The 58162-nt window shown below is 33.8% G+C and overlaps 3 protein-coding genes across 7 annotated transcripts; 1 reads left to right on the forward strand and 2 right to left on the reverse strand.

The window, feature by feature from the left end:
• The first annotated feature begins 921 nt into the window (after positions 1-921).
• On the forward strand, positions 922-16496 carry LOC128175123 (uncharacterized). Its single transcript, XM_052840542.1, has 2 exons — positions 922-1129; positions 14552-16496. Exon 2 carries the CDS (start codon positions 14556-14558, stop codon positions 16119-16121), a length of 1566 nt encoding a protein of 521 aa, XP_052696502.1. The 5' UTR covers positions 922-1129; positions 14552-14555; the 3' UTR covers positions 16122-16496.
• A 3026-nt stretch (positions 16497-19522) lies between these two features.
• Positions 19523-37764, reverse strand: LOC128178929 (monocarboxylate transporter 6-like). Of its 4 annotated transcripts, none has more exons than XM_052846362.1 (6): positions 37562-37764; positions 27049-27235; positions 26040-26183; positions 22744-23511; positions 22521-22571; positions 19523-22410 (listed from the first exon to the last, which is right to left on the reverse strand). In XM_052846362.1, the coding sequence occupies exons 2-6, from the start codon at positions 27227-27229 to the stop codon at positions 22250-22252; spliced, it is 1305 nt and encodes a 434-aa protein (XP_052702322.1). In that variant the 5' UTR covers positions 27230-27235; positions 37562-37764; the 3' UTR covers positions 19523-22249. The 4 variants fall into 4 exon arrangements, with proteins under 4 accessions (XP_052702322.1, XP_052702323.1, XP_052702321.1 ...); XM_052846363.1 differs by lacking the exon at positions 37562-37764 and adding an exon at positions 35236-35550; XM_052846361.1 differs by lacking the exon at positions 37562-37764 and adding an exon at positions 31727-31959.
• Positions 37765-52156: 14392 nt separating this feature from the next.
• On the reverse strand, positions 52157-57612 carry LOC128178176 (monocarboxylate transporter 12-B-like). Of its 2 annotated transcripts, XM_052845220.1 has the most exons (6): positions 56987-57611; positions 55514-55700; positions 54892-55035; positions 53445-54212; positions 53211-53261; positions 52158-53101 (listed from the first exon to the last, which is right to left on the reverse strand). In XM_052845220.1, the coding sequence occupies exons 2-6, from the start codon at positions 55692-55694 to the stop codon at positions 52887-52889; spliced, it is 1359 nt and encodes a 452-aa protein (XP_052701180.1). In that variant the 5' UTR covers positions 55695-55700; positions 56987-57611; the 3' UTR covers positions 52158-52886. The 2 variants fall into 2 exon arrangements, with proteins under 2 accessions (XP_052701181.1, XP_052701180.1); XM_052845221.1 differs by lacking the exon at positions 53211-53261 and having other exon boundaries at positions 52157-53101; positions 56987-57612.
• Positions 57613-58162: the final 550 nt, after the last annotated feature.

The raw sequence follows: 58162 nt of genomic DNA on the forward strand, positions 1-58162 counted from the left end.
TTAAACTTTACTAAATTATAAATAAGGTATGAAAACGACTTTACTCTCACTATAGATAAACCAGATATAATAAACCAAACTCAAAGTAAATGAAAACCAAGATTAACAACCCTTTATAAATTTATTATAACAAAATAGGAACACAAGGCAATAGCATATACTTAAAATCCCCCAACCCTAAAACCTAACTTTAACAGGGACCTTAAATAGACAGACGAGACGGGCTGGGACTCAGGAGAAAAGTAGCTAGCGAAACCAGCTGTCTCCCTCCCCCTCTCTGCTTCAGGAGAAAAGTAGCTAGCGAAACCAGCCGTCTCCTTCCCTCTCTCTCTCTCTCTCAGCTTCAGGAGAAAAGTAGCTAGCGAAACCAGCCGTCTCCTTCGTCAAATAAGGACGGCTTTATATATGGGACAGAACAATAGACAACTGTCAGTAACGTTATTGGCTATCGTATAAAGTGGGCGTTACCAAAGTAATAGAATAAATCACACCGGGATCGGAATACTAATAATAATAAATAGAAACAAAATCCCGATCTACCACATTTATAAAACAAGCTGGCAGGTGTATTTTTTATAAATTCATTTACATCATCTCATTAAACTTTATTTTTTAAAAACTAATTAATTTACAGACATTCCTCAGACAAAGATAAATGCATATTTTATTTTGTTTATAAATCTCTGCGAAACAGAAGCTTTCGATGGGTTCACTGCAGTTCTTGAATTTGCAAACCTTTTAATATTAATAATCTTATCGTTTCTAATTATAACAACGAGAAGAAACATCACAAAAGTTTTACTTTGAAGACATCATTTTAGAATCCGGAAGCTCCCCAACTAGGGATTTGCCCTGGATCGTCTTTATTTTCATCGGGTGTGTTCTTCAATAATATTAAGCGATTAATTATACTGATCCTTGTTTCTATATCGTGCGTATATCGCCTGTGCACATCAGACAGGCATTGCCAGTCTTTCGATTATTTTGATATTCACAATTATGAATGCCAGAGTGGAAAGATGATATTTTCCTCAGTGATGAACGATTTTGGAAGTAATGGACGCAGATATAGAACTGGTTCAATGTATTTGTTGTAACAGATCTCATTGATGATGCGTTGTAAATAACGGTGAGTCGAACCACATTTTTATTATATTATTACAACAAATATATTACTTTCATGTACACCATCTCTTCTGAGAGAGAATGTTAACTACATGTATTATAATTAATCAACCCCCACATATTTTAGGATGATAAATAAACAAAATAACATCAAAGTAGAAGTTTAAGGTCATGCCCCCACCCCCTTTTCAAAACTAATTCTACGTGCCGGATGGTGCATGTACTCATCATATACCAAAGCCTCGCATAATTTGAGATGACGTAATGCCGTCTACCTTGTTCGAGAGACATTTATCCCTATTTCGGCTAGTCTCGCTTACCCCAGACTCTCGCTCTCGAGACTTACCTCAAGTCTCGAGAGCGAGAGTCTGGGGTAAGCGAGACTATATTTCGGCCACCTAAAATCATTCTATATTTAGATGTCTCATTACATCAAGCTAACACTGATGTGAGGATCACGTGACCTGGTGTACACATTGTCCTTAAACTAACTGCGCACTTTCACAAACTTGTGCCGTCCGATCATGGAATTACGATTATGCAATAACCATGACACAAACCATTTACATTTGGATACAAAAACTTAAAAGGTGGGCCAACGTCGTCGGAGTGTGACTCGCTATCCTGCCTCACTGTACCATAAATTCCTTACAAACAAAACTAGATGCTGTCATTAGACAGTAATACCCGCACCAAGTGTTTGCCCCTAAATAACACTGTTTTATACCAGTTTAATTAAAAATGAAGGCCACATGCAAGCTCCGGTAATACATTTAAAAATTATAATTTTCATAACTGCATGAATTATGAGATCCCTTCCCATGTGCAATTTGGGGTTGAACTGTTTGCAGTGAATTTTCAGTTAATCAATAATCTTAACATTTCATGTCATAGAAAGTATAATGGTCTATATAATTATTACAAACAAAAGTAAAAATTAAATTATGCCCCCCTCCCCGTGGCGGTTGTCGGTTTTAGATTTGCTTCTGTGTGCCTACATGTACATCATCGTGTGCACAGACCCCCCTCCCCATGAAAATTCATTTATATCAATTGTAAAATTACCAAAAATACACCTGGACATGTAAACGCTCTAACCCATTGCGCTTCAATGTTAGGTAACATTATTTGGGGGGTAAATATTTAATTAATATTTAATATACTTTATTGTTTATCTCAATAGGAAGTATACATCACAATATGCAGGTGTCCTGCACCACCTTAAATTAAAGCTAGCTGTTATTTACCTAACAAAATAGTGCAAGTGGATTTGAAGAATAGGTCATAAAAAAACATGCATGTTACAAATAACTGATCTTTGTCTGAAGTTACGTACACAACACAGGTCGATCTGCAGGTCTCATTAGCGGGTACTAGTTTTACCCAGCTCTTCGATAAGATCGCCTGGTTCACTTGTAGACATACATGTCTGTGTTTTCCATATGCAAAAAAGGATTAGTTAAGATCAGCTAAAGGAATTCATTATTGTGTTTTAATTGGATTATCATTATGATGTTGACCAATATAGGTAAGCATAATACATGTATAGTAGCAGTAGCACAATATAATGAGATGCTAGCATACATAAGTTCTACTTTCACTTTCTAAATGTGATCTCCCCTTGACAGCTAGCATACTGTATCATCATCTTTTGATATTTAAATAAGCTTATCATCGTTACCTATCCTATCGCATTTGTAAAGTTTCTGTCATTTTCATTGCAAAAGTTATTTTTTTCATTTGTCAGACTTGCACTATTGAGTCGACCCCATATTGACCCTGTATAAACAATTTCTTATTAAATTTGTGTATTACATGTAAGTAAGTGTAGACACTTATCATTTTATATGAGTTATATGAGGAAAGAAGGAGTATTTCATTCTTAATGTATTATAATGCATCAAATACAATGTAGGTCATGACCTTATGGGACTGTTCTGACCCCACGAAACAGGAAAATACAAAATATCTTCTAATGTCATTATGATACATCAAATGGTGTAAAGTACACTTATGACCCCCAGGTGTTGTCTTTAACCCCCCCCCCCCCCGACTTTGTGAAAAATGAAATGATGATACACAGTGTATTTTGTTAACTTCTGAGATCTGAGATCCTCATCCCTAAACCATGCATATAATTTATTCTTGCTCTTTGTGTCATTGCGCATAAAATTGTATATAGATTATGCCCCCATGGAGACACCCTAACATTCTACAACTAGAAATGATAAAGTATTTTATCTTATTCATATGTTACGGTAGTGTTTGATCCATGTGGGTAATTCCTAGCCTAATGATATGTCACTGCTTTGTTTAGGAGACTTTACAATTGCCCCAAATAGGCGAATATACACATGCATATAACTTTTGTTTATAAATCTTAAAAATTGAATTAAGCAATTTCCAAAATGTCAATGTGCATCAGGAGAGAAAAAGCAATCAAGAAATGATGCTATTGTACACATGTAAGAATGTATTAAGAATTAAGACTGAATCTTTAGAACCAGGTTAGATTGGGGGGGGGGGTGAATGTGGAGTATAAACATTTATAATTTGAATCGTTTATTGTTATTAATTTTAACTTGTCAATGAATACTACTTTATAATATTGATCCCAAGGTAGAAATATGACCTCTGATCATATCTCAATAGATCATTTGTCAAATATGCAAGGTGTAATGTAATTTTTTTTAAAGAATAACATTTTTTACCAGTTTTTAAAAGTTTTTAGACACCCAAATTATATTTTGATTTTAATAGATCAGTCGACAACTAGGGGGAGGGGGGGGGGACAGTTTATAATTGAGTTTGTTTGGGGGTGGGGGTTCCAAGTCATATATTTGACAATTATTTAATGTAATTTAAAATAAGACTAAGCCATACTTCAGTCATGAACATGAATAGTATAGAACAAAACACAAACTAATACATGTATATATACATAGGAAGTATTACAAAACATAGATGATTGATCTATATCTGGGTTCTTAAATTGAATCATATATATATGATGTACATATTATATTATTGTTTCTTTGTTCAAGGCATTTCAGATGGTATGTGGGTCATGATCCCAAGTGCTCTTCCTGAAATTATCAAATATCATAAAAACCATTGAGATCCCCACCTTAATCCAAAGATATTATTCCTCCTTAGGTCATGGCGCATCAGATCATTATAGCATGAAAGTCATGACCCTAAGGGGTCATCCTGACCCCCTTAGTATCAGAAATTGTCAATTATCTTTAAATTATTGATGTTTGATGATCCTATCTCTATTTATTAAATCTTTATCATTAAGTCTCCCGAATGAAATTTGGAGACTTATTGTTTTTGTACGGTTCTTAATACATGTATTATTATTCTTCGTCTTCTTCTTTTTCTTCTTTCCCGCTCTGAACTTTTTTCTCAGAGATGGCTGAACAGAATTGTACAAAACTCTAGGATATGATAGGCCTGCATATCTAGTTTTGCACCCTGGTTTAATTTTTTGTCCCCCGCCGCAACGCGGAGCGGGGACATAGAAATGCCGGGCGTCCGTCAGTGTGTCTGTCCGTCACACTTTTTTGTAAGCGCATGAGATGACTCCATTTTATCAAAAAATTGACCTTGTAAGCGCTCTCGTGCCTACAAATTTTGACGGATTTTCAATAAATTTATACCAAATGTTTATACCACTAATACATTGGTCAAGTTCGAAAATCAGCATTGGTTGATACTTTTTGTTGGAGTTATGGGACTTTGACCACAATAATGACTCCGTTTTACCCAAAATTGACCTTGTAAGCGCTCTCATGCCTACAAATTTTGACGGATTTACATGAAATATACCAAATGTTTATACCACTAATACCTTGGTCAAGTTCCTAAATCAGCCTTGGTCGATACTAGTATGCTACTTGACCGGCGGGGGACCCAGGAATTCTATTCTTGTTTCATTTTGGGTTAGACAACCACTTTTCGGGGGGGGGGGGGGGGGGGGGGGGGGGATGTCTCAAAAGGGTGTGGGGTCTAACATTGAACCTTATAAGAAGAATCGTAGACTCTATATTGTAAATGGTAACTTGAAAACGGACAAAGATAATAATATAGAGTTTTCATAATCATATATTAACTGTTACTGGCAATATATAGGGTTTATTAGATCTGACCCCTGGGGGTCAATTATTTGAAATTGCCATATATCTCAGAAACTATTATAATCATGACCCCTAAACCATATATATTCATGTTTCTGATGTCAAGGGGCATCAAATGTTATGTAGGTCATGGGCCCTGTGTGTGGTCCTGACCCCCCTCGAACAGGAAGTGCAAGAATATCTCGAAAACGGTTGAGATCCCCACCCCTTAACCATATATGTTCTTGATCCTTAAAGGGCATCAAAAGGTATGTAGGCAATGGGCCTCAGGGTTAAATTTAATTTTTCAAAACCGTAGTGCACATCTATGGAACAGTTCCTATCATATCCCAAGATATGATGTGTCCATTAAATCATAAAAGGAGTTCTAGGATCTATGTTTTTTTTAAGTGATAAACATCAATTTTCTGCTACTTTTGACTCCCTGGATGTAATTTAAATTATTAAAACATTACTGCACATCTATAGAACAGTCCCTATCATATCCCAAGATAAATGTATGATGTGTCTATCCATTCAATCATAAGAGGAGCTCATGGATCTATGGTTTTTTTTAGTGATAAACGTCAATTTTCTGCTACTATTTGACTCCCTGGATGAAATTTAAATTTTTAAAACCTTATTGCACATCTATAGGACAGCCCCAATTATATCCCAAGAGATGACGTAGCTACTCCAAAAGTTGTAAGAGGAGTTCTGGGAACCATACTTTTTTTGGAGAAAAAAACGTCATTTTTTGTTGCCCACTGATCCCCTAAATAATAAAAAAAATTCTGGAACCTGATCACACCTCAATATGACACCCCCAATTATATTCTAGAAGATCATTTGGCTACTGCCAAAAAAAATGACGTTTTTGAAACCAGTTTTTTTTTGGAAAAAAAAACCCCGTCATTTTTCAGCCATTAAATGACCCCCAGGACAAAATTGAAAATTCCGAAACCTTATTGCGCATCTATAGGATACCCTAAAACATATTCCAAAAGATGATTTGTCTACTGTTGAAAATGTAGGAGGAGTTCAAGGAAGAAGGTTTTTTGTGAAAAAACATAATTTTTACCAATTATTTGACCCCCAGGACTAACAAAAAATATTTTAAACCTTTTTACAAAACAACATGATACCCCAAATCAAACTCCAAGAGTTCAGTTTGCTGGTTCATAAGATGTAAGAGCAGTTTGAGAAAGTAAAACGTGACAGACAGACGGACGGAACAGAGTAACAACAATATACCAGAACTTTCTTTAGAAAGTGCGGGTATAAAAATGTACTGTAATTATAATTGCTATCGCGAAACAATATAAGTAAGTTAAATTACATTTCGCATACTGATTTTTAACCTTATATTTGTTTTATATGTTATTTGTTGTCATGAAAAGAAATCAACCTTTTACATTTTCACAATTAATTCTAAAATTGTTATTAAAATAACATCAACTTTAATAATATAATACACTGATACAAAACCAACTTATACATGTACATGTAATTCAATACAATATAATAAAAGTAGAACTATTTTACATTCAATTTCATGAACTGCCCTCCGCAATGGTCAAATTCAAAATGGCTTATGTTCGAATTTCATAATCTTTATGATAATTACAAATGTAATAAAATAAATTCCTTAATCAGTCTTATCTTTTCAGAAAAATGATAACTAAATTATACTATGTTACATACATGTATATACCTTACAGTATCATTATTATGGCGTACTAGATTAGACAGTTGTCGATGGCACAAGCGGCCAGGGTTCAGATCCCATTAGAATGCATTAGTTTTTATTGCAAGTAGTTTTAATTTAAACTTAGAAACTATTATAATATATATAATCTCCTGTCATCTCGCGGAAAAATGACCGACTTTGTTGGAGATTACTTAGATGGCTTCGTACAATCAATATCCTTAAAAACATTTTTCTCCGCGTGGGTTGTAGAAAAAAAACGTGAAAACTTTTCATGTTGGAAGCTCAACGAACATTTTTACTGTTCAATAAAGTATCGTTTCGTGAAATAAATGCTGCGTGTGATTAAACGTTGTTTAATAGTAGTACACTCAAATTGGGGTCTGCTTTTTAGCTCACGGAGACGAAGTCAGGGGGAGCTTATGCTATACCCTCGGCGTCAGCGTCGGCGTCCGGACCTGGTTAAAGTTTTTGTTGCAGGTCCTGTATCTAAGCTATTACTTGTCCTATCTTCACCAAACTTGCATGGATGATGCATCTGGACCTACTTATGGACTTGAAAGACTTGGATGCTGAATCTGAGTCCTAAATTTCAGATGCTGGAGGAGGTTAAGGTTGTTGGACCAGGTTAAAGTTTTTGTTACAGGTGTCCTTTGATAGCAATATCTAAGTTACTGCAGGTCCGTACTTCACCAAACTTGCATGGATGGTGTGTCTAATGATACTGATGCACCAGACAGGCTTGAGTGCTGAATCTGAGCTATAGGTTTTGGATGCTGGAGGAGGTTAAGGTTTTTGGAGCAGGTTAAAGTTTTTGTTGCAGGTGCCCTTTGATAGCAATATCTAAGTTACTGCAGGTCCGTACTTCACCAAACTTGCATGGATGGTGTGTCTTATGATACTGATGCACCAGGCAGGCTTGGGTGCTGAATCTGAGCTATAGGTTACAGATGCTGAAGGAGGTTAAGGTTTTTAGAGCTGGTTAAAGTTTTTGTTGCAGGTGCCCTCTGATGATTATATCTTAGTTATGACTTGTCCTAACTTCACCAGACTTTCATGGATGGTGCGTCTTATGATACTGATGCACCTGACAGGCTTGAATGCTGAGTCTGAGCCATAGGTTACAGATGCTGAAGGAGGTTAAGGTTTTTAGAGCTGGTTAAAGTTTTTGTTGCAGGTGCCCTCTGATGATTATATCTTAGTTATGACTTGTCCTAACTTCACCAGACTTTCATGGATGGTGCGTCTTATGATACTGATGTACCAGACAGGCTTGAATGCTGAATCTGAGCCATAGGTTTCGGATGCTGGAGGAGGTTAAGGTTTTTAGAGCTGGTTAAAGTTTTTGAAACAGGTGCCCTCTGATGATTATATCTTAGTTATTACTTGTCCTAACTTCACCAGACTTTCATGGATGGTGCGTCTTATGATACTGATGCACCTGACAGGCTTGAATGCTGAGTCTGAGCCATAGGTTACAGATGCTGAAGGAGGTTAAGGTTTTTAGAGCTGGTTAAAGTTTTTGTTGCAGGTGCCCTCTGATGATTATATCTTAGTTACTACTTGTCCTAACTTCACCAGACTTCCATGGATGGTGCGTCTTATGATACTGATGTACCAGACAGGCTTGAATGCTGAGTCTGAGCCATAGGTTTCGGATGCTGGAGGAGGTTAAGGTTTTTAGAGCAGGTTAAAGTTTTTGAAACAGGTGCCCTCTGATGATTATATCTTAGTTATTACTTGTCTTAACTTCACCAGACTTTCATGGATGGTGAGTCTTATGATACTGATGCACCTGACAGGCTTGAATGCTGAGTCTGAGCCATAGGTTACAGATGCTGAAGGAGGTTAAGGTTTTTAGAGCTGGTTAAAGTTTTTGTTGCAGGTGCCCTCTGATGATTATATCTTAGTTATTACTTGTCTTAACTTCACCAGACTTTCATGGATGGTGAGTCTTATGATACTGATGCACCTGACAGGCTTGAATGCTGAGTCTGAGCCATAGGTTACAGATGCTGAAGGAGGTTAAGGTTTTTAGAGCTGGTTAAAGTTTTTGTTGCAGGTGCCCTCTGATGATTATATCTTAGTTATTACTTGTCCTTACTTCACCAGACTTTCATGGATGGTGAGTCTTATGATACTGATGCACCTGACAGGCATGAATGCTGAGTCTGAGCCATAGGTTTCAGATGCTGGAGGAAGTTAAGGTTTTTAGAGCTGGTTAAAGTTTTTGTTGCAGGTGCCCTCTGATGATTATATCTTAGTTATGACTTGTCCTAACTTCACCAGACTTTCATGGATGGTGCGTCTTATGATACTGATGCACCTGACAGGCTTGAATGCTGAGTCTGAGCCATAGGTTACAGATGCTGAAGGAGGTTAAGGTTTTTAGAGCTGGTTAAAGTTTTTGTTGCAGGTGCCCTCTGATGATTATATCTTAGTTACTACTTGTCCTAACTTCACCAGACTTTCATGGATGGTGCGTCTTATGATACTGATGTACCAGACAGGCTTGAATGCTGAATCTGAGCCATAGGTTTCGGATGCTGGAGGAGGTTAAGGTTTTTAGAGCTGGTTAAAGTTTTTGTTGCAGGTGCCCTCTGATGATTATATCTTAGTTACTACTTGTCCTAACTTCACCAGACTTCCATGGATGGTGCGTCTTATGATACTGATGTACCAGACAGGCTTGAATGCTGAGTCTGAGCCATAGGTTTCGGATGCTGGAGGAGGTTAAGGTTTTTAGAGCTGGTTAAAGTTTTTGAAACAGGTGCCCTCTGATGATTATATCTTAGTTATTACTTGTCTTAACTTCACCAGACTTTCATGGATGGTGAGTCTTATGATACTGATGCACCTGACAGGCTTGAATGCTGAGTCTGAGCCATAGGTTACAGATGCTGAAGGAGGTTAAGGTTTTTAGAGCTGGTTAAAGTTTTTGTTGCAGGTGCCCTCTGATGATTATATCTTAGTTATTACTTGTCCTTACTTCACCAGACTTTCATGGATGGTGAGTCTTATGATACTGATGCACCTGACAGGCATGAATGCTGAGTCTGAGCCATAGGTTTCAGATGCTGGAGGAGGTTAAGGTTTTTAGAGCTGGTTAAAGTTTTTGTTGCAGGTGCCCTCTGATGATTATATCTTAGTTATTACTTGTCCTAACTTCACCAGACTTTCATGGATGGTGAGTCTTATGATACTGATGCACCTGACAGGCATGAATGCTGAGTCTGAGCCATAGGTTTCAGATGCTGGATATGGTTAAGTTTTTTGGAACAGATCGCATATTTAATAGATAATAGTACTATTTCAAACTTGCATAGTTGTTTAAACTGTAATATGAATGAATCACAAAGGAAGCTTCAGATGCAGAGCTTGATCTCCATTATCAAGGATGCTAAAAAATATATCTTAGTTATTACAGGTCCTAACTTCACCAAATTTGAATGGATGGTGTGTCTTATGATACAGATGCACCTGACAGGCATGGATGTTGAGTCTGAGCCATAGGTTGCGGATGCTGGAGCAGGTTAAGGTTTTAATTGCTAGTGCCCTCTGATGATGATATCTTAGTTATTACTGGTCTGAACTTCACCAAACTTGCATGGAGATGCGTCTTATGTATACTGATGCACCTAACAGGCTTGAATGCTGAATCTGAGCCATAGGTTTCGGATGCTGGATGAAGTTTAGTTTTTTTGGAACAGATGACATGTTTTATAGATGACAGCTTGCATAGTTGATTTAACTATATTATAAATGAAACGCAGAGGTTGCTTCAGAAAGTTGTGAAAATCATGATCCCTGGGGGTAGGGTGGAACACAATGGAGGGTCGAAGTTTTACATAGGAATATATATGGAGTATATCTTTAAAAATCTTCTTCTCAGAAACTAATCAGCCAGTAAAGGTGAAACATGTGTGGAAGCATCCTCAGGTAGTGTAGATTCAAAGTTGTGAAAATCATGATCCCTGGGGGTAGGGTGAGGCCACATTGGGGGGGGGGGGGGGTGTTAAAGTTTTACATAGGAATACATAGAGTAAAATTCTTTAAAAATCTTCCTCTCAGAAACTAATCAGCCAGTAAAGCTGAAACTTGTGTGGAAGCATCCTCAGGTAGTGTAGATTCAAAGTTGTGAAAATCATGATCCCTGGGGGTAGGGTGGAGCACAATGGAGGGTCGAAGTTTTACATAGGAATATATATGGAGTATATCTTTAAAAATCTTCTTCTCAGAAACTAATCAGCCAGTAAAGGTGAAACATGTGTGGAAGCATCCTCAGGTAGTGTAGATTCAAAGTTGTGAAAATCATGATCCCTGGGGGTAGGGTGAGGCCACATTGGGGGGGGGGGGGTGTTAAAGTTTTACATAGGAATACATAGAGTAAAATTCTTTAAAAATCTTCCTCTCAGAAACTAATCAGCCAGTAAAGCTGAAACTTGTGTGGAAGCATCCTCAGGTAGTGTAGATTCAAAGTTGTGAAAATCATGATCCCTGGGGGTAGGGTGGAGCACAATGGAGGGTCGAAGTTTTACATAGGAATATATGGAGTAAATCTTTAAAAATCTTCTTCTCAGAAACTAATCAGCCAGTAAAGGTGAAACATGTGTGGAAGCATCCTCAGGTAGTGTAGATTTAAAGTTGTGAAAATCATGACCCCCGCGGGTAGGATGGGGCCAAAATTCGGGCGGGGGGTCGAAGTTTTACATAGGAATATATAGAGTAAATCTTTAAAAATCTTCTTCTCAGAAACTAATCAGCCAGATGATTCTTTATAATTGTTAAGACTTTGTCTCCAGGACAATTCTTTGGCTTCACAAGAAGGTTCAGAGTTTGGTGTAGCTTTATATCCCATATATAAACAATTGTTAGGATCTTTTTGAGAACTGCAATACTCAACATCCTGTTAGAAAAGGGACTAATGATTATAAACATAAGAATATCCAGGGGGGAAAATGGATTTTATTTATACAGGATCTACATGTATTATTGTACATTGTCCAGATTGTTTGTATTATGACTCCATTTATCTGATTTTATCATACCTATTGTTCCTCAGGTGAGCGATGTGGCCCATGGGCCTCTTGTTAAACATTTGTCGAAATAGAGAGAAAGTTCTTGTAGCAATGAACACGATAAGCAATTAACAGAGCAAGTCCGTTAAAGTTACTTTGCACAAAACTTAAAATACATGTAGTTCAAAAGATTGATTTTGGCACCGTGACACATCACTTCTGTGTCTTATTTTTGTAAAGAGTCTGAGTCTATCACATCATATCGAATGCTCAGTCTTTTTTTTTTGGTCTTTTTTTTTTTTTATCTTTTATTAAAATCACTCTTCATCACAAAACATACATATTTTGATACTCGTATCGTATAAATATATCTTCTGTGTAATAAGCATAGTTTTACATGCATGAAAAAAATACTATTGTTATACATATTAAATCTATTGTACAATAATTATAATAATTAGTATTCATCATAAACATACATCGTATTACTGTATCACATATCATATATCAAAAATATGGTACTTCATATACTGTTTTGAAATTATAGAAAGTTTCCAACATTTTTATAAAAATCGTTTTTATTTCTACCAATACTGGTGATAATTACATTCTGGAGAAAAAGAGTATTTTTAAGCTTGTGCCTTAGGTCTTGCTCACACATTCTTTCTTTCTGAATTCTACATTTATATTTATATATTGTAAAACTAATGAAAGACAAAAAGTTATTCAAAAAAGAAGTTTTCTCGCTAATTTCATTGTAAAAACCTAATACAACAATTTTCCATGTGACATCAAATTTTTAGTACATGCTTATTCTCTCCCAGAAATGTTTGACAATTTTGCAATCATACAAAAGGTGTTTTATATCCTCGTTAACATTGCACACTTCGTACAATGGAGAGACAGTTTTGTTCCATTTACTGACACATACATTATTGTTCAATATACCATGAAGGAGTTTGTAATTAAATTCTGAGATTCTTTTTTCATATATTTTTTTGATTTTTGCAATATACACATTTTACCATAGACATAATGTGTCGTTAAAAACTTTTCTCCATCTATTTTCGTATATTGGTTTTTGAAACTTTTTATCAATAAACAATGAATAGTAAAAATTACTTTTAACATTGTTAACTGAATTAACGGTATTGTTTCGAAATAAAAAAGATACACAATGTTTGATTTTGACGTATTTTGAATAGCTGCAGTCGAATTTTTCTTTATAAGCTTTAAATGCTTTTCTAAGCATGATATATTCACATAAGATATTGTTTTTTTCTAACCAGTTTTTGTGTAAAGTACATCATATCATAAAACTCTCCATTTTCATCAAAAATATCTTTAAGGGAGTCCATCCATAACTATCATATTTCATATCTAACAGATTGCAAGTTTGATCACTAAAATCTTAGTGTGATATTAAGGAGATTATTAAATAATAAAGTTTCACCTTTGAAATCTTTAAAAAAAAATAATTTTAGTGAATTTATTGTATGTTGAAGTTAACATTGAAGTCTATGAGAAAAATGCATTTTTGAATATATTTCTTTAGTACAAGTATTTTTCTCACATTTCTCTTGGTAAACAGTTGCAAAAGCTTTCTCCGTCTTCGAATATGCTAAAATAATTCATAGTTAACCATACATATTTTCAGAAAATGATTTTTCTAAATTTTTCTAAAGGGCAGACAACTCTTTAGAAAAGTTTTAAGTGCAAAAAGTTCATTTAATTGACTACATACATACACCCAAGTTTGGTTCATATCAGTCTAATAATAGCTTTAAAATACGTATTTGATGTAGTATAGATCAATCAAAATTGTTAAATTCACCTAATTTATGGATGGACTACCTTAAGTATGAAAATATGGAAAAAGGGTACTTTTTCAAAAGAATTTGAGATCTTTTCTTCCTATTCTATGTCTTGCTATATTTAAGTTGTACTTGGTTTATTCTGAAATGTATAAAAAACTTCTCAAAAGTCAGGACTATGTGTCCCCTGCATGCAAACAAATTTTATCAAATTTAAAAATTCACTATCTGCTACACATTTTCTGGACAAAATAAACTATCATCTGCCACCTCATTATTATAGTCAGACTAAAGTTGAGTTCGATCTCAATTTAGTCCAACTACGGCGACCGTAGTTTTTAATCAAACTTGCACAGTGGAAAATAGCTGTATTTTAATGCATTAATTTATTTTGAAATAATTTTTTATTTCATGCTTAAATATGCTCTAAAATGATAGTTTTCATATTTTTCTTTTAAATAAGTTTCCCAATTCATTCTTTTTATTGTCCACAGGAAGTCTCACAGCCTTTTTTAATTCTCTTCTAGCAGATTTTACGTACTGTTATGATCCATTATTTGTCAAAGCAATGAAACAGAACAGGCTAGTCAAATGATAAGATAACGCACAACACTATGTTGTTTGAAACGATTTGGTGTTATAATTCGGAAAGCACTACGTACATGTACTACTAAGCGCTTACGATAACGTTGATTTTATGTAATTTTTGTCTGAGGATTTGTCTAAAATTGGGTTTAATTTAAAACATTCCCTCTTTTTTTTTCACAGAAAAATGGCCAGTGGTGACAATAAATCCGAAGACTTTATGCCTAAATGTTGGACCCACAGCAGTGAGCTGCTGCCGCTGTTTTGTAGAGACTGTGATCGCGTGTTGTGCAGTGACTGTGTGACGAGAGATCACGTTGGACACAAACTCTGTAAAGTGTCCGAGGTGGCTGAATATCACCAGAATGCATTTGAGAAGATCCTAGAATGTGACAAGACTAAGTCAAGACTAGAGGAAATTTTACATAATTCCCAACAAGAACAAAAGGATCTTGCCGAACATGCTGAAAGTCTGATTTGCGATGTATTGGATAGAGAGATGGAGGTTGGTAAAAGATTGAAGCTATGGAGTAAGAAAATGGTAGAAAATGTTAAAATATTTAAAGAGCGCCAAAATATGTCATTGAAAGAATACCAATATCTTGTTTCTGCTGTACTTGATAAAAAAGAACGGAAGCCTGAGAGAGAATTGGACAGTTTGAGTGTAACGTATCTACATAGTAGGGTCGAGCGTCTTTTAACATCAACAACCGAGTTTCCAACACAGAACAAAATATCTAAACAGTACAGATTTGAAACAGGACCTCCTGTTGAAAATCTAGATATCAGTTTTGGAAAATTAAATCAATTCAAAGTACATTGTCGAGAAAATTCGTCAGATGAAATCAGTGAAGGCGATCACAGTAATACTTTAGAAGATGGGGATAATTTGAATGAAGGCAAGAACTTGCATGACATAGTTGTTTATCAACCTTGTGGGGAAGGAAAAATAGATGACATCGCTGTTTTTGATGATCATACAATCTTTGTAGTTAGTTGTTGGACACTGTACAAGTTCACATCAAACAGTAAAGATGTTAAACTTAATCCAACTGTTATTGCAGAGGGTGTGTATCAAATTGCTCCCGTTTTGTCGTCAGAAGACCTTCTCTTTATTACGATTAATAGAAAAGAGATTAAACGTTTATCAAATAGAAGTCCAATAGCAAGATTTATTTTTACTGAGACATGTGGAGAGAGCTTTCAGGCCCTTAATTCGGACACTGAGGCGTATATGTATGTGTTATTAACAAGCAAACTAAAACATGGGAAACATTTCGTTTGTATACACAATGAATATGGGGTAAATTTGAAAAAAATTCAATATTTTTCTGATTTTTGTTCGACATATGACTGTAGAATAACGACAACATGCGAACAAAACATATATGTAATATCTACACGAAATGTAGTTGAAGCTGTTAATTCAGAATCAGAGAGAATCGCAATTTATTCTGGGTCCATTGGAGTAGATCCGGCATCAAGATTTGGACCGGTGGACATGACTATTGATAGCAATGGCAACATACTACTCGCTGAACCGAAAGACAATGCAATCCATCTGTTGGACAAGTCCTTAAAGTTTCAAAGACTGCTTCTGACTGGGGAAGATGGACTGACTGGCCCGCGCTCTGTGACTCTGGATCCATGGGGTTATCTCTGGGTGGGATGCTCGGACGGACAGATCCGTGTTTTCAACTACCAGTACCTTATGTGTACTGACCGCAAATCTAGATACCTCCACTCTGCTTGATAGTGCGTTTTTAAATACGACAGCTCAAAATTTCAATCTAAGCTCAGTTTATTATTGAAATTACACGTACTTGCTGAACATTCAATGTGTAATATTTTAAGAATACATAATTTAGTTTTTTCCTTACAAAAATCGCATCAATAAATATATGTACTCTGCAAAGTTGGAGTAACTTTATGTGTTTGTACTATATACCAAGCTTATGAATGTTTAGAAAATATAATTTATTTGGAATTAAACTCAAGTTGCTCGCTAGATAGCGCCACCACATTACCGAGTTGTCGTAATGAAATCCGCCAAGGGTTTATGGGGAGCAAAGTGGACCGAAAACCTTTGGCTAGCGAAGATATCTGAAGCATAATGGTTTTTTTCCTTTTTGTTTTCACATATATATATATATATATATATATATATATATATATATATATATATATATATATATATATATATATATAGATTTTAAAAACATGTGATCGTTAAAACATTTATTAAAATTAATGTATATCACTGTACGTACAGTCTGAGACTGGCAAGGCCTTCTGGTTTTCGATAATATTTGTAAGATTTTAATATTTTATGTTAGATTAATTATATTTAATGCATAACAATTCTCAACAAAACATGGTACAAATATATTAAATGCTTTTAAAGTTAGAAAAACATACACGTATAATATGTCTATAATATGAACATCTATTCTACACAATAAAAATTATGATCTTGATTGTTTGTGCTGTAAACCGGTTAATCGAGAGAGAACTAACTGCCTATCGTTTTATATATTTTGAACTCTGTACCTTACATAATTCTTGTAATCAGATCTTTTTTTTCTTTCTCTTGACAAAATTAAATCCCCAAAATCGAACTGGATGAATTTGAATTTTGTAATCGTCAAATTCTGAGCTTCTGCTTCTCATAGATTGTAGGAAATAGAGCGCCTCCACATTTTACGATTTAATGGATAACTTTTAATATTTGCATATCCATTGTTCTTTCCCACTGTAAGTCCATGTGTAGTAACTGCAAATATTTATCTATAATCGCAATTGCTCTGTCTGTATATTATGACGTCATAAAGGTGTGACGTCATATACTTTTCCATGATGTTATATTAACGAGGCCGGGTCTAATTTTTTCTGCCCTAGATTTTTGAATGAAATTTTTAACAAGAATTTCTACTGATATAATTATTATTTTAAGTTAAAAAAGTAAGACATTTACCACACCGTTTGTTTAAGGGGTCATCTCAAAGTTTGTTAATTTTTAACATAGGACTCTATGGGATTTTGCTTGAAATGTACCAAATTTGCACATTTTTTAAACTTCTGCCCTAGGGATTTCTTTTTCTGTTCTACAAATTAAAGTTATTGCTAAAAGGCATCAAATTTTCAAATAAAAAAAAACTTTTACCTCCTGGTTTGTTCCAGGGGTCTTATCAAAGTTATTTTTTGTACGCCCAATTTCCCAGTTTGTCAGAGAATGGCTATTTTTTATTTGACAAAGACGGAAATGGTGACCTTTATTGTATTATTAAAACATTCAGACATATTTCGGTATTAAATAAATATATAACATCACATATTAAGGGTAAATGATATAAAATACATGGTTAATGTCTTGAAATAAATAAATTTAGCGATATTTAGGCGGGTTAAGAAAACGTGACAGAGGGTTAGGCTTGCTGAACCCTCTTCACGTTTTCGACCCGAGCCCAAATATAGCTTATACTTCGAGACATTTATGTTTATTCCACAATATAATATCAATTTTACACATCAAACGAGTTATTTTCAACAAATTTCGCTGAATATCTGCAGTTGAAACTATCACGCCACGGCGTCAACAAAGCAAAAAGATGACGTCACAATACAAATGTAACGCTGCGCGAAAGCGTGCGTACTCGTTCTGTACTCGGCCTCGTTAAACCACGACGATACATCATGTGTTTTTCTCTCTAACTCCATAAAATTGATATCATAGATTCTGTTAACAAATCTATGTGAATTATAAAGATACATTACCAGGGGCGGATACAGGATTTGTAGTTAGGGGGGGGGGGGCGTGGATAAAATTATTGAGTCAGGGGGTCTGGGGGCCGCCTTGAGGCCCTCCGTGGGTCCAGGGCAAAGCCCTGGTGGGGGCCCAGGGGGCGAAGCCCCTGGAAGCTCCTGGGTTTTCGTGTATTTTGAAGGTAAAACCAGGCTCAAAATAGTGATATTTTTTCAGTTATGTACACTTTACACAAAAGTATATAACAATTTGACACATATTGTTACTTATACCTAATACATGTATTGAATTAAAAACAAAATATTTTAGGCAATTATGAACTCCCAAAATTAACCAGGTTATCAAAGTTACAACATTCTAATGACGTTACGGTATCAGACCCCCTATTAGCTGTTAGAAATATCTGATGCATCAAATCTTCAATATTTTTATATTAAAATAGTCTATTTACCTAGAAAAAAATTCCAAAAATATACAGTTATTCAGAAATTTCTGCTTGCATCGCAATATGGAAATGACAGCGCAGTCTACACTACAAAACTGCTGGGATTTCGAGTCGATTCTTGGTCGAAGCCCCAAGTTCAGGGCCCTGCATGGGGAATTTGATGCAGCCACCATAATAAAATGACCAACACTGCTTGTTTTAAACACAGTTTAATTGGTTTGTTATCAGAACCTGTCAACATGCATAAGGATTAGATGTTTATAGATGTTTATAGAGCAGCAGAATTACAGTCAGCATAGCACAGCTAGTGAATCAATGAGGTGTAATATTGAGTCAGGCATAATTATAAATAAAGTGAAACACAAAATGCTAACTTTTCTATGTAAAATTTATCAAATCATCTACAGTCATGCATACTTTGAAAATTTTAGGGGGGGGGGGGGTGGCGTGCGCCCTCCACGCCCCCCCCTTAAATCCGCCAGTGATTACAGTCTGAATGTTTATTTTTGATGCAATAGCTAAATGTCAAGGTTTAGGCTAATACAGGGTATTTGCGAGTGGTAAAATGCAAATATAAGTAATAAACAACGATTATTTAGTACATTGTTTATTTCTTAAATAGGATCTTGCTGTTCATCAGTGTATCAAATAGAAAACAAATCTTTTAGAGGCATGGTCACGATTTTGGTCAATTTTTTTTTTCGATTTTAATGTTTACAGTGCTTCAGTACGGCATTTGCAATAGGCGACGAAAAATCTGAATCACTTGTTGAGTTATAAGCGAGTTACAGAGCTTACAATTCTTTGCTATGTAAACAAATTTCTTTTTTTATATTTTGATTACTGTTGTAGTGACAATTCAAATATTTTAACCTAAATTGAATGCTAAAAATTTGGAACTATGTTTATTATGCCCCCCCCCCCCCCCTTCGAAGAAGGGAGGGCATATTGCCTTGCTGCTGTCTGTCGGTCGGTCTGTCGGTCGGTCCACCAACAGTTTCCGTTCATTTTCTTCGCAGAGAATGAACATATTGAAATGAAATTTGGTATACATATTATCATGATGATATCTAGGTCAAGTTCGATATTGGGTACGATCGAGCAATTTTCGACAGAGTTATGGCCCTTGGACGTAGAAAAATTTCAGTTATTTGCAGTTTCCACTCATTTTCTTTGCAGTTTAATTTAGTATACAGGTTTATCTAAATAATATCAATTTGATTTTGGGTATGATAGAGCAATTTTTGACAGAGATATGCCCCTGGGACTTAGAAAAATTCCAAATATTTGCAGTTTACGTTCATTTTCTTTGTGGATGTTTCCAAGGGAGGGGGGCATAAGTGTTTCACAAACATCTCTTGTTTATATAATTTAGATAATATTGACAATAAATAGTGATTTTTAAAACTTATTCAATGATAATTGACACATTAATTATTCCAATAAGAAGGGAAATCAGTATTTTTTAAGAAAAGGAGATCAAGGAAATAATCAAATACATGTACTTAATTAAGTTTGGGAAACTCATGAGTAAGTATTTAACCTTTAAAAAAGTTTATTTTGAACAAGTATTTAGTACGGTAAATAAAACAATAGTCCAATGGTTTTTAACAACTTTCCTAACTTGATTTAGTTGGGAACAATGTGTAGTGGACAGCTTCATATTTAAATGTACATTTAGTGTTATTGAAAGGTATTGAAAAGTAATTGGAATTACATGCCTTTTTTAAATGTAAATAATTAAATTACCATTACATGTAATTGAAAATTTGACCAATTACACAGTACTTTCAATTACATCAAAACTTGTAATTAATTACACTCAATTACCATTACAAATACCATTATCTGATCCTTGTATCCAATACATTAACATTAGGCCAAAACAGATCATTTTGAGTTTGAGTATGTTAATAAACTAAATATTAAATAAAGGAACACTTGTCAAAATGAGGAAGCATGCTTAGAAAAACAGTTTTTTGCATTGGTCCTTTTAGTCCACATTGCGTTATGAAAAAGCATGCGCAAAGGTGAACATAGTTCGAAAATCCCGCACATTTATCATTTTGTATAAACAACGGAAGAGGATGGTGTCATTCTGTAGGATTTAAATGTTAAAACATGGATTAATGAATGTCCATATGATTAAGATTTTTTTCGATCCAAATTTATACGAAAGGACGACGTTAATTGAGCATTTACAATGAGTGAATAAGTTACTTTGATTTTGCCATACATAATTTCTTTTCGTGTTTGGATCTGTAAATTTGAATTTTCATAGATATTCTACGTAGTTTGCACGTAAAACCTGATAAATTCCCGTCAAATTAAAGAAACCAGAGATTGTTGGTTTTTTCCTCCCATTTGGCCTCCGTGAGTTTAAGTTCACATCAATTATTTGCAGCAGTCAAGTATGTTACCTGTACCCGTCTAATACGTGGAAACTTATTGGACAGCTACAGGAAACTTATTGGAGGGTTGCAGGACAATAAGCGATTTCTGGGGTCGGGTTAACAAAAGATAACGCCACACAAATGTTTTAGTTACAAAAGATATTCATTTGTAAAGGACGAGTGCACTTATGGGCCCCGGTAAAAAGTGAAAAAATGAAGATTCAATTTAAGCATATGTTTTCCTTAACATCACCTATTGATATCTATTCCATAAGAATTAACAAGTTTTAGCGATGAATTTATTGTATATATATAAAAAGCACTAAGCTTTACAACATAGTAGGGGTCAGCCGACATTCGTGATTTTGTAAAGTAAATCGAGGACGGGCATTCATTTCAAAGCCTTTGTTTACTGTCAACCTAACCGAGTACAAACTTGTGGAAAAGACAAAATACGCATTATAGATTTAGAAAACTCCTGTGAAAATAAGAAGTTTGTAATATATTAGGCTGGTACCTAAATAATGAAAAACGTTTAAAATTTCAAGGTTTTTCCTATAGCAAGCGAAAGCTATTACCTGCGTTACCCATGTTTGAACCCACACATAAAATAATTTCAAACAATCACGTGGGTTCTATCCAGGTAGACGTTTGTCAAATGTGCTCACTTAAAACATTGACACGTTTTTAATCGCTTTCCATCAACTTTGTACGGTCAGGAATGTTTGTTTGATCACTATGGTAATATTTATGCAACTTCAAAGCTTTATTCGATTTTTTTTTTCAACGTAAAGTAATGCATAAAGTATCATTCAGCAAACGCGCCAGTCGATCCACCAACAGAACAATGTTGATTTAAATGTCTCCTCCCTCTGATTTAAATAGACATAATTGAAGTAGGTTCGGTTCGATTTTTCGGATTTAGATTATTTATAGGCATTTAAAAATCCTCAATTTTTTTAAACTGTATGCTAATTTTGGAAAACTTAATCGTGCATATAAATCAGAAGTATCCATGAGTGCTTAACTATTACGAGAAAAAAACAATTTGTTGATATTTCCTACATAAAAACGGCACTGAAAAAGGGCCCAATCTCTATAGCTTAAGTGCACTTGTTCTTTAAACCAAATGTGGAAAGTTGTTCAGAAGTATACCTAGACAAACATTACAAAACCGTATCACGTTACACAACTGTATCAGTCCGATGCAACTAGAACATGTACCGTCAACTTCTGTTGGTTTTCATTCAGTTACTAGCATCATCACTCAGATTGTATGATTAGTCGTTTAATTGTTTGACCTCTATCACGTTGTTGCTAATTAATTTTTCCTCCACCTCAACAGTTTTTTCCATGTTGTTTCTGTTTTGAAATGATTCGGATTTTGTCATCGTCAATATCATTAACATTTCAAAAATTCCCGCTAAAACATATAGGAATCCTGAAACACAGAAAATATCAATATTGACTTAAAAACAGATGTACTTGGTAGCATATTTTTTTTAAAAGTACAAGTAAAAGTAGTTTTAAACGCACAAAGTCAGCACGAACCTGATATGATAAAAATGATAGTAAAATCTTCAGTCTCTCTTTGAATTTTCCCTGAAATGTTTAATATTCATCTAACGAGTTAAATGTATTGGCAATAATAAATTGAAAATATCAAGTAAGATAAGCAAATACATGTATTACATGCATTGCTATTGGTATGTATATATGTGTATTTTAATAAAACATTTAGCGAAATTTTGGTAGTTTTATGTACAAGTCTTACCTCCAATGATTGGACCAATTAAAAACCCAATGCCTCCAATTAACAATTCCATTCCAAAAGCTGTAGGCATTTGTTGAATGCCAACAATTTCAATTGTAATAGGTGTGAGAAGCGACCAAACGTTGCTAGAATATATTCCTAGCATCAAGGAGTAGAATACTTTTCCAGGAAAGTAATTGCCTATCAGTGGGAGAAAGAAAGTACTCAACCCTAAAATGATGTATGACCCCATATACAATAGTTTTCCATCTACGCGTGGGTCAGAAGCAGCTAATCCTGTCAGAATTCGGGAAAAACAACCCGTAATGCCGTAAAGTGACATAAGGATGGCAGCTTCTGTGTGTGATGAACCCGTGCTCACATAATATTGCGGTAAAAGTAATACAGACGTATTTACACTCGTACTCCAACAGAAAATGCTAATACAAAATTGTAAATAAGCGCCCATTGAAAATATTTGTCGAAGTTCTTGAAAAATCAATTCAACTTTCATCTTAAACGTCATGGAGGTTTCTTTTCTATTGTTTTCTAGTTCATGGGTTTCTATACACATGTTGAACACAACAACTTGCAAGCTGACAGCTGATAGGAGGAGAAATGTTCCATCAATTCCATAGGTCTCAATGAGAAACTCTGTAAACATGGGAAACACCGCCACTCCCATTCCTGCTCCCGCTACCACCACGCCCGTGGCAACCGATGGGTTGTCATGGAAATGAAACCCCGTGGCCAAAACTGTTCCCGAGTATATCATGGATTGACCTAGTCCTGCATAAAATGATAACCTGTGGGTCTAAATGCAGATACATGTTATGCGATAATTTATGTAATTATACGAGACATTTTGTTTTCAATACATTTGGAGGTACATTGTGTAAATAGTTACAGACTTCGCATATTTTGCCGTATCTATATACAGGACGACATGTATATAAGATAATGTATGAGGTTTACATTTCAAATAGAAATCTTTTACCTTTTTAATTTTAAGGAATAAATATATTAAAGCAATTTTAATATACTGATATTTTTTATTTCTTTAAACATCATTAATATGAAAAAGAAATACGATAAGCTTTGTTTTTAAAACGTTACTTAACATCAAACAATTCTTCTGCAATAAATGGTGGTTCTGGTTGGGGCTATTCACTTATTTTAATTTTTTTTAAATCAGAAACTAAGTGACGTATTTGAGTTACGCTGGACATTGTTGCTCAGTTATGCGATGTAGCCCTCTTGTAGGAAGATATAGTTGTGAAAGACGAAGTTTTGTTCATATCAACTTTAATTCAAATGCTTGTTGTAACTGACAATTGGTTTAAGGATTCCCTGAAGTATTATTAGGTTAAATTTTTGGTCATGGTGTTGTCAAATCCAATCAGCCATAAGGGCTTTATGATAGATTTGATCTCCCCCTGACCGGAATTGTTTAAAGAAGGATTTGTTGCAACTCCTATTTATAGAATTTTCAGCAAAAATATGATTTGATATAAAAATATTAATTTAACATATTATGCTATTATCATTTTTTTAGTTTTGCAAACTCCGCTTTTGCCAAAAAATCGTCATTTGCATTTATTGGATTATACATTAAAAAATCGATTGTGGTCTGGATTATGTTTATATATTTTTTATTTTTATTTTTTTTTTGGGGGGGGGGGTGTTTTATTTTTGTTTTTTACATCAGAAATTACGTTACCTGTTAAAGTGACGTTTGACATTGTTGCTAAGGTAAGCAATCTTTTCTCTTATTGAAAATGGAAGTTGAATTAGTTAAAGACTAAGTATTGATCATATCAAAATTACTTACAGCAATATAAGCTATATTTTTTAGAATTTCATTTTGCTGCAAAAACCTGCTAGTATGCTAAGTCAGCATGTAACTTAAATTGTTATGATAAATAATATTTGAAAAAATCATTAATTCTTGTGAGAAGCAAGATTTCTCTTCTAAGGAATATATAGCAGATCAATTTTTGACAATTAATCAATTTTGTTTCAAAATGCCTTACCCACAAAAATAAGGCTAACAAATATTTTACAAAACTATGATATTTTTAGTCATTTTAGTAGAAATTAAGATTTTCGTAAATAAAAATCAGCGTGAAAATGCACCTCACAACTGTTATGAAGATAAAATAGTTCTGGGGAAGCGTTATTTCTTACTATAGTTTCCAAATGAAATCAATTTTAAAATTGCATATAAACAGCGTGTGCAGACATTTCGATTATCTCGTTGATATCTAGAACATTTAAAAGTTAAACATTTTTCGATTTTACATTATAATATTTAACTTATCGGCATGTCAAAATTCAAACTACAAAACAATTAATGCAGTATCGAAGGAGTTGTTCAGGCAAATTTGACTAAAATTGAGAACGCGGCTGTGTTAAAGGCTGTCCGAAGCTAAATATGTATCGAAAAATGATACTTTTTTAATTATCAAAAAATACTTTAACCGAGCGAGTTTCTTTAAACTTTTATTACATTAATTAGCAATGACATCCAACACTTTATTTGATGTATTTTTGTGACCTCATATATTTCTCTTAAGCACGTGACGGGTGTATTCTAACACGGTAAATAAACTATAAAAATCGCATCGGCGCAAGTGAATAATGACATTAAATCAAAAATATTCTTATGAAAAATCATTCGATAAGTAATGTATTTTGCGGTTCTTGCTGGGGGTTCATATAAATATTTCGTTTATTTGAAATATTGTCAAAACATTTCGCACCGCCATCAAATATTAGGCACATTTTTACTTTTAAGGCTCGATTTACACAAAATCGGGTCAATTGGTAGGTTTCCCCCAGCAAGATTCACATTGGTACTTATTTTTTCTCCCGATTTCACGTAAAATATACTAAGATTGTTTTTATCTTTCACTTGCGCCAAGCCGTTTTTTATATGCATATACATACATTACACGTAGCAGGGGGAGTCTCAAAACCATTAGTTTATGAATAGTCATTTACCTATTACGAAGCTTTAAAACCTTTAATTTTTTTTACTCCATATCTGTGATATTGAATTTAGTATCACTAGTATTTACAACAGTGTCTGTGTAAAGGAATGAAGCAGTTTTATTATGCACAATGAATATCACTTATTACGTTACGATACATTCCCTAAGAACGATCGAATGGAATGCATATCGTGACGTCAAAGTTAACTATGACGTCATATCTTATGAAGTACAGACAAGTGCCTTTCTATATATCACTGTGAAATTAATCGGGCAGCCTTAACATAGCCACGAATTCAGATTTAGAGCAATATGTGAGAGTACCTGCAACAATTCCATAACTGAAGACTACAATCTCAATACTTGACACAAAACTGGAAACCATAAATCCCACAAAGCTCAGGAAAGATCCAAAGAAAATGGTCGACCGACATGACAAGGCATTCACAGCGACACTGGAGATAGGACCTAAAAATTAACATAACAAATCAAAGTACGTATTTAACAACTCAAAGAGATTCAAAGTGACTTGGAACAAGCATGTCTATGTGGCACTCGACTGTAAGTCGGTGTAACTTCACTGAAAGCCTATTCATTTTTCCCTTTCTGTGAAAACTACCGACAACAATTCAGCAGATCAAGTAATTTCAAATCTAAGGCATACTATAGCATTAAATCAATAATAATTTTTTAAAGTATACAGTCTCATAACTGCAGCGGTGTGTGCATACAAGTTGAGTAACGCGCGTTAGCCCGTCATGAAATTTTTTTAACTTTATGCATTGTCTGCAAATGTGATTCATACCTTACAATTCTTATCTTATCCTAAGGGTTAGTTCATATTAATGGAAGAGCCACTGTAACAGCCACAAGCGTGAACTTTGATTTTTGCTTGTGACTTTGCAATTTTAAGCGTTCAACGTTGTGACGTCATAATAAAACTCGTCATTTTAACCTTTGATTACCCTGTGTGCATTGCACTGTTATAACTGCCGTAGCTTTCAACACATTATACAAGCAGAAAATATGTGTATTGTAAATATAGAGCATTAAATTACTACTGTAGTTCATTTAATATATTGGGCATCAATTTTTGAAGATTCAAATGCAAATTAAGTGATAAAATTATAAAGAAATTAGAGTATGCTTAATCAGGAATACAAAAGTTCAATTATTAAATCATTAGGAAGAGGAACGATAAAAATACATCAGCGTTCCTCCATGGAAGTCACTAAAATGCAAGTGTTAAACAAGCAGAGAAAGGAGAGAGAGAGAGAGAGAGAGAGAGGGGGGGGGGAGAGAGAGAGGGGGGTAGATCGAACCTTATTCTTACCAGCTAGACAAAGAAGGCTTGAAAATAGAGCACCTGCCCAGAAAACCACATTAGGAGACTTCTTGTGTTTCTCCAGTAGACCAAGGTGTATTATTCCTGCGGAATAGCCGATATTCGTTCCAAGAAAAGCGTTCATTAGTCCGGCTAACATGATCACCGCACGTCGACGCTGCCGACGCATGGTTACCTGAAATTATCTATAACTCTTACTTGGTTCAAAGTAAAATTTAATCATAATTAATTGGACTTAAAATACAGAATTTTAAAGGTCAAAAATATTAAAATAGAAATTGATTCCACAACTATAAAGTATATCAGATATGGTGGACTATAAAGCAAGAAAATGCTTTTAATGGTATACAAGTATATGTATGTATTAAGAAAGATTTGTAGCCATTGAAGACAATACAGTCATACATATTAACAATATAAGCCGCTCTCTTTGTTGCTTCAAACGGATGTAAGAGAGGCAAATGTCTTTTCATTTAGAATTAAATTTCCTCTGTTATTTTTTAAATTGATTTTAATCAACTCTCCTATGCAGTAACTCTGGCAAACCGGAGGTAAAACAGTATTTGGACCGAAGTACAAATTATTACCGCTGCAAAACGTAGTACTTGAAAAAATCGATAAATTCTATGTAAAGTATTCAGCATTGTTTTAAAAGGAAATTTATTCATAAATACCTTAAATATAGTCAGAATGGTACGAACAATTTAGATTTTTCCAACGCCAGAGTTCGATTACAGTGGTAGCGTTTTGAATAAAGGACAGACTATCAAATATAAAGATAGAATCAGTACTGGCGCAGACTAGACTTTATTATCATTTGTTTGTTAAAAATTGCTTTTGTACACTCTTTCAGAAATATTCTTTGTATATCAACCATGCAAGTTTCAAATAGTACTATAAAACATGTGACCTGTTCCAAAAAACTAAACCTCATCCAGCATTTGAAACCTATGCTCCGATTAGCACCCAAGCTTGTCATGTGCATCAGTATCATATAACGCACCATCCATGCAAGTTTGGTGACGTTAGGGCCAGTAATAACTAAGATATAATCATCAGAAGGCACCTGATCCAAAAACTTTAACTAGCTCTTAAAACCTTAATCTCCACCAGCATCCAAATTTAATGGCTCAGATTTAGCATTCATGCCTGTCATGTGCAATAGTATCATAAGTAACACCATACATTCAAGTTTGATGAAGTTAGGACGAGTAGTAACTTAGATATTGCTATTAAAGGGCACCTTTACCAAAAAATTTATTCTGCTCCAAAAACCTTAACCTCCTCCAGCATCTAAAATTCGTGACCCAGATTCAGCATTCAAATCTTTTAAGTCCATGGGTTGGTCCAGTTGCATTATCCATGCAAGTTTGGTGAAGATAGGACAAGTAATAACTTAGACACAGGACCTGCAACAAAAACTTTAACCAGGTCTGGACGCCGACGCCAGACACATTTTAAGAAGGTAGGATTCCTTCTTAACTGCAGACAGATACAGGATCAGAGTGGATCAATAGATGGACCAAGTAGTATTTGAGGAGAAAAGATGAACAATATTTCGTCACACAAAATGTCAAACACGCTAATTAAGCGGAAAGATTCCCAAGAACATTTAAAGTCATGATGTAACGCTACTTCACTCATAATCGCACATGTGATCCGTTAAAATTTTACATGACATCGTTCGAAATATAACAGCCGACCACCTAGGTCCGTGAACCTCCAAGAGAACGAAACAAATGGAGATAGCCTGTGAGGAAAACAGTTACTATGAGGATGTGTTGAAACCATGTGCAGTTAAAAAAGAAAAAAAATATAAACCACACAAACGATTCGAAACAAAAGTGGGAGATTATGTCAGATTGTCTGGAATTGGGCACATGGCGAAAGTACGGAAAAAAATGGACTGCGGAGGTCTTCATTGTTAAGAGAAGATTTTTACGTCAGTAAATAATCAGTATACAAAGTCGTTATTAAAGTAAAAAACCCATTTACGAAACGTTTTATGAATCAGGAATTTAGAGGATTGATAAATAAATACAAAAGAAGATGATGGAAAAAAAAGTACGGAAAGACGCAGACGGAGGTGTTGGTCAAATGACAGAGATATCATGAAAAAAAGGATATAGATCTGGAAAAGGTAGTTTCCCATGTTCTTAATAAATATAGACAAGAGATTGATCAGCCGTTGGAGGCCGAAAATAGTTTTTTCCTAGGACGATATTGAAGAAGAGTGTGACGATGGGGAAATAAGTAAATAATATTATACACTTGATTTAACATTATGAAACAAGAAAACAAAGTCCCTATTATACACTTGATTTAACATTATGAAACAAGAAAACAAAGTCCTTTATAAAGTTTAATTTTAGACTATCAAAATGAAATGTTATATGATGAAGATGTAGTCACAAATAGTGTAACAAAATGAATCAGAGACGATGATGTACAAAATCAATAGATATCTGTAACAAAAGATTTATCCATAATTGATAATGTTCAAAATAGACCATTCCTGCATATCGCATTATTCCAAGCATATTTCTATGAAAAAATACACCCTTCATTTATATATCAGCTCGAAATAAAGCCGTCCGGGTCCTCCATCTTAATAAGGGAAAAATCAGAAAACAAAATAAGTTCGTTGTACTCTTCCACTTTTGCTACTTTATTATTTACCAGATTTATGAAACATGAAAATGAAATAAATGATTATGTTACAATATGTTTGTAAAATTAAATATAAAATTATGAATATATGATTCTTTATGCCATCATTAAATCTGTGCAACAAAATAAGGTAGGTCTTGTTCTACATATTATTTACAGTATTCATGGTCTTACCCAGAAGTAACCATTGTATTATTTTATTATGACCATGAGCTAAAGTGTGTATGCCAGAGTCTATAACTATCCGTTTGTTATCATAGAGATTTCGCAATGTTTTGCAGACAGATACTGAAACAGCTGGTTGTAACATCTAAACAAATTCATTGAATGACGCATGGAACAATGATCATAGAGGGCTCGCTTACAACCCAGTTGTTTTTAGTGTTTGTCAATTACAGATAAGTTTTACTCCTTTAACAGTCTTCTCCATGTCGTCATTTAAGAAACTGTATAACACGGATCTGAGACCAATGAATTCTTCCACTGGTTTCCCTCTGCAGTCATCCTTTTTTTTGCCGAGGACCTTAGCGCTTGTGATGGAAAAAAGAAAGTGAATGAGAAAATAACTGGTGTCAAAAAGAGTTTTATGAAACATATTTTGATAAAGATCTTTTTTGGATATCATAGCAAAGGCAATTCGTGTTTGTAAACAAACGAGTGGCCTTTTCTCCGTTTGCAGATTTGATAAAGTCGTAGTTAACCTCGAACCTGGGCAGCTTAGCCAAGTTAAGAATAAAAAAAAATAAGCTATACCTAGGCGATAGAGAACAACGTTGCTTTTTCTGAGATTGACGTCCTCCAGGTCGTTATTGAAGATCTTAGAAGATATAAAGTTGGGCTTCGCACATACTCTACGTCATCTCTTTTTGGTCACTCTCTTCCACATGCTCTCAATGGCTTTCCCACAGTAAGAATTATTTGTCAGCTTTTAAAAATTCTTTCTAGAAATCTGTTGTAGCCTGAGACATCATTTGCGTATCAAAACCAATGCTTGACTTCAACCAAAGGGACTGTGTACATCATAGAACCCTTTGGAGTGTGGATAATACAGAGCCTTTCGACAAATGGTACATCGATCTTAAATTTCCATAATGAAGACCAACATCGTTAAGACAAGGAAGTACTAGTTCCTAACTTATCTTTGGGCGTCAAACTTTGAGAAGTTAACATATCATTTGTGATGGTTTTAATTTGTTTTCTAAAGCAAGAGGATAATCACTGTGATTTTCGTGTAATGAGGTTGGACATTCAAGATCAACCTCTAGTATATACCCCAAGTACGAGTCATTTGGGATATTATCACACTTGTTTTTAAATATAAAACATGGTAATCTCCAATGTCTTTCATTTTATAGATTTGTGTTCCATACGTTTTCAGTTTGAACGTACTCACTCTCAGAAATATCAAATTCGAACAGCTTTTTGCAAAATGTTGTGACAGGGGGTAGCCCTCTGACATTAAACCTATCTTAAGAGTACATATAGTCATAGAGATCTTTGGCTAGATCTGTTAATTAGTGTCTAGAAAGGCATTCAAAAATTGCAGCCAATCAAAGAAACGCAAAAGTAATATGTTTCTTTATATTGTTTGGAATACATGATATTTTCTTATCCTTTGATCTCCCAATGGCACTTATTATCTGGTTTATGTCGTAATTGCAACTGTATTTATATGTTCTGAATTCCACATGGCATCAGCAACGTCTAAGCCTTCTGTATTTCGTTGGTTTTTTAGTGGTTGAGAATTCTCTTCATATTTACGTTTAAATGAATTCTTTTTAGTATGATTTTCGTAAGTAATATGATCGATACAAAGACCTTGTCAGCAAATATAATCTTCCGTTAGGTAGAATGCTGACTGACGTTTTTCAAACTTATTGTTGGGCCATTATTATTCACCGAATCTTCTACGGATTTTCCCGATTTGACAAAGAGCATACGGCGGATGTGACCGGTCAGCAGGGGATGCTCTATGCTCTAGGGCATCTGATCTTACCTCTTATTTTTGTAGAGGTCCGTGTTTCCTCTGGCCCTGTTCTGTTTTTCCTTTGGAATTTTGATTTTGAATACTGTTTGTTATAACCACACTTCATATTTTATCCGCTTCACTGTTTTCTCCATATGTTTTAATGTGACGTTTAAAGTTATCTTTTCTATTAAATTTTAAATGGTAAACAGGACATTCAGAGGCATAAGGTGATCCAGGCACGATTCGTTGATGTCGGTTTAAATTACATTTCTGCTTGAATGATTTTACGCAGTCATAGCAATCGGTAAACATCGTTCCTCTCCATTAAAGCACAAGGTTTACCAGAGGGGTGTTCAGCAATGCGAGTGCTCGTGATTGCTAGTCAAAGTGTATGTTGCGGGTATAGGGAAAAATTAGCGTGGAACCCGCCACTGAACAAAATCTTTAATACGCTCAACAAAACTTTTAAGTATTTACCCATTATAATGTATTTATAATATAAGAAAAGCACATGTATTTGTCTTGTCGTCGGGGTGACTGATTTCCACTTAAATTTAAAAGAATTAAAAACGATGCATTGACCTTGACCTCAAGTTGCGACCAAAGACTTTGACGTTTGCTAAATTTACTTTCTCTTTAATCTTTTTGATTGTTTTACGTTGCTGATGGAAATGGCGTTACACTTGTGGAAGAAAAAAATTATATTAAAATAACGTTTCCTTCGGATTGCTTAAAATTTAAAACAAATTTGAGAACAAAATTATCAGCAAACTTAAAGTGCAGACAATGTGTCTTAAATAATAAAGAAATAATGCAGACAACAATATTCCAACGGGTCTGGCTATTTTATAAAATATTATTTTGGCCGTGTTAGATGTGTTTCTTTTTAATTATCACCAAAGACTTATTTCAAAGACCCAAAAATGTGAATCATATTAAGCATGAGTAGAAAAATACCAATTATTTTAATAAATGTTTTGACGTTTCGTCACAGGCAATTGATTTAATTGCTGTTGACTTATTTTATTTATGCTATTGACGAAACGACATATAAGTAACAAAACGTTGAAAATCTCATATTATTTTATATCGGAATTTTCAAATTATTCTTTTTATTAGGATGGGACTCTGAGAAGTTTTGTTATTGTATATATTGGCGTTAAATACGATGCACCTGTCCTCTTTAAAATCCAGATAATAACTGGTTATTGTAATTAAGTGATGTGGTTAATATATCGATGTTTTGGATCGTCCAATAGTTATATGTTAACTCTGAAGATTTTACAAAACAGACTGAAATAATTGAATGGTCAATATTACCGGACAATAATATTTCTATTTAGCAAAATCTAATATCAAACATAAATTTAAAATTCCTAGTCCACTGTAACTCAAAATACACACATGATATCGACTACATAAAGAGCATTCAGGTATTGCACCAGACTTGCTGTATCTTTCTTATTGAGGGATATACTAGCCATTGCATGGGTATTTAAATAAATCTGCATTTAAAGACTCGCTCTATAATTTATATTAAGGAATCATTTGAGAAATGTCCTATTTATTCTTACGAGTGGAACGGGATGGCGCAGAACTATCATTGTTTATCCTTCAGCCAACACAAATAATATTCAGATTTAAAAGTTCCTTACAAATATTTGTCCCAAGAAGTTTTTTCCTAAATGGCGAATTATGGAGTCTTTTACTAATGACAAATTTCATTCCTCAAAAAATACACAAGTGGCAGACGGCAAATATGATTACACGACCTTAAAAATCATACGCAAAGCATATTGTGCGTTGTTCGCGCGTAGGTTCCGAAGCAGATATCGAGATATATGTGCTAATCATGCATACTGTAGATTTGTCTATCTATCCAACTATCTATCTATCTATTTATCTATCTATCTATCATTTATCTATCTATCTATTTCATCTTTGATTAGATTGAAGTTTTCGTGACTGTGTTATAAGCGTTAGGATTCTTGTGTAGATTATTATAGAGTATACACAGTATTTGAATCGCTACTTGAAGCAGACGTTTATTAAAGAATTTTAAGTGTTTTGAAAAATGAGGATAATATTGTATCCATACTCTTAACAAAACTTTTAAGCGTCCACCAAGTATAATGTATTTATTATAATGAAATAAGCACATTTATTTGTCTTGTCGTCAGGTTGACCGATTTCCACTTAACTTTTAAATAGTGAAGAACAATGGATTGACCTTGTTCTCTGGTCATGACCCAAGACATTGACCTTTGTTAAATATCACAAACACTTCCAATTTGGTTGATTTTTTGCTCAGAACTTTTGGATTGTTTTAAGTTGCCGATGGGAAAGAGTTTACACTTTTGGACGAAAAATATTATTTTTAAATAACGTTTCCTTCGTATTGCTTAGTATTCAGAACAATGCAGAGGACAAAATAAACAGCAAATTTATTTGTTCTAGTGTTGTATACCGGTATATACTGTTTATCAACTTTCACTCACTGAGAAATGAGTAAAATTTGTCTTGGAAACAATGCAGACACCAATATTCCAACTGTTCTAGGTTTTCGCGATGAATATTTTGTCCATGCTAAGTGTTTTTCTTTTTTACCTATCGCCTTTGACTAATATCAATCACAAATATGGTTAATCATATTAAGCAGAAAAACACCAATATAATGCTTTTGAAACTGACAAGTTAGTAGTTTTGTTGAGTGTAAATAAAAAGGCGTAATGCTAAGGTCGGTTACACGTTCCTGCTTCCACTACTTTTTGCGTAATATTTTGGTAATCATAAATACAAGATTTCGATATAAAGCCAAAAATAGAAAGTTAACGGGGATGTTGCATTGCAGTTGACATAAATAATGTTGAAAAACTGTGCAAGGTGTTTCGAGTAATTCTGAGTGGATAAAAATGTAAACTTTTTTCATTATCAATCTCCGTAGGAAATTTGTTTTCGTTCAATTTTACTTCTCCCAGTAAAAAGAAATGAAGAGTCATTCAACAAAGACCCCCCCCCCCACCTCATTGGTCTGAAAGTGAGGGAAAAAGTAACCTCAGACAGACTATAAGAGCAATATATCTAAGACTTTTTCTTCTTAAAATGTATTAGTGAAAACTTTCAAAAGAAGTTATATGGGATATCTACAATATAAGACAATAGAGTAATTATAAAACACTATTTTGTGCAATATAAAAACGATAGATGCATCTTGGTTTTTTTTCTCCCTAGAAATAGCCCTGGAGTGCGCATGATAATGTAAACCTCCTAAAAAATACATGTGAAAAAAAATTGTCCCATGATCAACATCGCAATGGGGTCTTTACTACTGGACATTACTTCTGATGTGACGGATTCTGCAAATGTAAAGACGGCCGTATTACTTGAATACAATAACCTGTGCCAAACCTTATTTTATTATCAAGTGATATTAGTCTTTAGAAAGATGAGAAATATATTTATGCTGTGTACAAAAAAATAAGTAAAAAGTGCCCAACAACATTGTTTTAAAAGAAGCAACACTATTTTATCCTCACGTTTTATCGATTATTCCACTCCACGAGAATATCATCCGGTTGGTAACATATTTCTAACATAATAATCGAGGTACACAATGAATATACACGTCTAAGATCGTTTTGTTAAATGTATATACAGGCGTTATATACTTTCCTATGAACATCCAAAATTAGGTCTGAAAACACAATTGTATCATCGACTTAAAGATGAACACCACTCGTAAATAAGGACCGTCACACAGGTAAATAAACCTTCGATTTAGTTAAACCAGATTTCACACCTGAATCTCGTGGCCGATCTGTAGGTCTACTTCGATTGGAAAACAAGTGTAAACTCGAAATGATTTAAATATATCTCATGCACATGTGCAAAGAAATTTCATTCAAAGGAGTTAATTTTACATCACGTGTTGTTACAAATGTAGGCAATATGACAATGTCACGAGAAGCAACTACTTCTTTTTATTTGGTATTCGGCTAATCAATTATCTATACGACAGACTGGCAATCGTTTTGATGTGTCTCTCTCTCGCTCAACTGCACACAAGACATTAAAGTTGCGTGCATTTTGAAAAAGATATTCTTAAATGCAATTGAACGGCCGGATCAAACAGCACAGAACATAGCTGCACAGACATTTCAGTTTGTTAGTGGTTTTCTTGGGATCAGTAGTGTACTCGATTGGACCGATATTAGAATAAGTTTACCCACTGGGGAGATTCAAATCATATAAAGCGCAAGTGAAAACAATCAATAAAGTTACAGGTTTGTTCATGTAATAATAATTAAACAAACAATTGAATTTGTAAAAAAAAAATCATACTAATGGTATACTTTTATGATTCCTATTTAAGATTGTTGTGGATAATTATCTCATGCTTTTAATTGAATACTCTGGATGGCCTGGTTGTGCCCATAATGCACGGGATTTTCTTTACAACAGTTGAAAATGGAGCGCTACATGTAGCTCCACCACATATGCACATCATTGCAAATTCTGCCTACCTCTTAAAACAATGGCTATAATAACAGCGTTAAGAGACAATGGAAACCTGAGTACACAGAAAAAAACGTGTCAGTTTTGCTCTCTTTTTGCCGACAGACGGTTGACGGTGCAAATGGCCACATGAAAGGCGGATAAAGATGGGAATTTTATTTTCATGATCCCGAAGTGTTATGTTCCTACATAATTATAGGCTGTATACTGCATAATTTATGCATCATACATGATGAAGACATTTAAAATTCGTTGTCGTACAACCGGTCTGCAAAAACGACAGCAACTTATGAACTTGTAATATGGCTCTAACCAATTCCTGCATTCCTTGCACGATTCTTAAATTTAATAATTGATGAAGCATTTTGCCACTGATGGTGAGAAGTCTTATGTAAATTAGACATTTCTTCGTAATATGCTCGTAATGATTTGCATTGAAATTAAGGATTTTCATAAAGTTAAAATTGTTTTTTTTTACTTTTTCAAACCTATTTTTTTATTCTCTAAATGACTTTTGTGCATTGCAAAGATAATTTTTCAAAGTAGTTATTAATGTACGGTACATGTGAGAAAACATACATATTGTTCAATCATCAAACTGTCTACGAATATTTCTGCTTTCCCGATTACCACAAAGAGCACACGGCCGGTGTGACCGATCAGCAGAGAATGATCACTTCTCCATGGAATTTAACGTGATTCTACATCCATCCGATTTTTTAAGAGGTTCATGATTTGCTCTGCTCCAGATTTGTATATTCCTTTAAACAATATTCGTTATCTCCACATTCCATTTTTCATTCGCAAGCTTATCAATGAATGTAAACCTTTTCATAATATGTTTTTTTTTTCAATACAGAGATTTAATAAAAACATTAATACATAATTAAATGTTATGATGCTTAAAACATTGAATTTAATCTTCCTAATAAAAAGTTTTGAAGAAGACTAGTCAACAATTAACTTTAAACTTGCTAATTTTACTTCATTGTAATGATGATGTAGCAAAAGGATTTATTATACCATCGTCCATGTTTCTATCATATAACCTATATTAATTTTCTCAACCAGAGTCTACGCTGCTCTGTTTTTTGCCAATTTGAAAGACAATATTAACAACATGTTGAATTGAAAAGAGCATTTTATTACAAATACCAATGTAAATGTAGCGATATTATCCGCTATCAAACTGTATGTTACACCTGTTTCAATGAAAAATAAAACAACCAAAAAGATACAGTATCATGAATATAAAAATTGTACATACACAATGAAAAACACATGACTAAGGAGTGGCAAAAACGATGGCACTACTATATCTATTGACGAAATTCACTTCGTACTTACATTGTTTGAGCTGCTAAAGTCTCACAGGAAAAAGAATGCCGTGTCAATCAAAATGCTCCATATAAAACGACGACAATACATCAAAAAATCCAAAAAACTTATCAAAATCTTCTCACTTCTAAAGTTGTGGTAAACAAAGATCACGTGAACAAAATAATGAGTGTAATATTAGAATCTAAAACGGTACACATGCGTAATCCGGAAATTGACAAAAATAACAATTAATAATGGAGATGGTATAAATTACTTTATGCTTCACATAAATACAATTATTGACATTCACCACCCTGTCATATTAATCCATACATACAATAAACTGAATTATGAGAGCCCCTTTTAAGGTGGCTCTATACAACCACAGTTTATTCCAATTTTCAATAGAAGACCACAAAACATATACTTATCAAATATTAAAATGACGATAGGGATACTATAGGTATTTTTAACGAATTTTTAAATGTTTTTTCGTGTTTTTGTAAAATATTTTTTAAAAAGACAGCTACCAACAAATAGAGAGAAATTATTTTGTCATATGATGGATATTTCCTTCGGACACATAAAAAAAAAATAGAACACTTCTTAATATTCAAAGATGTTATTATTGCAATTTTTTTTAGTATTTCCCCAAAATATATTTTTTCATATTTTCTTACTCTGTTGACAAATCACCTGAAAAAGTTGCATGATGTTATAAGGAAATGTATTTTAATAAAAGTGACATAAAAAATTGAATGAAAACCATTGCAAATAAGCACATAAAATATTTTAAATTTTATTTGGTATGAAAGTTCCTCATGTAAGGGTTATCGTTCCTAAGTCCCAAGGCCCAAACACCTTGGGGACTTTTCATTTCTGAGTTGAAGAAAATTTCCTAAATATAATGTTGGAATGATAAATACATACATATTTCATTATAGAATTTGCCCTGTATAAGTGAATATATTCGCTTTAATGCAAAACTAAGTCAAATAAATAAAGGGGAACATTGACTAGGCTAATAGGATTTATGTATCCCAACCTGAGAGAAATTCAAAGCAACCCTCTCATCCCCGTTAGGTGTCGAAATTAATGAGCATTAAAGTATATTATAATTGAATTATTTTCACCTGTTTAGAATTTTCTTTCACGGTATTCAACCAAAAAATACGTTTTAGAAATTTTTGGAAAGTTAAAAAATTTATTGTTCTCAACGGGAATCGAACTCATGACCTACTGGTTTGTAGTGAACCCACTAACTCACTGCGCTACGGTGTAACATATCGAAGATGCAAAAGAAACTCTTTAAAAATTTATACTTGATTTTATTGTTTATTTCGATAAATAATGCCACACAACGTGAAGGTGTCACACACCACATTAATAGTAAGTAATGAATTTTCCAATTATCAAATTAAATCTATCCATTTAACAAATTTTTCAAAATAGCGGTTCCCATACAATTTACCTCAGTTTAAATCAGCCAGTACCGGACATGCATGTTTCCAGATTTACTTTTTTGCGTACTGCGTCATCAAAAAGTGGTGTATAGAGCCACCTTAAAAGTTTAAATTTAAATAAATTTTAAAAATACAACATGATATATTAAAATTGTAGATTATTTTTAAATTGAAACCATTCAAATCAATGTAATTATAAGCAATAACATGCTTTTTTGAAGATTCATACAGGTTATGAAGAAAGCGATCATTGCAGAAACTAATTACATTTTAATAAATTTTGTTGGTTTTTTTTTTTGGGGGGGGGGGCAATATCGCCACATTCATATCCTGCTTGAATCAATAAAGAAAGCATTTCATTGTGTAAACAACTTTTATAGTCTATTAGTTCTTGACAGTATCTTAAGAGATGTCGTTACACATTCTTATTAATTTTTAATCGTCTCCTCGTCTCCCTTGGAAGAGGAAGAAACCATCATCAAAGAGACTGTGTGGCAGTTTTGCTAAAATTCGTCCTTTTTTGTTTCTGGTGACTTCGTTTTTTCTTTTTTGTCTGAACTCTTCTGATTAGTTTGCAGATTCTGAGATTTGCGTTCAAGGAGGTTTAAATACTTTGGGTTTGGTTTTGAGCCACTTTGACGGAGGAAAATTTTTACTCTCCTGATCTGCTTTATAACCTTCATCATCATATATATTTCCACCTTTATTATGGATGTGTCAGTCTGACACATTTGGTTTAGTAGATGGCTTTGTCCCTTACAATTAAAATAATTTGTCATAATTCTTTCAGGTTTGTTGGTCTTTTCCAGTTTTGTTGTTAATGTATGGTCTTGATTTTCTTTGCATTTCTACAACCATCATTCCATTTATCTTGTGCTTGATTTGCACTGACGCTGACATTATTCTCAGGGTTTAATTTGGCAAAACAATCATATCCAAATAATCTTATGTATACGGGTGTATACTTCTAAAAATACAATAATTTCTCATCGGATTTCGGTTATGCAGCTTGTTTATACCATAAATGATTAATACAGTATTTCAATAAAAGTTCTCCAAAACGAAGGACAATGTTAATGTCATAGTTGATTATCTTAATATTTATAAGACAGTTTCCTTGTAAAAAGGGAACAACCTTTTCTTTGTGAACTTCCCATTAATAAAAGGGTTTGCGAGATGCTATCAGTTATAAATAACATTTGGGACAGACATAAATATGAGAAATGAATATTAATGTTGAAAAATTCTTTCAAATCTCTCAGACATCAGATAGTCTGAATACGTAGCCAACCAAGCAAATCTCAATGTTTTGTTGTTGTTGGGTTTTTTGTGGGGGTTTTTTTTTTTACATTTTTAACTTACTTTGGAGGACATTCTAACATGGACGTCGACGTAATGTAAAGGCTGACATAGGATATTTTAAAAACCTGCCAGGACAAGTAATCCAGCCCTTCCGACTTTTTCTTTATGGGGTCTAAAAAGTAGAAGACCATCAAGTAAAATATAGAGGATATGGCAACCAAATCACCAATGTAAAAAAATGCATAGCATATCAAACTTGCATTAATTGTGTGCATCAGTATGATATAAATTCCTCTAAATTACCACGTAGAAGTGCGATACAATTTCATATAAGGCGTCCTTGTTAATATTAACTAGGAATTGTTTGCCTGCATGGTAGATACGGAAAGGAATTATATGCACAGTGTATCATGTCAGCGCTAATCTTTTTAAAATATTCCACCTTTTGTCGTTAAATAGTAAGTACATGTTTTCAACAACTCATGAAATCCCTTTTATCCTTCGGTCGAGTTAGCTTTGCATGATTTTTTATTAGTCTATATCAAGCATCCACCGTGTTTGACAAATAACTACAATCAAATAAGCGTCAAGCAAGAGAGGCACTTTGAATGATAGCGATCATGCTTACACATTCCCCGATTACAATTAAACAATCATTCCCTTGGTTTTCTTTCAAACAGAAATACAATACATTTTCATATTAAATATTTTCTCAAATTCAATGTCGACTAGAATAAGATAAAAACAAGATACAGCTATTGAAGTATTTTGATTTAAATATGTCAAATGTAGTCGAAATTTCATTTAACGATTCCAGATCCTCTGTCATGTCCGATAACTCTTAAATTATCCGTATCTTATTTATTTATTCCATTAATCTTCTTTTACGTAGTCAAATTATAATTAGTATTCTAGTGCTAATATTATTATCAGTGACTCATCAATGCTTGGCTTAGTAGGTCCATGCAGATCTTCAAATACTACTATAACAATTTTCTCGATTTTGGACTTTGTATAATCATTTTCTACCGTATATATGAAAAAGTAATAATAATAATAAATTCTACCGTCTGGAATATTATTTTTATTGAATTCCAAGAATGTGATAATTACCAATATTCTAAATTTTAAAAAAATTAGGCCTAAAACTGCCGGTGTAATGAAGAATAATGACCCCCGTAGAATAATGACCGGGGGTCATTTTTCTACGTAGAAAAATGACCCCCCGGTCATTATTCTACGCAGAAAAATGACCCCCGGTCATTATTCTACGTAGAAAAATGACCCCTTTGCCTGAAGAATAAGTGTCATTTTCATAAAAATGAGCACATTCCACATGAAGAAAAGTGACCCCTGTAGAATAATGACCCCCTTGTAGATTAAAGTTTTTCAGTACATTTTTTTATTATTTGTGAAATAGTCTTTACACTATTGTAATTTTTACTGGTGAAGTTTACAGAAAGTAACAGAAATTATAATTCATATTCAAATAAACTTAAAGTGAAAGAAGGGGTATATCTTAGAAAATAAAAATCCTTCCGTTATAACAAGATATTGACGTATTGCATCGGGGTATGGTTGTCATCTTAACAATTACATTTACATATATGTATTGTGTTCCGATAGGGCCACTTCGACATTAGGGCGAAGATGCGAAGTTGCAAAGGCGATAGTGCGAAGGCGAAAGAGCAAAAGTGCGTAGATGCGACGACGAAGCGCGAACATGTGATGCCTAAAGTGCGAAGGTGCGAAGGCGAAGGAGATATACTTCTATCACTCCTTCCCAACTTTGCACTCTGGCCTTCGCATCTTCGCACTTTCGCCTTCGCCTTTTTTGATTGCATTCAGCAAGTCTCGGTCGATTACATAGAATTTAATACAGGCACCGTACTCGCTAAGGTTTTCCGATTAATCCATGCTATTATTGGTACGCATGCGCTAGGCCATCGCGCTTACTATGAATGTTTATAAATATAATTTAATGTGTACATGTAACATATATATGTTTAACAGTGCTGGCTATGCCTAATCATTACACAAATTTAATGTCCGCCATAATGTGTACATATGCACTTCCAGACTCCTGTCACTTACCAGCCGTCTCTTTACCGTGGACCAAACACAGTAACAATGTAATTTCATTATGCGACACTCCTTGCTCATGCATGGATCTAGAGGGGAATAAGGGGTCCGCCCCCCCCCCCCCCCCCGGAAAATTCAATATTAATAATTTCACAAAGTAAAAGGGGAGAGGGGATCCGGACCCCATCCCCCTGGATAATTTTATTTTATTAATTCTTAAAAATAAAATGTCCAAAATATGCCTCGGAACCCTTTAAACGATGGAGAGCTCCGCAATTATAAAACATAGGTAATCACATATTACAAAGGTCACCGAGACGAGGCATCACCTTTATGAGGCATCGCCTTTATGAGACCACCTTTATCATATTATATGAAAACCACCCTTTATGATCTTGGATATTCATGGATTCTGTTTTGAAACAATATCGTATATCATGATCATCTGTTAAAAATTGTATGTTAATCGTATGTTCATATGTTAATCAATACAATAATATAAAATTAAAACTGCATCCTATCATAATTACAATACATATCATATAATACCATAACATACCGTAAAATATTGTGAGATATGATATTGTAACGTATGCTATGACATTGTATTGTGTTATACATCATTGTATTTGATCAAACAATACAATATCGTAAAACATAATACAATATAGTATTATATGAAACAATATCAAACTGCAATAATACATCATAACATTGAAACATATGATATTATACTGTATAATTAAGCATTGCATCATTATTGTTTGAAAGATGTGGTCTCATAACTGCAACGCTGTGTGCATACAAATTTTATAACGCGCGCTAGCGCGTTATGAAAATTTGTTTGCACTCATTGTTGCAGTTATGAGACCACATCTTTCAAAAAATAATGATTCAATGCTTATATTTACGTTTTTTAAACATGTATTTCCTTCCCGCAAATATGAGTTTTTTTAAAAAGGCTCTGTCTTATTCAACAAGTAATGCGAAATTAACAGAATGGCCCTTGGAACAGCCACAATATGCTGACAAAAATAGTACGCAACGTTTAAAATTCTAATAACACAATTTTATTTTTCTTTCTGTAATTTAATGAATTTACTCTTGGTATACTAAGAAATAAATCAATTCAATTCATTTAATTGTCAAAATATATTTACATCAATGAGATATTTATCAGCGTAAGTATAATATCAGGTCGTTATCCGGTTTGAAGTTGCGAGAAGAGTCAGTTCTTGTTCTTCGAGAAATACGGAAGAAATAGTGAATGTATTCATTCGCACCAGATTTGGTGATTAAGTCTTCTGTGTTGTGTGTAAATATCACTAAAATTAACCAATGCAATTTAATAGAGGGAAAGAAAGTGAATGTAAACATTATAGTTTGATATTGTATTGTATGATACTGTATCATATTTGATACATAATATGATATTGTACTGTATGATACAATACAATTTGATAAACATTGTATCATATCAAATAAAACAATTTCATGGGATAAAGTAAAATATTATATAATACAATCATACTATACACATTGTATCATATGATACAATAATATATATTAAAATCATAAAATACAATTTCATGTGATATGATAATATATCATATAAACCAATATCATTAGTATGATACGATATTTTATAATATTACAATATCATAGGGATCATGTTACATCATTTAACAACAACTACATCTATCTATCAAGCAGGTTTGAGTGATGTAGGATATTTCTTTAGCATCCTTGATAATGGAGATCAGGCTCTGCATCTGAAGCAACCTCTGCGTTTCATTTATGATATAGTTAAATCAACTATGCAAGCTATCTATCTAGCTATAAAACGTGTGACCTGTTCCCAAAAACTAAACCTGATCAAGAATCATAAACCTATGGCTCTGATTCAGCATTCAAGCCTATCAGGTGCATCAGTATCATAAGACTATATCAATGCAAGATTGGTGAAGTTAGTACCAGTAATAACTAAGATATCGTCATCAGAGGGCACCTGTGTCAAAAACTTTAACCAGCTCTTAATATCTTAACCTCCTCCAGCATCCGAAACCTGTGGCTCAGATTCAGCATTTAAGCCTGTCAGGTGCATCACTATAATAAGACGCACCAAGATATTATCATTAGAGGGCACCTGCAACAAAAACCTTTACCTCCTCCTGCATCCGAAACCTATAGCTCAGATTCAGCACTCAAGCCTGTCTGGTGTATCATTATCATAAGACACGCCATCCATGCAAGTTTGGTGAAGTACGGAACGCAGTAACTTAGATATTGCTATATAAGGCACCTGCAACAAATACTTTAACCTGCTCCAAAAACCTTAACCTCCTCCAGCATCTGAAAGTTAGGAACCAGATTCAGTAGGTCCAGATGCATCCTCCATGTAACTTTGATGAAGAGAGGACAAGTAATAGCTTAGATACAGGAGCTGCAACTAAAACTTTAACCAGCTCCGGACGCCGACGCCTGGGGTATAGCATATGCTCCCATTGACTCAGTGAGCTAAAAGGCGAAAGCGCGAAGATTCGAAGGCGAGAGTGCGAAGTTGCAAAGGCGAAGAAGCGGTAGTAGTAACTATCACTTCTTCGCCTTCGCAACTTAGCACTTTCGTCTTCGCGCTTCGCCGTCTCATCTTCTGTATTCTTCATATTGTTCATGAATATTATACTTGCATTGATGATTTCCGCAATACAAACTGCTGGGTATACAAGTGCATCACTCAGAATTAATGATGAAACCAAAATTATGAAAAGTTTACTCCACTGTTAGGCATTATAACCAAGCTGAAATTAGAGCCATTACGCCAGTAGAGGTTAACGGCTAATAAGGAAAATCGTCAAAGTACTGAGAGTACTCGTACAGAAAATATATTTTACTTTATCCTCAGCATACTTTAGTAAGTTTAGTTAATACCACGATGATTAATGCATCAATAGTTTGTATGATCATTGGTAACGTTGGATACAATAAAGATCGTTTGATCAAAATCAAGCGGGATATAAACCCCTAACATTGGTCCTAACCTCTTATCAACGCTTTTAGAAACAATCTTTTCTTATTATAATCGATAAGTGTTTATTATCTATTAAGATTTACTATAGTCAGGTACTCTTCACAAATTTGCTCTTAAAGAATAAAGTCTATCCATGATCACAAATACAACATTACAACAAATGATGTTCATGTATTACGTAGAAGAAAACAAAACTAACGCAGAATGCTTTTTTTAAAAAAATAACTTTCCCCAAGAAATGTAAATAAGAAGTATTCATATTTCTACCTTACCTGCCCCCTTAGTCTTTTTCCATAAAGATATATACATGTATCATTCTTCGATTGACAATTCATTCACCAATGAATATTGCTTATATTATTACAAGAATTATTCTTCCATGATTATTGTTCGTTGATTATCACACAATATCCTCATTGTGTATAATTTTTTTTTCTATATGCGTTATTTCCCGCCGTTTGTCGACAAGAGAAGTAACGTAACTGTTAACAATCAATTTGTGACAATGTAAGAGTGTTTTACGTGTGCTTGCTACGGACAGGAAAAACTTTATACAGCGATTTATTTACAAGATCGGTGTTTATAACTTCAAAATCAGTTGAACAGAGTGAAAAATAAAGTAACTTCAAAGTCATATCTTGGATACAGGGTAACCAATTTCTATTCATGTTTACGGGGGGGGGGTCATTTTTTTATGGGGGTCATTTTTCTTCATGTTTAACATGAAGAAAAATAACCCCTGGGTCTTTTTTCTTCAGAAAAATCCAATTATTCTTCAGCTAGGGGGGTCATTATTCTACGTAGAAAAATGACCCCCGGTCATTATTCTACGGGGGTCATTATACTTCATTACACCGGCTGCTGCTTAAAAATCAAATGCACATATAATAAATAAATTCTAATTTCTGATCGGGTAATTTAGACCTGGGCGTGCCTAATTCGAACGGGATTTAAAGAAAGGGGTATAACTCTATACAACAAGTCGGGAAAATGACATATAAAGATAGATAAAAGAATCAAATACATGTATACACAAAACCAGCACATTATTTTTATCATTTCAATTTCTTTTAATTCTCCAATTATAATGCAACTAAAACTATATATTTCTAACGATTTCAGTTATAGTGTATCGATTTATTAATTGCCGATTAGTTTAAATGATCAAGCAACGCTTTATTTATGTGTAGACACAATTACTGTCTAATTATTTATTGTAGCTGTGATTATGCAAACAAGACAATACTATAACAAAAATCTTACAAGTGTTTGTTGAATAAGTTATTTTTTCGCATTAGAACAGTTTTAATAACGTTTAAAATAAACAACATCAATCAACCAGACTTGATATTGAATTATTAGGACCCGACACTCTAAACTACACCTGATTGTTGCATCAGGATAATATTAAAGAAATACATGTAGTTTAAATGGTAGTTGTAGAGTGTTTCGGCGGTAAAGTAAGCCTCATCAGGGGTCCAAATTTAATGTATCTAATGTAAGCGAAATTTTATCAAAAGATCTCCTATATTTTTGTGTTTGCTGTATGCAATGATAGGTTCCGTGTCAAATAACTGTTTGCAAGTTGAGTCCGTTTTCAAAATGTTCCAGTACTTCAGTAAACGTTTTTTTAATCCCTTGACGCAGGGGTTGAATCACTTATGATGTAACCAGTATGAATTTGAAGAATTACTAAACGTGCGTACACCAACACTGATAGGAGCAATTTAGACATACCGCATCCAAATGTCGGAGATTTAATTTTCCTGCTCAGATGCGTATTAGAAAATAATTACTTCGAATTTGACCGGAAATACTACATGCAATTCATAGGATGTAGCATGGGTGCAAGACCCTCGCCAGAAATTTCGGATATGAGATTGAACGAAATTACTCGATAGTCGATACACAGACTCTCAATTTCAGTATTCTAACAAAATACTTCTTCACGGAAGATTCAGAGATGATGGATTTATCATTTTTGATGGATCAAAAGAAGAAATCCTTGAGTTTTTTTTACATCAGTAACAACTGTCACAAGCATCTTAAATTCACATTTGAAATTTCTCAAACATCCGTGAATTTTCTTGACACAACGGTCTACAAGGGCCTAAGATTTAGCAATTGTCAAAAACTGGATATCAAATCCTTTATCAAACCAACTAATAATTTTGAATACCTTCATAGAAGTAGCGCACACAACGCATCAGTGTTTTCTTGTTTCGATTTCTTCAGAGTTTGTTTCCTCTTGGAGAAAACGCACCTCCCTTATTCGTGAGTACTTTTTTTCGGGTTTCATTTTCTCCAGGGAACGATATCTCCAGTTATCTCTTTGCACGCCATCTAGCGTTATATGTTTAGAGAATCACTGTTGGTTTTGCATCGGTAGTCGTTTGTTTTGCGTCGCTGTCTGTTTCTTTTGCAAAAGAGTCTTGATTTTGATTCAAGCTGGTCTGTTTCGTATTTTAGTATGTTTTTAAAAACTAGCTTCTCATATTGCAATTATGTCTTCTTTACCAATTTCCGCTGTCCATAGACGTATCTCCACGGAGAACGTTAACTAAGCATGTGCATATCCTAATTTTATTTTCTGGGAGTCTTTGATTTTTTCCACCAATTTATAGTACATGTACATGTACTCGAAAGTATATAAAATATACCAGTTGTCGAAATAAATGACGTGATCATCACTTTAAAATACATTTTAAGAAATAGGCTGCACCTAATGCGGGTTCGTAATTATAAGAAATACATTCAGCTTTCATTCGAAATTGTAAATACATTTACGAAAATGGGAAATAAGAATACATGTGTTGTGATATTGTCCATGGTAAAGATAAATCAATACAGTCGCAAACAAAAATTTAAAAAAATTAAATGTTAAGCCTCCCCCCTCCCCCCCCCCGAAAAAAAAAATTAAACAAAACTCTTTTCAATTCAAAATATATAACAAATTTGACGCCTTCCACTTCTAAATGTAACACGCAGAAATTAAATTCTGTAAAAAGTTCCGCAGTTGCATTATAATAAAGGAACATTTAAAAAGTTTTTAAAAAGTAACATACTAGGTTCAGCTTCTGTTTATGTTTGATTAGAAGAGTGATATTTTTCTCAGACTACATCTAACGCAAAAAAGTAGAAGTCCTTCGCATAATGTGAGGAAAAAATATAGACTTCGTTTGAAATTTTAACTAAAGAGAAGATTTTTTAATTCATTCGATATATGAATAACATTTCTAAAAACTTAATGATACAAATTTCAGAGCTATGCTTGATACTGATTGATAAATCAATAATTTATCGGTAAGTATACAAATATCAATGATCTAATAAACTTAGAGTTATTAGCCAGTATTTAGGCAATATTCTCATCTATTTTATTAAATCCATATTTCTCGTTCATACATGTATTTTTTTACGAAATTCATTTTTGTGTGTACCCACAGAAAAAATTTCTGATCCCACTTGATTAAAAAAAAGGAAACGGCATTTGTTGTGAAGATTGTATCGAAGAAAATAACGTTGATAATTTTTTAAAATGTTGGTATTTGAATTCTTAGACGTAAAATAGGGAGACTCTCTCAACACCTTTAAACACTGTACTATAATTTACTTGGTGGGCATTCTTAACTTTTACCTTTAAAAGAAAACCCTATCAAATTGAAAATTCAAAGTTATTGGTCAGAAGCGATTCCCATTATACAATCGTATCAGTTCGGCGAACTAGTACTGTCAGAGGTCGTTGGTATTTTTTGCATGTAAGTTACCTGTATCACCCGTCACTATGTGTCCTCTGTATTTTTGTCTACTATCAAGTGATTGCTTATTAATTTTTCCTTTACTTTACAGTTTTTTCCATGTTGTCTTTGTTTTTAAACAAATTGGATTTTTTCATCGTTAATATCATTTAATTTAACATTTTGAAAATTCCCGCCAAAACGAAGAATCTTGTCGTAGAATTATGCTTCATTGCTTATTTGTGAACATACATGTCTTTGAAATGATTCCTTTGGTTGAAAGTTCAAAGTCAATATCATTATTGCTTTCTAACTATTTTCCTATTAATCTCTAACAAATCCTGAATGTTTTAATGATGTCATGTAAGATAATTAAGATAATTAATTTTAACACGGCAGTTAAGTAATTTGCATTTCTTTTAATATATTTAATTGACATTGTATAATATTGAAAAAAGTCTGATGTTTGCAACAGGACAATGTCTCAGGTGAAGTATGAAATTAAAATGAATATGAATTGTGCGCTTTACCTCTTTCCATTTATTGTTTATCCCTGGGAGGTCAGCAAATTAACCATCAGACCTGCCCTACATTTTTAGATACAATGTCTTCAACTATAAACCATTATTTGATACATGAAAAGTCGATATATTTTACTTTTTAAATTTGGTCATTTTTCTATATTCTTATATATTTGAGGAGAACAATTTGGTCTAAAAATGGTCATAACCATCGATCCCTCTTGCGTTTGCATGGTAAAAACCTATAGAAACAGGGGCGAAGATAGGTAACGAATCAATGCAATTTGCAATAGGAATGACCAAATCTCTTACAAGAACTCCTAACCAAAATAGGTATTAAATGTTACAACTTGGTAGGTGCATTGTCGCTCACTACGGTCATGCATTGACTACGAAACTTATTTAAGGAGGCCGACTTAAGCTTTCATTGCGCATGTTCTTGCGCTTTCTATTATAATACAATGGATTTATATTTTTTATGAAAATATTTCGATATCATTTGTAAAATTGAACACAATAAACAAAATACAAATAAAAATATTTAGATTTTTGAAGAAATGTTTATGTTTAAAACGATTTTTCCGTTGTGCGGTAGGGGAGCGTTGCCATTGTGCTTTGATGACGCTATGACAAAATGAAGCTTTGTAGGAGTACGTTATAAGAAAAAGCATGAAAGAAAAGGTAAAAATTGTACGCCATTGAAATTTTATACACAGGATGATGCTATCCTAGAGGACATTTTCCTTATTTTTTGAATGAATCCATTGTACTAATCTTCTTTCGTAATGCTCCAAATATATAGCAAAATTTGGTGCAATCTAAGATATATATTAATATTTTGAGATGGCCCCAACTCAAAACCAGACGGTAGAATTTGGTATTCTTTTTAAATATAAGGTAGGAAATGATATTGCTAATCATATTTAACAACTTGAGAAAAAGGCTATAGTGGTATCTTTTTATCTGCTTCGAAGTGCGGAAAATGTATACATATAGTAAATGTACCTTTATTTTGAGATGGTCCCTAAGCAAAAGGTTGATTTTCTCGAAACTTCGCAAACAAACTAGAATTGGTTTAAATGATATATGGTTAAGAAAATAAAGAGTTTTGCTATTGAAGTTTTTCTGCAAGAAAAACAAAATCGGCCTCCATAACTTTCTTTAACTTCATAACAAAAACATCCACCATAGTACCAAAACCCATGACCTAGACTGCTTGGATATCAAACATCATTCGTAGGGTCCTTCATGCTCAAGATGACTTAGAAATGTATTAACTTTTACAACTCTTCATTGAAACAGTAGGAATCATACATACGTATACGAATTTGTTTTTTATGAAACTTTTACATTGTATATTCTTCAAAATTGACAAAGTAATTTCAGAAAAGTTATGTATATTCAAAATTGTATAACGATAAGCAACATTGAGCAAACAAAGCTATCGGTACCTAAGTAACTACTCCACCTTTAAGTGACGTCTACAATCTAATTAAAGAAGGATGTGTTATGTAAAGCGAAAATCCCCTTTGCCGTTAATTATATCATTAGTCCGGTGTTAACGTTTGATAAGGAGTTGTATGATACGAATGCTCTGTTGTAGTTCACAGAGGTCTATAATGCCGGACTTTCACTAGTACAATACATGAAATAGAATAATAAAGTTATTATGAATCCACCCCTTAATTTTTTGAAATGTGTTTTAAATCTATGCTGCAGCGTATCATCTATTTGCCTGAATGTCTATACGAAAATCTTCTCAAATCAAAAGAAATAAAATACAATCTTGAGGTGGGATTTTTAGAATAATAACAAAAAATGATTTTACGACGATTCATATATGTTTACACAATGTAAAATGAATATAGTGTCAGTTTACAAATATGACATTCAAGGAGTCAGGATGGTCAAAAAATTTAGTCATCAGATTTACCTTAAATTTTATATCTAAGCTATGAAACAATTGTTGAATAAAGAGAAATTTCATATTACAAACGTCATATATTTCAGCTTTAAAATTTGAATATACATGTACATATCGGTACACAGAGCTCCTCTTCTCAAGGACTGAGGAGATCAATTTAGTCTAAAACTGGGCAGGGCCATCTAGCCCTCTCAAATGGACGCATACAGGATTTAAACTCAAAGTTTTTTTAAATCAATTTAAGGTAACCTGAGTTACCCGGATGGGTATTTACAAAACAAGGCTCGAGCTATGTTGCATAGGTATTCGACCTCTGTATCTCGCTTATAACTCTATATCTAACATTTTTTTATATTTTAGTCAATCATTTAAGCTATCCAAGCAAATTATTTTCTACATTTAGACATTGATAAAATCTAAACCGTCTATAGGTTCTAAAAACTTGTTTACAAAAGCTTTCTTTAACGTACGTTTGAAAGTCTAAATTGAAATAGAAAATGTGTATCCTATAACTCATGATAACAGTCCCTCAGTAAAAGAATAATATCTGTCTTAAATACAATACATTAATTCAAAATCTAACACCATTTTCGTGTTTAATTAATTTAATTATGATTTAATATATTGGTACAAAACAACTGGATGCAAGAACTAGTTCTTGGTGATATAAACAATACCCAGTTTATATGCAGAAGTATATATCAAATCAATTCAAAGACATTTTAGACATTCATATAAACACTGCACTGCTACGATACGATGTCGACAAAAATTCTATCAGTCTAAAAAATAACTAGCATTATGTACTTGCATTTACTTTACATTTTACAGAGTACTATAAATTGTCAGTCAAACATAATGCCTTCATTGATTGTAACTTAAATATATCTAAGAAAATGTGTATTTTTGTAAATGTATACACTTCAAAATTACTAGTTTTAGATCTATCATGTCAGTGTACATGTATAATTTTCCCTGGTAAAATGTTTCATGATGTATTCCTGTACATGAGAAATTCTATCTGTATAAATTATGTGAAAAATATTAATGATTTTAGTAGGAAAGGATATCCTAATTTAAGATGTTTTAAGTTACTGTCGAGCTACAACTTAAGAGATATCGTACGTTGATCCTAGGATGTTCCTAACATTTTTCCTAGGTTACATCTTAGGAACACACTTAGGTCATATCAAAGGAAATTTTGGTGAACATGCATGAGTTGATGTGAAAAGTTGTTCGGAAGTTTACCGAGACTTTATTTACACAACGGTGTCAGTTCGGTGCAACTAGTACTGTCAGCGTTCGTTGGTATGTATTGAGTTACCAGCATTATCACTCAGTATCAGTGATAAGTCGTTTAATTGTTTGACCTGTATAACGTGGCTGCTTATTAATTTTTCCTCCACCTCAACCGTTCTCTCCATGTTGTTTCTGTTTGGAAACGATTCAGATTTTGCCATCGTTAGTATCATCAACATTTCAAAAATCCCTGCTAAAACATATAAGAGTCCTAAAACCAAAAAAATAACATTATTGACTCAAAAACGTGTTTAGTAACATACTTTTTTGTAGTACAAGTACAGGTAAAATAGTTACAAACGCACAAAATCGGTACAAACCTGATATTATAAAAACAAGAGTAAAATCATTAGTCTCTCTTTGTATTTTCCCTGAAATGTTTAATATTCATATTGAGTCAAATTATATCGGCAAAGACAAATAGAAATGTAATAGAAAATGCCAAGTGAAATAAGGAAATACATGTACTGTAATAAATTAGTTAAGATCTGGAATATCGTACATACTAATGATACATTTAGCGAAAAGTTCATAATTTGATGCACAGGTCTTACCTCCAATGATTGGACCAATCAAAAACCCAATGCCTCCAATCAACAATTCCATTCCAAAAGCTGTGGGCATTTGTTGAATGCCAACAATTTCAATTGTAATAGGTGTGAGAAGCGACCAAACGTTGCTAGAATATATTCCAAGTACTGACGAATAAAATATCTTTCCAGAAAAAGAATTGCCTATAAGGGGGAGAAAGATTGTGCACAACCCTAGAATGATGTAAGACCCCATATACAAAAGTTTTCCATCTACACGTGGGTCAGAAGCGGCTAATCCTGTCATAATTCGGGAAAAACAACCCATAATGCCGTAAAGAGACATAAGGATGGCAGCTTCTGTGTGTGTTGAACCCGTGCTAACATAATATTGCGGTAAAAGTAATAAAGAAGTATTAACACTGGTACTCCAACAGAAAATGCTAATACAAAATTGTAGATAAGCACCCATGGAAAATATTTGTCGGAGTTCCTGAAGAATTAACTTTACTTTCATCTTAAATGTCTTGAACCTTTCTTTTCTTTTGTTTTCTAGCTCGTGGGTTTCTATACACATGGTAAACACAACAACCTGCAAACTGACGGCAGATAAGAGGAGAAACGTTCCATCAATTCCATAGGTCTCAATAAGGAACTCTGTAAACATTGGAAACACCGCCACTCCGATTCCCGCCCCTAACGCCACCACGCCTGTGGCAACCGATGGGTTGTCATGGAAATAGAATCCCGTGACCAAAATAGTTCCGGCGTACATCATGGATTGACCCAATCCTGCATAAAATGTTAATCAGTGGGTCCAATTGTAGGTGTTATGTGATATATTCTGCAAGTATACCACGAAATTTTGTTTTCAATACATATTGAAAGAGATATGTACATTGTGTAAAGAGTCATACGCTTCGCATATTTAGCCGTATCCATGGACATGCATATATTGGTATTTCAGAACAGGACATTTTAACCTTTCTAATTTCAGTAAACTTATATAGTCAAATGCAATGTACTGAGATTTTTCAATTTTTAAACGTTATATACCTATTCACAGGTATGAGCAAAAAAACAATACGATTTGTTGTACGTCAGATTTGAAATGTAAAGAACCAATTGCGAAGCAAACAGAACGCAATAAATTAAAATATCCGGACGACGTCTACTTACATGTTTTCTCGACGAAATTACCAGAATATTAATTTAGTTCTTCGGTGACAGGAAAGCCCAGAAGTTGTTATGACGCCGTATGCCATCGGTATCGGATGACATAAACCTCCAGGGATTTCCTGTCACATCGGGGCAAATATTCTTATATGTATACCTCAAAGCCATGTAATATATGTATGCTATAAGATATCGGCATGTGAAAATTAGAACTCTTCTTATACGGCATTGCAGAGGTGTTCGGGAAACTTTGACTAAAATTAAGAATCCAGTTAAACATTATTATAAAAGATACCTGCAACAATTCCATAACTGAAGACTACAACCTCAATACGTGATACAAAACTGGAAACCATAAATCCCACAAAGCTCAGGAAAGATCCCAGGAAAATGGCCGACCGACATGACAGGGCATTCACAACGGAACTAGAGATGGGACCTAAAATTTCACAAAGCAAATCAAACCACGTGTCTTAAAATACAAAAGTGATTCAAACTGACAATAAACAAGTTTGTTGAGCATGTTTAGGTGGCGCTGGAGTGAAGGTTCACAAAAAGACTGTAAGTATATCAATACGCGGGTGGATTATTATTTTTTCTTCTCTGTGAAAACTACAGACTACAATCCCGGAGAACAATTTATTTAGATTTCAATCTTAAACATACAGTCTGTTAGTTATTTATTGTTTAAATATATGCATGCAGTAATCTTAGATAAATGATATAATTTAATAGAAATTAGAGTTTGCTCCCAACGATACAAAGAATAAAAAGATTGAAAGAAAATATTTTGTCACTAAATGTCTAGAAAGAGAAAAAACAAAATTGCATCAGTGTTTCACAGTGATATTCTTAAAAAAAATTAGTGTCAACAACATGCACTGGTGAGAGAGATAAAGAGAGAAAGCCTTTCTTACCAGCCAAGCAAAACACGCTCGTGAATAGAGCACCTGCCCAGGAAACCAAATTTGGAGACTTCTTGTGTTTCTCCAGTAGACCAAGGTGTATTATTCCTGCGGAATAGCCGATACTCGCTCCAAGAAAGGCATTCATTAGTCCGGCTAACATGATCACCGCACGTCGACGCTGCCGGCGCATGGTTACCTGAAATTAACTTTTTCTTTTCATAAAGGTTGTTGTCTATTGCAGCAAAAATATACTTAAATATGAATACGAATATTTACAACACGTGCAGCTGTCTTTGTTGATCATTTGAATATGAGATGTCATTCAATCACATAAGCTAGACTAGCAAATATATATTTTACATTCTTAATATAGAATTACATTTCTTATGTTATTATTACACTATCAAAGCAAAGTCGTGGCAACATCTGTTTCAAAATTGCTTATTGTGGAGGTATAATTAAGTTGACATGACATTTTTCTAAGTGGCGAGAAGTCTTAATGATGACAAATGAATACATAAGTGACAGACGGCAAATAATATTCAACGTCCTTAGAAAGTAACGCAAAGAATACCGTCCGTTATGGCGCGTAGGTTCCGAAGCGAATATACATATAGCGCATTGCGGTAGGAACATACAGTGTATATCTAGATAGAGAAAGTATATCTCAATGATCTTGGAGTTGAATTTCATCATTGTCTGTAATTGTTGTCATATCCACGAGATGTTTTTCTCTTTGACTGACTAAATTGAACTTAAATATTGTGACTGTGTATTTAGGCATATGAATACACATAAATAGGTAGCCATAATAATAGTAAATATACTAACACAAGTAGGCATATAGATGTAAACCGTGTGGTTTGTAAAACATATACATAACAAGAACGTAGCACAGCTTTTGAAAGTACAAAGTACGTAGAATCTATATTTATATGATAATATTGTTAATTTCAGTATAAAATTTTGCATCCTCCAGTAAAGCGAAAGATCAATTCCTTTAAAAGTAATTTTTTTATTGGTCAATCTATTTAAACGTTTGTCGCGACAAAAGGTGGAGGAATGGTGGCGCCAGCCCCTTCCCCCGGTACTACGTGATTGCATTTATATCACTCAAAAGAGTTTTTGCTTCATTGGTAAATGCATCGGGCTCGCCCTTTCAAAGCTAAACTAAAATTGGAATTGGAAATATCTAAGGTACAACACTCCTTTTTTCCTACAACTGTTAATTAATCGAATTGCCACATGCAGCTGGAAAAAAAGTAATTCAAATATTTTGAAATCCTAAGAAGAGTATTGTATGCATATATAGATAAGAATATATCACAGTGTATTCTAAGAGCATAATATCATTGTGTTCGCAAACAAGTTCCTAATTAAAACTCCCAGAAAAAGTTGTATGGAATGGGATATCTTGGAAAATGTAGGTCCAAAAAGTGTAATTTTGAAACACTATTTTGTGCAAAATAAAAAGTTACATACCTTTGTTTTTTGTCCCAAGAAAGAGCCCTGGAATGCACAAAATGAAAGATCATCCTTCTAAAAACATGTGTCAAAATGTCTAATGAACAACGTCGCGATGTGTTCATTATTGTTAGACAGATGATGAAATAAGTGAACTGATACACTATAATGAGATCCAAAGATAGAATCCTGTTGAGGCGGATTTTGCGAACATAAAGACGGTGCATGTAGTTGATTAGGATAACACATAACCTACGCCCGTCCTTACTGATTGTTGAATGATATCAGTCCTAAAGAAGGTGGGATATAGATGTATGTGGTGTATAAATAAGGTACCAAACGAAAAGCAGAACAATTTTGGTTTTGAAAGAAAGCAACACTGCTTATCCTCCCGTTTTATCGATAATTCCACTTCAGAACAATAACTTCAGGTTGGCAACTCACAGATGGTCATACATGAAAATCAAGGTGCACAAGATATATTCACGTCTAAAATCCTTTGTTAAATGTATATTCATGCCTTACATACTTTTGTATGAACGTCCAAAATTAGGTCGACAATTGCACCGTCGACTTAAATCATACCGTCAATGCTCATTTCGAAAAGTCTTTACTTCGGTCGACATATAATCCCTTAACAAATCGTTGGAACTTTAAAAAAGTTAACAGTTGACATACTATAATTCTTTTGACGAATCCTCGGAGCTTTAATTACAGTAATATTTTAATCGATGGAACCAGACACGTATAAAGTTAGTAGATCGTCTTACTATATTGAAAATGTTCAAATGACGCCTTGAGTATCAATGTTTAAAATGCTTCTTTTCACGGCATTTTCCCTTTCTCTTTTAAATTCCACAAAATGCAAAATTCCTTAATAAATATAGCGATTTACACACTAGGAATTTATGATATTAAAATTGAATTAAAACATATCTTGATATATTGCATCAATGGGATGCTTTATTGTTGCTATTGTGGAAACAATTAAAACTATTATGACAGAATACTTAATTTTTTGTCTAAAACTTTCATTCAGATAAAAACAATACGTACAATTCCAACGTTTTTGTGTCACATTACAAACTCCATTTTACACAACTTGTCTGTCTTTGTACAAATACAACCAAAGTTTTAATGAAGCATAAGACACAATCCAAAACAAGTTCATTAGTATACATGCTTTTAAAATAC

This window comes from Crassostrea angulata, chromosome 3 (assembly GCF_025612915.1).
Source record: "Crassostrea angulata isolate pt1a10 chromosome 3, ASM2561291v2, whole genome shotgun sequence".
NCBI lineage: Eukaryota > Metazoa > Mollusca > Bivalvia > Ostreida > Ostreidae > Magallana > Magallana angulata.

Excerpts from the sequence above, each read along its gene's own strand:
- LOC128175123 (XM_052840542.1), top strand. The coding sequence starts at position 14,556 with ATGGCCAGTGGTGACAATAAATCCGAAGACTTTATGCCTAAATGTTGG.
- LOC128178176 (XM_052845220.1), bottom strand. The coding sequence starts at position 55,694 with ATGCGCCGGCAGCGTCGACGTGCGGTGATCATGTTAGCCGGACTAATG. Across the intron at positions 55,036-55,513 it reads GAGCGTGTTTTGCTTGGCTG|GTCCCATCTCTAGTTCCGTT; the intron begins GTAAGAAAGGCT and ends GTGAAATTTTAG. Across the intron at positions 54,213-54,891 it reads CAGTTATGGAATTGTTGCAG|GATTGGGTCAATCCATGATG; the intron begins GTATCTTTTATA and ends CATTTTATGCAG.
- LOC128178929 (XM_052846362.1), bottom strand. The coding sequence starts at position 27,229 with ATGCGTCGGCAGCGTCGACGTGCGGTGATCATGTTAGCCGGACTAATG. Across the intron at positions 26,184-27,048 it reads AAGCCTTCTTTGTCTAGCTG|GTCCTATCTCCAGTGTCGCT; the intron begins GTAAGAATAAGG and ends GTTAATTTTTAG. Across the intron at positions 23,512-26,039 it reads CAGTTATGGAATTGTTGCAG|GACTAGGTCAATCCATGATA; the intron begins GTACTCTCACAT and ends CATTTTATGCAG.